At 37.4% G+C, this 72,089-nt stretch overlaps 4 protein-coding genes and 1 long non-coding RNA gene across 55 annotated transcripts; 1 reads left to right on the forward strand and 4 right to left on the reverse strand.

Moving 5' to 3' along the window:
- Nucleotides 1–5,621: 5,621 nt before the first annotated feature.
- LOC110889635 (ribosomal RNA small subunit methyltransferase G) lies at nucleotides 5,622–9,899 on the reverse strand. 50 transcript variants are annotated; one of them, XR_004872264.1, is made up of 9 exons: nucleotides 9,461–9,897; nucleotides 9,038–9,135; nucleotides 8,388–8,554; nucleotides 8,090–8,282; nucleotides 7,793–8,002; nucleotides 7,511–7,693; nucleotides 6,499–6,655; nucleotides 6,221–6,411; nucleotides 5,622–6,127 (listed from the first exon to the last, which is right to left on the reverse strand). XR_004872264.1 is itself a non-coding variant. In XM_022137196.2 (5 exons), exons 3-5 carry the CDS (start codon nucleotides 8,514–8,516, stop codon nucleotides 7,854–7,856), a joined length of 471 nt encoding a protein of 156 aa, XP_021992888.1. In that variant the 5' UTR covers nucleotides 8,517–8,554; nucleotides 9,038–9,135; nucleotides 9,461–9,893; the 3' UTR covers nucleotides 7,793–7,853. The 50 variants fall into 50 exon arrangements, 1 of the variants encoding a protein (XP_021992888.1); XR_004872272.1 differs by having other exon boundaries at nucleotides 6,499–6,558; nucleotides 7,793–7,978; nucleotides 9,461–9,896; XR_004872268.1 differs by having other exon boundaries at nucleotides 6,499–6,558; nucleotides 9,461–9,896.
- A 19,136-nt stretch (nucleotides 9,900–29,035) lies between these two features.
- Nucleotides 29,036–31,812, reverse strand: LOC110887783 (replication protein A 70 kDa DNA-binding subunit E-like). The gene is made up of 11 exons (XM_022135353.1): nucleotides 31,681–31,812; nucleotides 31,317–31,584; nucleotides 31,104–31,203; nucleotides 30,887–31,014; nucleotides 30,678–30,762; nucleotides 30,450–30,582; nucleotides 30,156–30,364; nucleotides 29,934–30,054; nucleotides 29,607–29,798; nucleotides 29,150–29,325; nucleotides 29,036–29,042 (listed from the first exon to the last, which is right to left on the reverse strand). The coding sequence occupies exons 1-11, from the start codon at nucleotides 31,810–31,812 to the stop codon at nucleotides 29,036–29,038; spliced, it is 1,551 nt and encodes a 516-aa protein (XP_021991045.1).
- Nucleotides 31,813–34,349: 2,537 nt separating this feature from the next.
- LOC110891776 lies at nucleotides 34,350–35,252 on the reverse strand. Its single transcript, XR_002565549.2, has 4 exons — nucleotides 35,084–35,252; nucleotides 34,918–34,997; nucleotides 34,707–34,823; nucleotides 34,350–34,614 (listed from the first exon to the last, which is right to left on the reverse strand). It is a non-coding gene; the product is annotated as an uncharacterized LOC110891776 (long non-coding RNA).
- Nucleotides 35,253–36,293: 1,041 nt separating this feature from the next.
- LOC110891775 (TIR domain-containing protein-like) lies at nucleotides 36,294–37,002 on the forward strand. Its single transcript, XM_022139348.2, has 2 exons — nucleotides 36,294–36,772; nucleotides 36,897–37,002. Exons 1-2 carry the CDS (start codon nucleotides 36,294–36,296, stop codon nucleotides 37,000–37,002), a joined length of 585 nt encoding a protein of 194 aa, XP_021995040.2.
- Nucleotides 37,003–37,210: 208 nt separating this feature from the next.
- Nucleotides 37,211–41,279, reverse strand: LOC110889634 (beta-glucosidase 18). 2 transcript variants are annotated; one of them, XM_022137194.2, is made up of 12 exons: nucleotides 41,009–41,279; nucleotides 40,856–40,928; nucleotides 40,712–40,770; nucleotides 40,558–40,633; nucleotides 40,414–40,488; nucleotides 40,256–40,343; nucleotides 39,925–40,177; nucleotides 38,999–39,114; nucleotides 38,511–38,763; nucleotides 37,982–38,084; nucleotides 37,787–37,895; nucleotides 37,211–37,544 (listed from the first exon to the last, which is right to left on the reverse strand). In XM_022137194.2, exons 1-12 carry the CDS (start codon nucleotides 41,180–41,182, stop codon nucleotides 37,322–37,324), a joined length of 1,602 nt encoding a protein of 533 aa, XP_021992886.1. In that variant the 5' UTR covers nucleotides 41,183–41,279; the 3' UTR covers nucleotides 37,211–37,321. The 2 variants fall into 2 exon arrangements, with proteins under 2 accessions (XP_021992886.1, XP_021992887.1); XM_022137195.2 differs by lacking the exon at nucleotides 40,414–40,488.
- Nucleotides 41,280–72,089: the final 30,810 nt, after the last annotated feature.

The following is a 72,089-nucleotide window of genomic DNA, read 5'->3' on the forward strand; positions in this document are numbered from 1 at the left end:
AAGCATCACGTCAATGGTATCTCAAGTTTGATGAAGTCATGAAGAGGCAAGGTTTTATGAAGAATCAAGTGGATCAATGCACCTACCTCAAGATGAATGGGAGTAACTTTACTATACTTGTCCTTTACGTAGATGATATTCTATTGGCAAGTAATAGTTTAGACATGTTGCATGAGTCGAAGCGGTTACTCTCGCATAACTTCGACATGAAGGATCTCGGAGATGCTTCTTACGTCATTGGCATTGAAATTCACCGAGATAGACACAAAGGGATCTTAGGATTGTCTCAAAAGACTTACATAGATCGTGTCCTTACACGTTACAACATGCAACAGTGCAAACCCTCCGTCGCTCCAGTAGTTAAGGGAGATGTTTTCGGTTCATTCCAGTGTCCGACAACAGAGGTTGAAAAGGAGCAAATGAGTCAGATACCTTACGCGTCAGTAGTCGGGAGCCTGATGTATGCTCAAGTCTGTACTCGCCCAGATATCGCTTATATTGCTGGAATGCTAGGCCGTTATCAGACTAATCCTGGCCTAGATCACTGGAAAGCAGCTAAGAAGGTCCTCAGATATCTGCAAGGGACGAAAGACTATAAACTGACTTATAGAAGAAGTGATCACTTAGAAGTGGTAGGTTATTCTGATTCTGACTTTGCCAAATGCAAAGATGACAAGAAATCCACTTCGGGCTACATCTTTATGTTAGCAGACGGACCTATCTCATGGAAGAGTCATAAACAACAGTTAACTACAACTTCCACGATGATGGCAGAATACATTGCTGTTTACAACGCAACCTGTCATGGAATGTTGCTTAGAAATCTGATCACTGGACTCAAAATCGTTAATTCCATTTCTAGACCATTGAAGCTTTACTGTGATAACTCAGCTGCCGTTAGTTTCTCGAACAGTAACAGTTCGACTGGAGCTGGTTTATATCTCGATACAAAATATTTGTTCGTACGTGAACGAGTTGAGGAAAATAATCTTTGTATTGAGTATATTAGTACTAAAGATATGCTAGCGGATCCGATGACTAAAGGTCTCCCACCTAAAGTTTTCGAAGAACATGTATCGAATATGGGACTTACTAAAGACCTTATTTAATGGCATTTTGTACTAGCTTATGTTTTAATTAATGAAATTTTCTCAGTTTGATTTTGTATGTCTCTAACATATGTTCTGCCGGTGTAATGACATATAGACAAATATAAATACAAATCAGACGCTAAAGGGCTTATACATATTTTGATCGTAACTATTAGGTTTTAAATTGAGGCTATAGTATGATTAATGGGGGTCCTGAGTCGAATAATGATTCAACGGCTGTATTTCTCTGCTATAGTTCTTGGTTTAAAGCTAAAATGAGTGTTAACTCCTGGCCAGGCTTACCTAATACTCATGATAAATGATTACTCGGCTAAGTGGGAGAATGTGAGATTAAATATATTATTAATGTAATATTTAATCTTGTAGCCTTTATAATCATTTATATTATATTATATCAAAATATATTAATAACCTATTAATAATTAGTTGGTAATTGTTGATGGACCATATTACCCTTATTAACTAATTAGGTTTCCTCTTGGGTGTATAAATAAGGGGATTATTAGAGAGTTTAAGGGTTACACACATTACACAATTACAAACCCTCATAACATCAAATTCGTCTCTCTCCCCATAACCGAAACCTCCCTAATTTCGGTTTCATCACCATCATAACTTTACACCCTAAGGAGGAACCAGATCATCCTGACAATCATGTCGAACTCGATGGCTGCATCTCTGACTGGATTCTCTGCTGGCCTGTCTGCTGTAACATGTATGTTATTCATGTTTTCCATTACATTTAAACAGAACTGATACAACATATACATGCACAAAATAGAACGTTCGAACTAAAACCAAACGAAATTAAAGTATACGAACAATAATACGTATAAGTCTAAAATGTGATACCAATTTCTCATCTTTTTCCCCTTAGCTAATGAACTTTTCAATATCACATAGTTATATGTCTAAACCAAGAGAATAAATTCGAATAAAAGTCTCATTATTTAGAACAAATTTGATGACAAAAAGAATATAAAAATAACGTCACTAGGAGAATAGTTGTGAGTTTGTGACAAGAACATGCTACAAAGAAACTTCATCGGATATGGAATCCATATTGGAAAATACAAGTCAAAAGGCGACCTATAGCTAGTGGTACGGAACTTCTCCGGGTTATATACTCAAAAAAATACGAAAATATTGATCCCTTTTACATAAATGTATATTATTTAATTATATTTATGTGAGTGGAGTTATTGTAAAAAGACCAAAAGTGTGAGAAAGGTAAGAAAGAATCTCAACCATTAGATCTAAATTAATTGAAAAGGGTATGATTATAAATGCATTAACAAATTCAAATATGGTAATCCTTGATTTAAGGATTTGGAGAGAGAAAATCCTTGATTTAAGGAATTATAACCGTCCATAACATCATTCATTTTAATTTTTTTTGCATTATTCACAGAATCAGAGCATGTTCATGACATGGTGTTTTAAAAAAATTCATAGTTCAATTCATGGTGTTTTTACGAAATAATATAACACCATTCAGTAAACAAAAATATAACACCATTCAGTATACAAAATAACACCATTCAGTACAAGATATAACACCATTCAGTAAACAAAAAATAACACCATTCAGAAATAAAATAACACCATTCAGAAACAAAAAAAACCATCCAGTAAACAAAAAATAACATCATTCAGTAAACAAAATAACACCATTCAGTAAATAATATAACACCATTCAGTATAAGAATATAACACCATTCAGTAAATAAATATAACACCATTCAGTAAATAAATATAACACCATTCAGAAAAGAAAATAACACCATTCAGAAACAAAATAACACCATTCAGAAAAGAAAAAATAACACCATTCAGAAAAGAAAAAAAAACACAATTCATAAAAGAAAAAAAAACACCATTAATGAAAGAATATAACACCTCTGTATCATCTTCTCCACTTCCGACGCCGTTCGATGTAGATAGAAAGAGATCGCAGGACCACCACCACTGCCAATTCCGGCACCACCACCGCCGCTGCCACTCGCACCAGCACCACCGCCGCTGCCACTCGCACCAGCACGACCGCCGCTGTCGCTCGCACCACCACCACCGCCGCTGCCGCTCGCACCACCACCGCCGCCGCTGCCGCTGTCGTGTTTGATCTTCCGATTGGCCGCTGTCGTGTTTCTTCTTCAGATTGATTATGAGAGAGATCTTTGATCGTAGATGGAGATCATCTGGAGAGAGAGAGATATCGTAGGGATTTTGATTTACAGTTTCCATTTTTTGAATGGATATAAAGACTTTATTACCCCTAGAATTTTCAATTCAGTCCAAAAAATAAATCAAATTTTACAATTTGGTCCCTATTAATCTCAACCATTAGATCAAAGATCTAATGGTGTAGATTCTTTCTTACCCTTCTCACACTTTTAGTCTTTTTTACAGGATCCTAACTCATATTTATGTAACTCCTAAAATTATATAAATAAGGGTATTTGTCCATGCGATGTAGTGACACGGACATTTGATGGGTATTGGTTTGGTTTGTTACAGTTCTGGTACGATAAATGTACTCGGTATAGAAAATAACACGTGTTTCACATCGACCGAAACAATAAAAACGAACGCCGATACTAGCACTTATGTTATTCGAACAGTATTGATCGGTTCAGATCGTCATTACTACTGGTATCGATATTTATTTATCGTCGCATACACAGTTGTGTAAATGAAAAATTGTCGAAATCGGAAACCATAAAAATAAATAGTGTATCCATAAATGGTGTTTTTTTTGGAATTTCAAGGTTTTTTCTATAGTTTTGTTATTATAACTAGAGTTAGTCATCAAAGCATAAACTTACAAGTCATCAAAAATGCCTTTTGGATTTTTTACAGTTTTTTCTTGCTCAATGTAAATTTTATTCAAAATAGTGTGACATGCTTCTTTTTACTTTCAACTATGCGATGATTTATATTCAAATTCAATAATCGCGATGTCCTTATAACTATCTCAATTTCCACATAAATTTTATTCAAGAGTTAAATGCCATTTTAGTTCTTGTGGTTTGGGCTATTTTGTCAGTTTAGTCCAAATGTTTTATTTTTAACCTGTGGGTCCAAAAAGGTTTCACAGTTGCCATTTTAGTCCACCGGGTTAACTTCATCTATTTTTTCTGTTAACGAGAAGGCCAATTTGGTCATTTTGTATGTAATTCTGTAAACTAAAAGGGCAATTCAGCCATATAAAATGACCGAATTGGCCTTCTCGTTAACAGAAAAAATAGATAAAGTTAACCCAGTGGACTAAAATGGCAACTGTGAAACCTTTTTGGATCCACGGGTTAAAAATGAAATCTTTGGACTAAACTGGCAAAATGGCCCAAACCACAGGGACTAAAATGGCATTTAACTCTTTTATTCAAAGTCGAGCTTATAAAGTTTTCCACCATATTAACATTCCCGCGACAAAGCATCGATTAACATCTCCTAGTTGCAATGCAATCCAATCTCAATTGGTATAAAATGAGAACCACATTGAATTATGAAAGGAGCGAGAACTATGTCTTACAAAAGTTTTTTCTTTTCAAAAAAAAAAAATCCCAAAAATTAGAAAAAAAAAAACAATTGTTAAAAGAAAACAAATGTCATCTGCGAAAATTTACACCGCCATGAAAATAAATTTCCTGGTGACGTCATCATTTTGCAAAAAAATATTACATCAGTGAAAATGGATATAACTACCGGCTTGACTTTTTTTTTTCTATAAATGTGTTTGTAGCATTTTCATCTACGTTTGTGTAAAAAAATATGGCAAATCTCGCTGGGAAGTAGGAGTTCTCACAGCTCAAAGTGGTTCTTAATTCAACCGGATCCTATATATAGGATCAAGATCAAGAGAAAACCCTATTGAGTTGTGAGTACTTAGAGAACTTCGACTTTTCGTGCGAGTTTTGCTACCATTTTTTGAGCACACATAGATTAAAATGTTACAAATACAACTGTAAAAAAAAATAAGAATTCAAAGCGGCGTTTTCAACCTTTTTACGCTGCTGTAAAAAGTTGTTGACATCAATATGAGTCAAAATTTACACCACCTGTAAGGGTTTTTTACGGTGTTGTAAATCAACAATTTTTTTTTTTTTTTTTTTTTTTTTTTTTTTGTAGAAGCTCATTTTTTAGGATTTTTGTATACAAAAATTGAAATTATAACTCATAGAAGTTTTCATTTTACTCAAATATGAATCTCATCATGATTGTGAACTAAATGAACCAATCCTAGCCCTAATTTTTTTTTAGATCGAAAGAATAAGGATGTCATTAGCAAATTAATCTTACTTGTTCTTTTATTTAGATAATTTAAATCCAAAAAATAAGTTACCACGATTATAGGGTAACTGATCTGTACAATTTTGCAATTCAAGATTTTTTTTTCCTAAACTAATTCAAACCCTTAATTATCCAAACTAGTGTTATCAATCCGGCGCGTTGCGCCTATGATTAATTAGCGAGGCTCGATTAGGTTCATTTGTGATTCGTGGCGTTATAGACACTTGTAAAATATACAAATCTATTAAATATAACTGTTACAAATACATAACTTCTATGTAGTTACAAATACAATTTCTAAATTGTTACCAACTTCTTCATGAAACACCACCTACCTTACCTATGACCAAATCATCCTTGTTATGCTTCCTTTTGCATGTTTCAGAAAAGGTGCTACCTTTTCAATAAAAGGATGGTTTAAATAATGACAATGGCAGCGTTTTGATATTCGTCATTGATATGAACGAAATATATTTCTGCTTCATACCTATAAAAACAAAAGAAAATGATGCACAACAACTTAATCAACTTGTCAACAAAATGCATATAGTCCATGCCCATAAGATCGAAGGCGATTCGACATGCTTATCCCGTCAATAGTGTGCTCAGAAGGTGTATGCCAATGGCATTAGCTGGTATGTTGAACCATTCACCTCTCTTCCTCATGCATCCCTTTGTCATTCAACCCATGCTCAATACAAATTCAACCTAAACAATAACAATATCTAAAAACAACTGTAAGATTTTTACCGAAAAAAAAAAACAACTGTAAGACGATATACATACAATTATCCGAGCTTATTAGTGAGCTTATATACCATGATAGTGTGGCCTCTATTGAAAAGTTTGCAAGGACTACTGTGTAAGACCTTTTCAAGTCACTTGGTTGATCTTTTGCTTTTTTTTAAACTCGATATTAACAGGAGACTGCGGTTCCCTATCCGAGCCAGATTTGAATTCCGCACCAAGAGATCCCCATTTCTTTGGTCCATTCGGCGACTCTTCGTACCTGAATTCATGGTGGCACGCGTGCGTCCATTGAATCCTTATAACGTAATTAAACACATATAATCTCCCGAATAAGCTGCCTAATCACCTTATCTCCAATTGCAGCAGCCTCACTTTCTTTCTCTTCTTGTGAATAAAAAGTTGAAGCCTATACATAGTCGTTAGTAGGAGAGGTTCAACCTTTAGGAGGTCCTAGGCAAGCTTAAGATTCAGTCAATGTACTTATTAAAAATAAAGGACATCATCTGCAAATTACTATATAAACTTTAGGGACGATTTATATTTATTAAAATTAAAGGAATTATCAACAAATCACTCTAAACATAAGTGGCAGACTTTGTATTTTACCCTTTACTTTTCTTTTAATAACATAAAATAAGTGACTCTTGATTACATGATTTGCCTAGTCTATCCCCTTTTGATTCTAGAGACATATCGCTTTTAAAACGCAATATGAGACTAAGAGACATAACCTTTGAGTAATATCTAATATGTATCATCTTGATAGGGTACCAACTATACATTGATGCTCAACCAAAGGTAAGCACACAAATAAATCGCCATCACATGTTTTTCATCTCCAACCTCTAGCAAATATAATCAATCCAAATTAGAGTACCAAAATATATAGGAGATCTATTTAAAGGTTTAACTGCAAACAAAAATAATCAAATTTGATCCAGTTACTAATTAAAATAGCATTTTTATCTTCAACTTTCAAAAAATTAAATTCGATTTAAGGTAATCCCTTAGAAATGACAGAGGTGGCACTTCAATTCTCGCCTTGCATAGCCTACCCCTAGCTATACGTGCTCGCTTCATCTACACTTTTGTCAGAATTGGAAGGTTCAGAAAAACACAGTAAGCCTTGTTATAAAGACAAAGAGAATGAAACTTATCACCAAATCAGTGTTACCATATCAGTTTAAATCATTAATAAATTTGTTTATTAGCACTAATTTCACATGAAAGCTTAGAAACTACCTTGATTACATCAGGAACCCATCATTTTATACAGCATTTAGCAACTATTATTCAAGGTACAAAAGATCACATAATAACAGTAAATGACAAAAAAAAACAACCAATAAGTGGAATACCTTAATAATTTTTAAAGAGGGTTTGTTGAGGCGTTTTTAGTGTGTGTGAAGTTGAATCTTTTGCTTGAAGCCGGTGCCCACCGAGGCATGTTTTATTTGAACAATTTGCAGTGATGAGAGTGTTGTCTACTACTGTTATGCTTCTTTAATCACCACTGCATCCTCATTTAATATGGCCATGTTCTGCTCTTGATGAATCAATACAAAAAAAAGATAGAATTTTGAAAGTGAAAAAGAGGGGTTTTAACCAACAGTAACTGAAAAGATATAAGAATACATAACCTGTTGTGGACGCCGGAGAGCTGCCGTAAACCCTGCCGCCATGCACGGCGGATCCCCTCTGTCATGTCGACGCCGGTGAGCCTACTCCGTTTCTGTCTCCCATCTCTTCAGTTTCTTCTCTCTTTGTCGATGGAGCAGACGGTGGGTTTTTTATGCGTGCTAAGTGGGTTGACATAAGCCATACACCTGGTTTCCAAAAACATGGCTCAACTGAATAGTGACAACACCTATGTGTCACTATTTATTTGGCTTGTTTTGTTAATAGATACAAGACTAAGGTTAAAAGATCAGCTTTACCGGGACAAGCAATGGCTAATATCAATCCAGGAAGTCCAGCACCACTTCCAACATCTACCAAATTAAGTTTTTCAACGGTAGTATCACAATTCGATACATACGAGCTTCGAATCGGAGGTATAATTGCAAGTGAGTCCTCAATGTGCCTATCCATAACATCATTTGCATCTCTAACCGCTGTGAGATTCATTTTCTACATGTCATAACCCCGAAATCAGTCAACCTTCTACAACAGTTCTACACTACACATAAATTGAGGATAAATTATACATAGATTGAGTGTAAATAATAAAATCACCTGGTTCCAATCGAGAAGAGCGTCAATGTAGAGGTGGACTTGTTGCTGTTGTAGAGGATTTAGGGTTTTGAAGTGGGAGGCATTGACGATTGAACATTTTGTGGTTGCGGATCTTCTGGTTATGACCATTGGTTTGAGATTTGTGGCCAACTGACCCAGCCCAGCACCTTGACAAAAGGTAAAACTAACTTCAACAAAAATTCATTTAAACATGTTACCCAACCCACCTACAGGTGCATAAAATAGGTTTGGTTTGCAACTGAGTTTTATTTGATTCGTTTCAAACTTGTTTCAACAGAGGAGTATACAAAACTCCGGTTCAGTTCCAACCCCAATATCATCCAAACCGATTTTAAATTCAGTTTCGCTTCGGTTCACGAATCGGTTCATATGTGCACCTCTAAACCCATCTGGTCTGACCAAATCATGTATTAAACCATTACCCAACCAAACCCATCTGACACAAATATCTGGCCTCCTCTAATTAGATGTAAGACAGGCAAACTGTTATGTAAAAGAACAACCTTCTTCCCAACTACAAGCTATCATATTTTTTTCACTGAACATTATTGTATTTCTTCTGCAAACACTTCTGTAATAAAAAATCCCAAACATAATCTAAACACAGAAACAGGAAGACAATACAATACCTCAGTTTTCTCAGCTTGTTGCCCCTTCTGGACATGAGATGTTATCTCGAATCCGACCCCTCCGACCCCACTCCTATGTACTTCCCTATAAACCCTTCCTAAACCGTTCAAACAAACCCTAATTAGCACAATCCAATTACCACAAAAACAACAAATCAAACACTTAGTTCACAATTCAAACATAAATACCATCTTCAAACAAACAAAAGCAGTTCAGTTCTTCTTCTCTCCACTTAGGGTTCGAGAACGACTAATTAGGTTTTCATTTTGTGTATTCTGTAAACTTAACTAATTTACAGCTCATAAAACTCATTTTCGACTACCAATATGCAAAAACCCAACTATGAACCCTAGAAAAGCAAAAAGCATACGGATCGTCAACAAAACTACAATCTAATCTGTCAAGGGTTGCCTGAGAGTCACCGATTAACAGAGATCTGAAACATGCAAGTCTTGATCGGTTCAACGGAGCTTCGCCAGAAACCTGGGTTTATTCGCCGGAAGTTCAAGTCGATCCAAGAACGCCTTTGCACCCGCCACCAACGGATTCCCCTCTTAAACCGTCATCGTATCACTCTCGTGACTACTGCCGTGATCGTTCACCACCAAACACTGGTCAATCGACTCCAAATGCATCCGTAGGGAGGTCACCGGTCCAACCCTTCAATCTCTCTCTCTATTGTTCATAACTCTTTAACATAACAGGTAGAGGGAATGAACACGTGGGATCAAAGATCCTAAGGCAACGACGCGTGGTTATGGATGCAGGTGTGTGGTTGCTTTCCCTGTTCATTCCCTTTACCTATTATCAACGACGCGTGGTTATGGATGCAGGTGTGTGGTTGCTTTCCCTCTTCATTCCCTTTACCTATTATCAGTTATTAATAATTATTAATAATAATAATTAATAATTAATAATTATTAATATTAATAATAATAATAATAATAATTATTAATTAATAATAATAATAATAATATTAATTAATAATTCATTCCTAATAAAAGATTCATCATTATGTCACGTTGATCTACTGAGGTTTTTTGTCGATCATAATTTTCTTCAAAATTCCAATCGACTGAACAAAAAAAATGACTTTATCAATAAAGAGTGACGAGGTATGATCCGGACCGGCCGACTCGACCCGGTCATCACCTATTATTTTATTATAAATAATCAATTATATTTACGTTTATTCTAGAATGTTCCATTCTGCATGGATAAACTAAGTAACCGAATCCCCGATATTCTGGGAAGATTATGCAAATCCCTAACTCACCGGATTATCTCCTAACATACAGGAAACCCTAATCATAAACTATAAATAGAGGTAAACGTCAAAGCTATAGACATTCTGCTCTTACGTCTTCTTTCCCACTCTATATACTTTTCTACTCCCAAATTACCGAGACTTATTCTCGGAGGGTTGTTACAGGAATAACCCCATTCCTGTAACGAGTCTTAACGGTGTTCTGTTTTGCAGCCAGCTGTTCGGATCGCTAAGAGTTGAAGTATTCGTCGGAGCCTAACAGTTTAGGTCAGTGTTTCTTCATTGGCGCCATCCGTGGGACCAACGGTAGCACTAGACAACTTGTACCCAATGGCAAGTGGTCAGAACACGGCAACAACACCACCAAATCCGGCGGTGACGACCAGTTACCCGCCATCCATTACAATCTCTGCAGCTTCTACAATTCCTGCATCACTAGCAGTAACCAGGTCTCTTGACCTAGAGTTCAAAGCAGAAGCCCCACCTGGTTTTCAGGAAATCCCGGCCATCACCTACGGGTCGGTGTTTGAACACTCTCTCTCATACACTTCATGACAACAAAGACAGGCAGCGTCAATTGCGGCGACCTCCGCCACTTCTGCCCCGTTATCATCCGCACCTGCACAGACTATACGTCACAACACCAGGCCAATGATTACGTCCGCAACCCAAGGAAACGCCACCCAACAGATGAATACGACACAGTACTATCAGCCGCCCCTCACCTACTCGATGCCGCCATTGTATTCAGCAGCACTCGCATCGGCACTATCGACACCACTCCATCAACCGGTGATCATGCCGGCAGGAGTTTTGAATGCCCCAGTCACGCCTGGGAACCAGTCTTACTTTCCAGGCTACTATTATTCACCCCCTTACGGGTATATGTAAGATTAAATATATTTTATGTTATATTTAATCTAGTAGCCATTATAACCATTTACATTATATGGATCAAAATATATAACAACCTATTAAATAATTAGTTGGTAATTGTTGATGAGCCTAATTACCCTTATTAACTAATTAGGGTTTCCTTTTGGGTGCATATATAAGGAGACTTATGTAGAGGTTCTAAGGTTAGACACATAACCTAATAATCATAACATCAATATCGACCTCCATCTCCATAGCCGAACTCCCTTATTCGGTTTTCATCATCACCATCATTAGATTGCACCCTAAGGAAGAACCAGACCAAGCTGACAATCATGTCAAACACTGTTGCTGCGTCTCCATCTGGATTCTCTGCTGGCCTGTGCTGATGCAATCAAAGGTATGTTTTCATGTTTTTCATTATGTCTAAACAGAATCGATCATCATGTGGTATCAGAGCATATGTTGATTAGTCGGTTCTGTTTTTGCATCCGTAAATCTGGAATAAAACTGGAAAACAGAATTGAAAACCATAATAAAATCCGTTTTCTGTCATCCGAAATACCATCTCGGATGCATCACGGATGAGTATTTTCAGATAATTACATCCGATATGCCATTCCGGATCATCTCGGATCCATCTCGGATCATATATTCATTCATTATAACTGTTCCGAAATCAACATGTTGACCAATATGCTTAAATGTGTAAAAATTTCCAAATTTCGGATGAATGTTTGAATGTTTATTTTTTTAGGGTTCATTACTTGTTCATCAGAAAATTCGAAAATTCCCTTAGTTTTGGAATGAATTCGGATTATAGGGTGTTTGTTTCCGTTTTGATCTATTTTATCTGCTTAAGTTTTTTCGAAATCTGTTATCATTATTAATGGATATAATTTTCGAAATAAACATATAAATATAATTAATATCTAAATAGAAACTTAATCCCATAATCCCTAAGTTTTCGGATTTAAATCTTATCAATAATTAACTACCTAAATTAAGGATTTTATAGCTTGAGGAACACATTTCGGATGATCATTACGGACCATCACGGATCATTTCGGACTAAGCGTCCATCACGGATCAATAATTGCATGATCATTTCGGACCATCACGGACCATTTCGGACTAAGCGTCCATTACGGATCAATAACTGCCTGATCATTACGGACTAAACATCACCATTTCGGATGAATCCAAGACATAATTCATCCGAAATCATTCGTCTTGGACACATCCGAAATCATCCAACTTACGCGTCTTGGATACATCCGAGATGATTCGAAATCATTCATCACGGATGAATCCAAGACATGATTCATCTGAAATCATGAGTGTTCATAAAGTGCCAAGATTTGTCCGAAATCCCATTACTTCATAAAGTTCGATCCGCGCTAACAGGTGGTTTGCTATTAAATGATTGGTTTTGTAAATACTTAGTTAAATAATCAGGATCAAATAATGCTTTACAAAACCAAAATGGCTTTACTTGAATGAGCTTCTGATGAATCGTTTCTAGCCAAAGCTGATTAGATACATCTACTTATCGTTCAAGTATTACGAAAGCTATGTTAAGTGTGCATCATAAACATGAATGTCTTAATATCTGGTCAAAGCTGATTTAATTACTTCATAGATGGCATACTTAACGAGTGCATAACTAAAGTCATTGTTTCAATTCTGGCCAAAGCTGATTTGTCACAAATACTTTGCACACATGCTTAAATGATTGCACTTCTGGCCAAAGCTGATTTGTCTTCGTTTAAGTAGAACTTTAAATAAGTCTATTATTTTGATGTTAGTAATAGACATATCACAACCTCTTCACTTAATGATCCTTATATTAATGACCCTTCTTTAATTTTATGATCATTTCGTCTGCCTTATCTTTTAGTACCCATAATTTTACTCACAATAATTTTCTTTAATAAATCTATATCTCATCCACTCTAATTCCTAAATCTAACATGTTTTGCTTTATTTAAAGTTTCTATAAGAATTAGCTCTTAAATTAAATCCTTGATTATCTCTTAAGACACGATAATCCTGTTGCTCTCTTCTGATAAAGATTACTACAGAAGAAAGGTAGAGCATGATTAATAGGACCAATCGAACACGATGTCTCTTATGATAATCAAGAACTCTCTAACATAAGTGTTGTCACTAAAAGGTTATTTCAGATTAAGTCTTTCCTAAGACTAATCTATAATTGTGGAATAATCACAAGAATTCCTAAGATGCATGCCTTCATTTAAAATTCTAAACTATAAAACTAAGTGGTATATGTGAATACATAATAATGTACAATACCATGCCCCATAAAGTTAAGGGCTTATGCATGGAAATAAGTACCTTTTTTCAGTACATTACACACTAAGATTCTCACTTGTACAATTTGATGCCTTATAAATCAACTATAACACTCAAAAGTACCAAAGTATAACGAGTGTGTTGATAAGCAACATATGTACAAAGAAATAAATGTTTGAAGCTGGAAAATAAATTGTTACTCACCTTACAACCACTTAAACTTTGAAAGAGGATTGTTCTAAGGTCCATAGTCAAAATACAAGTACTAATTCCACCTCTAAAGTTCTTCAAGGGAAAATCTCACTGCATAAATTATGCCATTAGACTAGGCATGAGCAACGAGACTATTCATTATTCAGAAGAACGGTTGGATAAGCTAATTAGGTAGTCACTTACTAATGATATTTAAGTATGATAATTCTTTAATATTCCAATTAACACATGATTAGTTGACTCTAGTTCTAAACGTTTCCTTACCAGAAATCAACAAATAACTAACATGAGAGTTAGTGACAAAATTAAATGTTAAAGCTATAAGAACCATGATAAGCAATCTTCTAACAACGTTTTTCGATACCTTATATATTTTGAAGATTAATCAGAATATAGTATCATAATTAAGCAATGTTATGAAGCTTGTGAGGTTTGCATAGTCAACATAAAGTCACACTTACCTTAAACTCTCATTTTATTTGTTCTAAATATCTGGATTGAAACATTACTAAGATGGAACTAGATGATACCTTACACTTTCACAACTTTTGTCATCATGCAAATGAGAATTTGACAAAAGGAAAACGAGACTTATAAATTTCATCCATTATAACAAAAATTCATGAGAAATCATGACATGGTTAATGAGGATGATTTTTTTTTTCATCTAATCTCATTCTAAGTGATTTTAAATCATGACGTTATAGCCCTAAATATTACTTGGCTTAAGGAATAAGTATGAGTCCATCATAAGTCATTCATTGACATTCGTGGAACTTATTCCAAATGGAATATTCAGACGTAATTCATTTATCATTTAACAGACTATCAACTTGTATCTAAATTTTGTCGCATATGGCCCACGGTCTTAGAATACATCTATTCATATATATATATATATATATATATACACTTATACTTAATAAGATTTCTATTAGATATGTCCCTAAAGTTTCTTATGATATCTGGACATTAAAGAAATCAAATAAAGTCTAACATATATGTGATAGGTTTCCACGTCACGTAGCTCATCGAAACTTCTCTTGTAGCATTTCTAGAGATATTAAAGATCAGTGGGAGCATTAAGTGTCTTTTAGTAAAAAACTTGCAGTAGTTGCAAGAGGTGGGGGAGTGAAAATTTCACATTACCTCTATTTGCACCTCTTGTACAAGACACCGCTCCATCTCAACACTGTTCTATCAAAACTTGTCTCCTTAAAATATAATGCTACACTTACAAAAGTTTCATTGTTGCTTAATTGTGGGGCACACTTAGATTTCTTACCTAAACTAACATAATCCTCAACAAGAGAAGTCACAACGACTAACGTCATTAACTTGTTTCTCTAGTAGAATTTGTTGCTCGTTAAATGTTGACCCTAAGCATGCTGAGTTCCTAAAGATTTCTAAGGTCAGTGGGAGTAGTCAAATTCCTTATCATGACTTGTAAGGAATACAAGAAGCGGGGGAAGAGTGTCATTAAATTTCACTCCGAATTTAACTCCGATTACACCTCTTGTACACCATACTGCACCAACTCTTACAGACTTAGACTCCTGAAAATGATAGCAACCTAACCAAGAGCTAATCCATAAAACTGAAACTTCTAATGAACCCAATAATCAACTCAGGAGGTCACCTATCAGTGACTTATGGATAAGCATTTTCTGTTACACCAATATGCCTTTCGGTCTACGCAATGTCGGGGCCACCTATCAGTGACTTATGGATAAGGCTTTCGAAAAGCAGATTGGCCGAAACTTGGAGGTGTATGTTGATGACTTGGTCATCAAGAGCATGGAAGAGAAACAGATGTTAGAAGACATTGAAGAAACCTTCTGAAAACTAAGAGAATACAACATAAAATTGAACCCCAAAAAATGTTCATTTGGGGTAGAAGAAGGAAAGTTCCTAGGGGTGGTAGTCACCCGGGATGGTTTCAAAGCCAACCCGGAGAATGTAACAGCAATAACACGAACGCCATCACCCAGGAACTTGAAAGAAGCACAAGAGCTCAACGGGCGATTGGTTGCTATTAACAGGTTTCTAGCGAGACACGCCGAAAGATCTTTACCTTTAATAAAGACGTTGAAAGTCTGTCTCAATAAAAACAACTTCAAATGGACCAGTGAAGCAGAAGAAGCCTTGCAAGGCATGAAGCGTTTCATTGAGAAGCTACCTACGTTAACAACACCATATCCAAAGGAACTCCTGAAAATGTACTTAGCAGCGGCTCATAACGCAGTCAGCGCAGTACTAATGGTAGAAAGAAACGGAAAGCAAACGCCCATATACTACATCGGCCGGGTACTGGCGGTTCCTGAAACACGGTACCCAACGCTAGAAAAACTCGTACTGGTGCTTGTTCACGCCACTTGGTGCCTCAGGAGGTATTTCCAAGGTCACCGGGTACAAATCCTTACAAACTATCCCCTACAGCAGATCCTTCATAAGCCAGAAATTTTGGGAAGAGCATGAATGTGAATTTTTTCCAGACGTGGCTTATACTACTTCCAAGTTGGAATTTCTATGTTTTATTTGTTTTTTTTTCTTTTTTCAGACGATCGGCAAAAAAAGAGAGGCCATATTTACGTAGAAACAAAAGTCAATTTTTCTTCTCTATATGAGTTGATTAACTTAAAAATGATTGATGTTTATTTTGTAAATCAACAGGGTTTGGGTTTGTGCTAGTGGATTCCAACGAAAACAAGAAATTTGGTCAATGGAGTTTTTGTTTTAAAGAAATAAACTTTATCCCATTTTTTATTTTTCGCTTCTGAGTAAAATTAGTAAAAACTTTTATCTTTTTAATATAGTTTTTTTAAGCTATGGTGGTTGAGTGGATGAAAATGATAGTGGTGATTACAGTCGAAGAAGATGTAGACCAATAAGAAGTTACATATATGTAATGATCCTAAGATACATATATGTAGAAGGAATCGGAGACGATGATGGTGGTGGCTATAGCTGGAGAAGATGAATTTTAAGAAAGCTATATACATGTAACAAACCTAATATACATATTATCACTTTTTTTTAATTCTTTTTGTATTTTTACTTTGTTTCATTATTAGCAAATACAAATTATCACCTTTTTTATACATCTTGTTGGTGTTCGGCGAACACTTGGTTTTTTATATAAAGGTGTATAGTTGTTGTTAAGTGATTGTTTGTTTTTATATATATGTGTATAATTGTATATACTTGTTACTGTTTGTTTTTTATACATATGTGTATAGTTGCTATTAAGTGACTGTTTGTTTTTTATACACATGTGTATAGTTGTATATACTTGTAGTTGTTGTTAAGTGAATGTTTTTTTATATACATGTGTATAATTGTGACGATGTATACACACAACAACAACCAACACACACTGTTGTTATACATATATTTTTCATACACGTGTATAATTATGAGAGTTTTGTCAAAAAGAACCCTAAAAAATCGATGGCAGAAGTGGCCGTTTGTTTTTATACACATGTGTATAAAAATACCTAAGATAATGTGATTAAAATCTAAGAGTTAATTGCCAAAACCGTCCCTAAGGTTTGGGCACGTTTGCCATTTTCGTCCAAAATAACATTTCTGTACCAAATTGCCCCCAAGGTTTGTAACTTTTTGCCATTTTCATTCAAACCACTAACTTAGTTTATTTTTCTGTTAAGTTGAGGATATTTGGATGAAACTGGCAAATATAAAACCACCGGGACGATTTTGGCAATTTACTCAAACCCTTTTTAATTTCTTTTATTTAATTATTATTGTTACATATATAATAAAAAAGAATATACATGGAATTTTTAGAAAAAAATTAATAGTTTTGTCACATAATTTTTATAAATTTTCATCCAAATCATTAACTCAGTTTATTCTTTCTGTTAAGGTGAAGGATGTTTTAAATTTTATAAATTAAGACAGAAATTAATCTACAACTTCTTTATATAAATCGGTTTTATAAAGAGAAAACGTCATTAATGTGCAACACATAATGATGTGTGCTAAACAGACTATAAAAATTAACTAAATAAGACTCTCTAAACTAGACACTAAAAAGCTTTAATTCTAGACTCGACCTAAAACCACACAATCGGCAAATGTACCGATCAATGTAGTATAACCTAGGAAGTCCGGATATCGAACCACGAGACTCTATAAATCACGCAAACTAGACTCTAATAGACACTGACAGACACGACTTAACTTGTTTATTTGTTTGGGGGGGGGGGTTACGGAAAATCTAGGAAATCTATTTAAACTAATTAATTAAACTAGAATTAAACTAATACGAACGGAGACTGAAAGGCTTTTTTTATATGGAAAACGAGACCACCTAGACAAGAATCCTGGATTACTTTTAAAGAATTACCGACTAAGTTAAATGCATGAATTATGGAACCGGGATCTTAAAGTACTAAACCTATTAAGAACCAACTAAGCCCTCGACCCTTCTCAAGGAGAAACCTGTGGAACTACCTAGGCCGTTAATCCTACCGGTTATTCGACGCCTTTCCAGTTGTTTAATTATTGTGTAAGTACCCTAATGTTGACCTACTCTTTTCCAATCATAGATCTAGGGTAGTTAGAATTAATTAACTTGACTTGATAGACTAATAAAATCGACAGGTAAACCAAGACACGACCTTTTCCAAGGACTATCTAAAGCAATTCGCCGGGTAAGACCTACCAATAGCCCCTCACTTTCCAGGTATTAGGACTAGTAGAACACTAAGACTTAGTAAATTATTATCAATTACCTCTAGGGGTTATTGCGCAATTTCATCCTAAAGAGTTAAGGTTTCCTAACGTGATATAGACACTCACCGAAATCCTATACCCTAATATGACTCTACGTTGTGATATAGACCGTCACTAAGAATCATATGAAGCAAATAATAACAATAAAGCAACTCAAAGCATGCATATACATCAAATCATTAAACCAAACTCTTTACAAATCACAATTAATCCATAAAAATCATGCAAATAACATAAACGGTAAAAACTTCATATTAATCCATTCATCAAGTCTAAGTGGTTTATAAATTTAGCCAAGCATGTTAAAACGTGATAACAAATCAAAGATGTCAAAACACGAATTCATCATAACAAGTTTCGTAAGAAAAGTCAAGAATAAAGAACTAGAAAACCCGATTAGATCTCCAAGTCTTCTTCCCCGAACTCGTACCGATGATTCCTATGCTTCAAGAACTCCAAAATTGCTCCAAGAATGCTCAATAATTCGCCCAAGATGCCTCTAGTTCGATAACTAGGGTTTTTTAAAGTTTAAGATGATTATATATGACTTTCCATGAAAAACCCTTATTAAATTCGTAATAATTGCCAGCTACAGGCTTCTGGCGGGGCGCCACCCACTGAAGGAATGGGTGGCGAGGTGCCACCTTGTTTTTTTTCTCATGTAACATCTCCAGTCTCTCGCCGGGTGCCAGAGACTTCTTACGGGGTGCCAGAGAGTGATTTTCAGCTCTTTAACTCTATTTCAACTCGTCGACCTTTCCAACATGCTCCAAGACTTGACTTTCCAATATTTTAACTCGTTTTACTCGGTTTCCAGCAAATTTAAACACCAAGACCTGCGAAACATGATTTGATCAATAGTATGCATATTCTAACGAAAAACAAAACTAAATATAACGAAAACTATACAAACTATACACGAATAAAAGATGTATTTTGCAATACATCACATAACAATCGATTACAACTTTTAGTATTTATCAGTTGTAGAGATAGAAAAAAAATTGTAAAACGTTACATATTTTTTAAATGTGTTGAACACCTAGGAAATACGTTGGTAGAAATAAAATATTTATTTAATTAAGATTACGAGGGGTAACTAACTAATATTTATTCTGAGTGGCTTGAGTAAAGTTAAGGTTTGGTAACGATACGTTGTTTGATTTGGGGGGGGGGGGGCACTGGCTTTTGTTTTTCCTTAGGAGCGAATTTAAAAGAGTAGAAGATGAATTACAAACTTGGTACATATGATAAAATTTTTTATTTGACCTTTTTCAATAAGGTCATCAACATTTTAGTTTTATAAAATTTAGAGGTTTAAGTAGATTTTATTTTTATAAAACTGATCTATATAAAAAATTAGAAATTAATTTCTGTCTTAGTTTATAAACATCATTCGCCTTAATAGAAAAATTAACTTAGTTAGTGGTTGGATGAAAATTTATAAAAATTATGTGATAAAGCTATTATTTTTCATATAAAAATTGCATGTATATTCTTTTTTATTATATATGTAACAAAATTAATTAATAAAAGAAATTTAAAAGAGTTTGAGTAAATTGCCCAAATCGTCCCAGTGGTTTTATATTTGCCAGTTTCATCCAAATATCCTCAACTTAACAGAAAAAATAAACTAAGTCAGTGGTTTGGATGAAAATGGCAAAAAGTTACAAACGTTGTGGGCGATTTGGTACAAAAGTGTCATTATGGACGAAAATGGCAAACGTGCCCAAATCTCAGGGACGATTTTGGCAATTAACTCTAAAATCTAATGTTTACATAATGAGTGGTCTAGGGGTTGAGTTATAATACAAAGGAGTTTAAAAATAAGAAGTGTAAAAAACCACTATTGAATGACAAGTGTCTAAGAAGAGATCAAGTGAGAAGGGTAATTTTGTCAAAGATAATAAAAATATTATGCACATGCAAGTCACATGCAATTTCTCCCCCCATTTTTTAAACTTCTGTAACTTTTTTATACGCCATTGTTTTTTTAAATCATACCATAAAATCGAGCGTTTTTTTATCTTTAATAAGAGTACCCTATTGTTATACTTAAAAAAATCGAAAATTCAGTTACGTATTACACTAACGGGCATAACGTAAACACAATGAGAAAAGCAATTTGGGTTGTGAAGGGGTAGGTCCCAAAAGCCTTGCTTCAGGTACTTGGGACCATACCACAACCTCGTCAAAAAGCCCTCTTTAGACCTTGTGTGGCTGCGCATTGGTCCTACAAAGAGAACTTAGAAAGAAAAACGATGTTCAACATCTGCGCGCCAAAAGGAAACTAACAAATCCTTGTGCCAGCTTCCACAGACATATAGGATCAAATCCTAGCAACACTTCCGCATAAATAATATCCAGACTTGGATAAAAGTAACATCTCTGTTACCACAAAATAAACATGAAGAAGAGCCACATAGGATTACAGATGTATCCCTCTAGAAGGCTCCATCATGCACCACCATTCGGTTATAACCGAATGGCCACGTGGCATTATCCCAGGCTCCTTCAAGGTCACGATGATGGCACGAAATTGAAGGAAGATCTACACTTGCCCACTTTCCACGTGGCAACACCCTAACCGTTAATCGAGATCACAATCCGTGTGCATATACACTCGTTAGCAATTAACGGAAGGGAAAAATAACCGCTCACGGAAAAGCACTTTCCGTCAACTTTTCATCAACAAATTTTCCCGCCCAAACTTTCGGCTATAAATAGAAGGATAATTCAGGTATAATGCTCAAGTTACATTCACTTCACTTTCACTTCTTCTTCTTCATCAAACTCTGTACTTATTCTCACGCCAGAGGGTGGTCACGGAGAGAACCTCCATTCTCCCCGTGGCGAGTCTAACGGCTGTTGTTTTGCAGTGATTACTAGAGGAAGAGGATCATTCACCCACGAATCGAACGAGAAGATTTAACCCTTTTTATGCAGATTCAAACCCCCTAGTTCAGTTGATTCTGGTCAATTAAACCAGTGTTTCTTCATTGGCGCCCACCGATTTCTCAGTTTCTATTCATACCTTCTCATTTCGATTTATTTTCTCTTCATTCTCTGTTTCATATGGCAGAGAACTCGACAATTCACCCATCAAGTCCTCGATCTGAAATAAAGGGTACTGTAACCCAAGGTATTCAGATCAACGGAATGATGGGCAATGTGGACAGCAACAGAAGTCATCCGGAGGGAAAGGGCTCCGTTGTGCAAACGGGAGTTCATAATCGCCCAGATCTACTCCCGGAGGAAACTCCAGAGTACTGGTTCACCAGGTTCCAGAACGCCATGAACCAAATTTTTGCACAAAACGTTAGATCTGAGTTATTATACAACAGATCTGATACTCAAGAAGAAAACAAGGGAAAATCCCGCACTGCAACGTTGGACCCACAGTCAGCCCGTCAGTGGGACATCCAATTCAGTAGCCAAGGAGATATGGAACAAAATTCAGAAGATACCAATCACCAGGAAGCCAAAGCAAGACAGATAAATATGATACAAGGAGGTCCCTCACGAAGACCGAACAAATGAAGCCATAATCAGCATTGGCTAGAGCAACAGGTAGTCTTCCCTGTTGTCCCCGAAGGTCCTTAAGAAGAACGTCCATTGATTATCACTGGTATCTTCGGCCATTACCGAACTGATTATATGTTCATAGATCCAGTAAGTTCAATGGATATAATCTATGAGCAATGTTTCAAGCAACTAGACCCAGAGGATAAGGCACACTTAAAACCAGTCGATTTTCCTCTCACTGGTTTCTGCAACGAAGCTGTCTTTCCGCTGGGTCAAATCATTTTTCCTGTGACCCTCTCAGATAGCGAACACTCACGCACTGTTACAGTTAATTTTATGGTTATGCCAGCGACGTTACGTCATGATGTACTACTGGGCAGATGATCTCAGAGAGAATTCAACATGATTACCTCCATACCACACGCCGCTTGTGGTTTTCCGACGGAAACCGGGGTAGCAATTTTGTATTCCAGCAAAGAAGTTATGTATGTGGACGACGAACCACCAGCAAAAGTTGCCAAATCTTCGACATCAAACGAACCAGAAAAATGGGTGCTCAACGAGGAGCACTCGGAACAAACCATCTTGTTAGGGCACGCTATCTCCCCGGCAATCCGAATAAAGTTGAAAGAACTTCTCTCTAACAACATAGACATCTTCACCTGGTCCCCGACGGACATGACTGGAGTACCACGAGACATAGCGCAGCACTGTTTAAATGTCTGACCTTCAGCAGAAACTGTCGCGCAAGGCAGGCGCAGTCTCAACGCAGAAAAAGCAGAAGCAATGAACGAACAAGTAACAGAATTACTTAACGCTGGGATCCTGTGTGAAGTACACTACCAAACCTGGGTAGCCAACCCAGTAATGGTACAAAAACACAACGGCGGGTGGCGCATGTGTGTCGGCTTCAAAGACCTCAACAAAGCCTGCCCAAAGGACTGTTACGCACTCCTAGAAATAGACAAGAAAGTCGATTCTCTAGCATCCTTCCGCTGGAAGTGTTTTCTAGATTGCTATAAAGGCTACCATCAAGCACAAATGAAAGAGGAAGACAAAGACAAAACAGCCTTCCGCACAGATAAAGGTATCTTTAGCTATACGAAAATGCCTTTTGGTCTCCGCAACGCAGGGGCTACCTACCAACGCTTGATGGATAGAGTTTTTGGAGAAGACATTGGCGTAACAGTGGAAGTTTACATGGATGACCTCGTCATCATGAGCTAAGAAAAAGAGTCCATGCTTGCAAACATTCAGCGCACCTTTGACTCCTTGCGCAGCGTTAATCTAAAACTGAATCTAACAAAGTGCTCCTTTGGAATGGAGGAAGGGAAATTCCTAGGGTTCATAGTAACCAGAGACGGCTTCAAGGTCAACCCAGAGAAAGTAGAGGCCATTCAACTAATGTCGTCACCAGCAACAGTTAAAGAAATGCAACGACTCACGGGTCGATTAGCAGCACTAAACAGATTCTTGGCAAATCACGCCGGGAAATCTTATCCGTTCATTAGCACGTTACGCAACTGCGCCAAGAAGAACCATTTTCAATGGACACCAGAAGCGGAGAAAGCCTTCAAACAAATGAAGGAGTGTCTGGTCCAGTTACCAACTTTAACAGAACCACGAAAGGAGGAACCGCTAATCCTATATCTGTCCACAGCAGATGTAGCAGTTGGCGCGGTATTAATGGTAGAAAGAGATGGCGTTTAAACTCCAATATACTAAATCAGTAAGATGCTAACTGGCCCAGAGACACACTATTCTATGATAGAAAAACTCGTCCTCGCATTGGTTCACGCGTCACGAAGACTGCGCCGGTATTTCTCTGGTGAGTCTAATGGCTGTTGTTTTGCAGTGATTACTAGAGGAAGAGGATCATTAACCCACGAATCGAACGAGAAGATTTAACCCCATTTATGCAGATTCAAACCCCCGGGTTTAGTTGATTCCGGTTAATTAAACCAGTGTTTCTTCAGGTTGTCACACCCCAACCGATGGCATGATTGTAAATCGAGGAGTGGGACTAATTATCAAGGTGTGGGTTGCACCCCTATCTTGACAACGTCGTACCCTAAGTGTGATTAGTAATTACCGAACGAGATAAGTAACAAGTTCCGACTCATTGGTAAGCGTCCACTAGATTAGGAACGGGAAGTTTCTCCATCAAGGTATGGAAATCACTCCTAATTTGATGGTGCAGTTTCGTGAAAAATTGATAACACGAATTAAGGGATTTCACCAAAAAAGGGGTTTTCACGCCTATTTTGGTGAGATCGTCTCGTTTGTGATATGAGAGTGTCTTCGTATCCTCGTATGTGTATTATGGTTAGTCTTAGGAAAGACTTGTATATTTAAGACAAAAGATAAGATAGGAGCAAAGTAGGGATAATTCAAGTAATTTAAGCATGATAACAAGAATGGTCAAGTATAGGTCCCTAAACTATAGACTAGGTCAAAAAGCATGGCAATTTTTCTTAATTCCCTATAGTTATGGCTCTGATACCAACCTGTCACACCCTAACCGATGGCGAAAACATCGGAGTGAGACTAAAACGAGATTGCAAGAGACTTCATAACGACTAATTGTGACAAGTATTTAAAATATCGATTTTTCATTTAATGCTAAAGGTAATACATCGTTTCAAAGGAAAATACAACATTTAAAACATAACAATTTAAACAACAAAACATGAATTTAAACTAAGTGCGTTTCTAGTCCATCCTACTAGATTTCTTTTCAATGCATCAATATCAAGCTCCTGCAATATATATTAAAATAACATGTCAACACAAAAGCATTGGTAAGCATACAAGTTTAGTATACTAGCATATGTATAAAAGAATTTAACGAGATCCAGATGGCAAAAACGTATACTAAGGCATAAACATAACATGAACTAGCATGTATCACATACGTGTCAACCCAAAGATTCCACTAGTGTAATCTTGTCGTCGCAAGGACAAGAGCGTTTGTATGATTGCTTAACATAGACCCAACAAGGATGGTGTGCTACTGCTATAGCGCTATATATGTTAAGGTAGGCTCGCACGAAGTTAATGACAAAGTATAGTGCAAGAATGGCTTCTAGCATGCATGTATTCCTAAAATATAAACGTATAAAGCATGTATTAACGGATTCGTTTGTATGAATAAAGTATTTGCATATGTGTGATTGTGTGAGTTTTAATACATATATATATATATATATTGCACCCAAAAGTGTAAAAACAGTAAGAGGGTCATGTATACTCACAGTTTACGAAGTAATTCCACTTAGCCTTGAGTATTTGGAACACTGAAGTTACCCTAAGAGGGAAATGTATGTGTGTGAGTTTTGGTTTTTGTTTAATGGATTGGATTCGGAAATTAAAAGTTAACGTATACGAATGTAAATTTAGGTACCATGAGAATGGTCATGCAAGGAGGTAGGATGAATTCCATCCATTTAACCTCATTATATGATTCACCAAAGCACAAAATCATCAACTTTGTTGATGATTTCGGTTGGTCATGAATTGGAAAATAATAAGACTAAAACCTACTAAATCTACAAACAACCAAGTGAGCTAGCTAGATGCGTGCATCCCAAACATGGAAAGTGTTTGGGGACGTGATGTAGGCTTGTCCCTTTGATGGAAATTGTTTGAGACTTAGTGGTATGAAGATAAAAAATATCAACAAGTGAGGTAGTGGAGCAAGATTGGAGAGCCAAAGCTTCCATGGTTCACACTTTCACCAAAACACAAGTCTCATCATATGAAGATGGTGAGCTTGGATGGTCTCATCATTTGTAGGTTGTTTAAACCTTGTCAAAACAGAAAGTTTAGAAGGTGTTTGAACCTTTAAACTTGTAGTAATCAACAATACTCAAGCTCCATAACCATAGGTTTGATTAGAAGCAAGGTTGATGAAATATTGTACAAACATGTTTATAGTTTGTAAGTAAAAGTATCATCAAAACAGAATTTTAATACCATTTTGGACCTCAATGTGGTGAGGTTCCACCTTAGTTTGCCATGTCAAACTTGTGGAAACCTTCCTAGAGGTTATCCAAGTAGTTTGGAAGAAGAAATGAGGAAGAATGTTGAATAAAAGTGAGTGAAAACTCACTTAGAACACTAAGTGTTTTCAGCCCAAAATGGAGAATTCTTGAGAGTTTTTGGATGTTTGTAGTGATTTGTAGAGTGTGTAAAGGTTTTAGGAAGGTGTGGGAGGAATGTATTTATAGTGGGGGATTAGGGTTTGGGTTTAAGAAGGTTGGAAGGTGATTGGGGAATAAAGGAGGTGGAAAAGGTTCAAATATGGTTGGTTAAAAATGTAGGCTGAAAAATGGGCATCTTCGCGCCACGCGACAATGCAACATGTTCCCGTCGCATGGCACGACGGGTCATGTTTTTCCAACTTTTTGATTTTGTCCATTTTAAGCCGTTGAACTTGGTTTTTAAGTTATTTTATGTCGTTTTCTTATATTTTAGCTTGTTTTTAGGTATTCAAATTGTAACAAAGTATTGTATGACTGTGATGTATGTACAATTGATAATTCCAAGTATTCGAGTCTCGGTTTTTTTGCGTATAAACACGTATTTGATGATTGATTTCATGTAACACAAGTATGTAACATGTATATGTATGAAAATGACTTCCATTATAATCAACGTCTCCGATTACAAGATTGGAAATGAAATAAGAATACAAGTTTCCAAAAATAGAAATACGAATACAACTTTCTAAATATGGAAAGTACAGAAATGCGAAGCGTTACATGCGTATTACACATTGGATATAACATAAAGCACAATGAGTATCAAACTAAAAACACAATGGAAAGTAGACCAACATCACAACAACAAATAAAAGATACAATGGACAACAAACTAAACACAATGGTCATAACGTAAAACATAATGAAACAACAAATTAAAACACAATGGATAGCAGAATAAACACAATGACCATAACCTATAACACAATGTATAAAAAACCCAGATATAACATCATCATTGTGTCATACATTTTGTTACAGGTTCTAATAAAAATACAGTGGATATAACCAAAATTAACATTATGTTATAAGTTTTGATAATAACACAATGTGTAAAAACCTTAGTAAAAAACGTAAGGACCGAGACCCAGTTGAAAGATACAATGACCACAAGCTCTAACACAATACAAAGAAACCCAGTAAAAGTGAATTTTTTTATATTATTTTTATATAGTAATATCATACTCATATTAAAGATAAAAAACGCTCGTTATTATGGTAATGTAAAAAAAATGACGTGTGAAAGAGTTATGAACGTTTTAAATTGATGAGTGGAATTGACATGTGTCTTGCATCTGGGGAGAGAAAGTCAATAAATGTAGAATTCCCTTTATACCCTCCCATTATTTTCTTTTTCCTAAAACTAATCTCAATCCTGCAAATCTAAATTAATGTAGTAGGATAGAGGATCCTGTACATTAATTCAGAAGTGTGAGAAGTGTATTATAACATTATATATAACACCATATAAACACCGTATAACAATATGTAACACCATATAACATCATACAACACTATGTAACACTATATAACACTATATAACAAATATAACACTATAGTTTGTCTGATAGCATGTCTATGATAGATGTATAGTGTTATATATTGTTATATAGTGTCATATAGTGTTACATAGTATTATATGGTGTTATATGGTGTTACATAGTGTTATACGGTGTTTATATAGTGTTATATATAGTGTTATAATACACTTCTCATAATTCTGGATTAATGTACAGGATCCCTACCCAATGTAGTAGAATCTTTCTTACTCTTCTTATTTATGGTGTCTCTTGTATTTGATTCTAATCCAATGGACTAGATGCATATTGGAGAAACGAGTGCTAAAATAATAAACTAACAAATTATTTAAATTAAGAGAAAAATATGAGAGATAATGTAATTACAATATAATTGGAGAAAGAAAACATTTAAACTTTGCTATTATATTATTTTTATTTGTTTTTTTATTTCTAAATACAAAAAAGAATGAATGATCCAGATTGGTTCATTTTATTAACAAAAACCATTAGCTTCACTCACAAACCCCACGCTACATTTATATTCTCCACTAGGTTTTTATCCGGGATTGCTTCCCGGGCTCGGGAAATTTATTTAGATTAATTAATTACTATTTGTTTGTAATACGACCACAATACATCAACCATCTCATTCGATTCAACATCAATGTCTTCAAATCACCGGATTAGATCATGAACTCATATTAGAGGACAAACAAAAGCACAACAGGACCATATGAATAATATCATTTCCACTTTTACATCAATGCACTTATATGATAGGGTGATTTGGAATTTTGAAAAAATCTTTGTTTATGTACCTCTTTTACAAAATAAGGTGTTGACCAAATTTGAAACAGATGTTAACCAAAAGTCAATAAGATATTGACAAATAGTTAAATAGATGTTGAGCTTAAACAGATGTTTGGTTTAAGGCCTAACATCTGTTTATGGCCAAACATCTGTTTAAGGTCAAACATCTGTTTAAGTCCAAATATCTGATATAGAAGAAGAACATCTGTTTAAGGCAAAACATTTGTTTAAGGTCAAACATGTGTTTAAAGTCAAACAACTGTTTAAGTCCAAACATCTGATATAAAAGGCCAAACATTTGTTAAATGCCAAACATCTGTTTAAGCCTTAACAGATCTTTAACTTGTTAAGATCTACTGTCTTCTAACACAGTTTTCCTCTACAAAACACTGTTGAACCTAACATGGGTTTCCATTAACTATTGACCAAAAGGCAAACAGATGTTCAAACTACTATTTGTTATTGAAGTTCTTTAAAAAATTAGATAGAATTCAAGAAAATGGAACAATGACTTAAAGGACTATAATTTAACACATAATCTAATTGGCCAAATTTAAAACATAAAATGCTAATAACAGTGTTTTATCATCTTAGCCATACATAGCAACAAATCATCAAGTTAATAATTTAAGAAAAAAAGCTACAACATCACCATCAAAAAATTCATAATTAGTATCTGATAACAGAACAGACTTAAAATGTGTTTGTTAAACTGATGTAACTTGATTTAATACTATCTTCTGTTGCGAAGACACGTATGTAAAATGCAACATATCACCAAACCTCAAGTTATTGTCAGTCATAAACTTTCGCCAACCGTCCAACGTATAACGTGGCTTCAATTCATTTAACTCCAACTTAACATCATAAACCTCAACAACTCCAACCATGTTTTGAACTTTCAAAGGATGAAGATCAAGAGAAAGACCTGCTCGTCTTGCAACTTCAGCAGGAAGACGCTACATGTATTGTGTGGAAAAAAATAATAGTCAGACAAATAAACGTAAATCATTAGTTTATTATAAAAAATGGTATACCAGCCTATAGTCTCCTTTGCGATCAAAATGAAAGAACTCAGGGTCAAGAGGACGTCCAGAATGTTTTTTTTGCACTCTTTGCAATCTTATTTCTACGGTTAAGTACATAATACACAATAACATAAAATACACACAATGGTATAAATATATTTTAAAACGATATGAATATCAAATTAAAAGAATGACATAATGAAGATTTAGACCTGGTTAAGATTGAATTTGGCGCAGAGCACAGAAAGGATCTCATCATCGTTAGTGGCCATTGAAATACCATAGTTTTCAACCTGATGCTCAATGTTATAGTCTTTAACACTTATGATGAAAGCATACCTCTTTCCAATCAATGTGTCAAAGATCTCAGGATATGGGTTCGGTATCTCTCCAGAATTAACAACCTATGATTTTATAAAAATTAATATAAATTACAATGAGCAGAATGATTCCATAATTGAGAACATACAATTTTATAAATATTAATTTTAAATTATATATAGTACATGGCTAATTAACTGAATGCATGTATTTGTTACCTGATCTTGAATTGAAACTAACTCTTTGGCAGTTTTCTGAAGAATCTTGTAAGCTTCAAAATCAAACAGTATCAAAGACACAGTACCGGAAGAATCTTGCACCCTAATAGGTATCTTGAACCTATCAAAGTTAAAAACAAATGAAAACATTAGTATTACTAATAACAAAAGTGTGGTTCATATTAGTATTTAGTATAAGGAAATAAAAGTGTAATCTCAAACCGGGGAATAGAATAGATGTCGACTCCTTCACATTTATCATTTGTACACACCAACGATTTTTCATGATAAACATCAGATAAACCATCCGGATTTTCTTTCGTTACAAATCTTTCCTCCACACCTGACTTACAGTGGTTACAACCATTGTAATACCAAAGTTTATCAGTGCATATAGCTGTGATTGTGCCAATAACCAAAACCTTCTTTGTCTATCAACATCAAACAAAAATAATTACACTTAGAAAAGACTTTTAAAAAACTCAGCATGTAGAGTACTTATAAGAAAATACACACCGTTGATATGGTTCCAAGGAAACCAATAAGCATGAAATCAGGGTTATTAAGAAACTCATCTTCAACACTTGAGATAACGATTGAACCAACATGATCATTTGATGAAGATGAAGCAGAAATTTTCTCTACATACCTAAACAGATTCATGTGATCAAATTAAAACGTAAAAAATAAATGTAAGTACAAAATAATACTGTTCAATGTTTATATGCATATTACTAACTATACCTCTTCCTAAAAGAGGATATCTCTTCAATGTCAGTGTCAATAAAAAGTCTGCTTAGCTCAAAGCCGTTTGCAACACCACGCTTGCCTGAATTTAAAAATAAAACCAAATATAGATCAATATAAATAGTGTCAAATTTAAAACATATAAGTAAATCTAAAGATAAATGTATAACAATAAAAAAATTAAACTAATTAAGTTTAAATTGTACCTTTGTAAAGGTTGACCATACCAAAATGACAAAAGATAACAACATATTTCTTTCGTTTCTTATCATTCATGTAAGCAAACATGTCAATAGCAAAACCATCCCACAAAGTAACCGGACACTTTTGGCCTCTAAAATATTAACATAAAACATAATAACATCAAGCAACCTTATAATGGTTTAAACGTTAAAATGCAACAACTTAATAAAAAGAAAGCACTCATTGCCTTCAAGTCTAAGATTAAGTCTCTTGCCCTTGCTCCCATCCTTCTTTGACGTATCCTCTAGATTGAAACATACATCCACATAACCGATCCAATCTATAAACAAAAATATATTGTGAAAAGAAAACAGCATTAAGAAGTGATAACAATAAAAGAAAAAAAACAATAAGACAAAACAATAGATATATATCATGTAGTGATTTACACACCAATAACTGTATTAACTTCAAATTTATTTTTAACAATATCCTTGAGGTTAACGAAATTAAAACGGTATTTCGGTCCAGACCAGTCAAAGCATTTCTTAACAGAAGTATAGAAATACAGTGATATTTTGTCATTTCTCTTGGTATACTTAGCAGAGGACTTATTAGTAGCAAGAGAAGGTTTGGTGATAAGAAGACATTCATCCAACTGAAGAATTTCCTTGAATTTTCCTAGCATCTTATGCAAACAGCTGGCTTGAATCATAGTTCCCTAAGAATATGAAACATCCGATTAAATAAAAAAGGTGTTATATTCATTTGCATATTCATATGTCCAAAAAAATTATAAGACAACTATATACGGTACCATCTCATCCATGAAGATCATATCAAGACGATATATTTCATTTTTATTATTATTCATCATCTTCTTCGAAATGCTAACAATCTTCACTCTAATCGAATAGTTGTTTGAGAATGTATTAAGATCGTTAAGCATGCTAACCTTTCAACCTCCATTTGAAGACTGTACATAAAAAAAAAAAGAATATGCAAAATATAAGTATTGTTAAACGTAATATGATAATACAATAAGCATGGATGTTCTTAAAAAAAATATCAAGGTTGGAATTCAAGCTTACCGATTATCCAATAAAAATTTTAACCGAATGCAGTGGCAAATGTAATTTAAAATGTAGGGAGAGTATATCTTTATATGCTGGTTTATTAAAGTAATAAAATATTAGAAATGATATGCAAAGCAGGCAAAAAAAGAGAAAGAACGTCAATTTTAAATTACTATTTTGTATATTTAGAATTTCAAAATTACTGACTTGATTTCAAAGCAATTGTTATAATTTCTTTTCTATATTTTATTTTAAATTTAATTAAGAAATAATAACCGTCAATTTGAAATTCACATTTTGCTTAACTCAAATGTCCAAAGCTCAAGAAATTAGCATTAATTACTTATTTGATTTGCAACAAATAGTCATTAACATCCAAGTGTATAGGAATTTTATTTGAAATTCACATTTTGCTTAACTAAATATAAATACTTAAACACTGTTAACATCCAAGTGTATAGGAATTTTATTTTATTAAAATAAAGATGAAACAACTGTTCAATTAATAGTACAGATGAAACCACTGAAGTGATGTGATAAAAACAACTGTTTCTAAACACTGTTACATATAAACACTGATGCCATAAAAATCGTTACATATAAAACACTTAGGTGATGACAACTAACAACCTAACAGTCTATAAAACATTCATGGGGAAAACACTGTTACATATAAACACTGTTAACATAAACAAACATAGAATAACTAAAGTTGATGCTGAACCACTGTTGTTGGACGTCATAAATTTCAGATTTAATTTCAAAGGTAAAAGTAGTGTATATTCTTACATGCTGCTTTATTAAAGTAATTAAATATTACAAATGATATGCAAAGTAGGAAAAAAAAGAGAGAACGAAAATTTGAAATTACCATTTTGAATATTTTGAATTTCAAAATTACTGATATTGTCAATAACTACTGACTTGATTTGAAAGCAAATGCCATAATGACTTTTTTAAATTTTATTTTAACTTTAATCAAGATATAATAACCGTCAATTTGAAATTCAAAATTTGCTTAATCAAATGTCCAAAGCTCAAGAAATCAGCATTAATTACTGATTTGATTTGAAACAAATAGTCATCAAGAATTTTTTTTTATTTTTTAATTTAACTTTAAATTTTATCATAAAAATAATGTTGGTGGAACTCTTATGTAATTGGAATGTAAAGATTAGGTAAAATGGTAATTTGATTGTAATTCTAGTTTTCATTTGATAATTTCAATGTATCACAAATTAACAACATCAATAATAAAAATGTGAGCACTGACTATTTTTTAGGGAAACCGCTGATGGTCAATATCAGTGAATGTCAACAATGTAAAAGTGAACAGTGGCTATTTTTTCCAATCAGTGGATACCAACCAGTTTTCGAAACCCTGATGTTCGGTCAGTCAGTGGTCAACATGGAGATTGAAGAAACAGAGGGTGTATTTCAGCAGTGGAATACTTGAACAATCAAATGTGATAAATAGTGTTACATATAAACAACAGTCCTAAACACTGTTACATATAAACACTGATGCCATAAAAATGCTTACATATAAAACACTGAGGTGATGACATCTAACAACCTAACAGTCTTTAAAACATTGATGCGGAAAACACTGTTACATATAAACACTGTTAACATAAACAAATAAACAATAGAATAACTAAAGTTGATGCCGAACCACTGTTGTAGTTTGACACTGTTATTGGACGTCATAAATTTCAGATTTAATTTTGAAAGGTAAGTATTGTATATATTTATACGCTGCTTTATTAAACTAATTAAATATTAGAAATGATATGCAAAGTAGGAAAAAAAAGAGAGAACGAAAAATTTCAATTATCAATTTGCATATTTTGAATTTCAAAATTAATGATATTATCAGTAACTACTGACTTGATTTGAAAGCAAATGTCATAACAACTTTTTAAAATTTTTTTTTAACTTTAATCAAGATATAATAACCGTCAATTTGAAATTCAAAATTTGCTTAATCAAATGTCCAAAGCTCAAGAAATCAGCATTAATTACTAATTTGATTTGAAACAAATAGTCATCAAGAATTTTTTTTTATTTTTTAATCAAACTTTAAATTTTATCATGAAAATAATGTTGGTGGAACTCTTATGTAATTGGATGTCAACAATGTAAAAGTGAGCAGTGGCTATTTTTCCGATCAGTGGATACCAACCAGTTTTGGAAACACTGATGTTTGGTCAATCAGTGGTCAACAGGGAGATTGAAGAAACAGAGGTTGTATTTCAGCAGTGGAATATTTTGAACAATCAAATGTTTGAACCAATTTCAAGAATACTATACCCAAACAATCAAGATGAGGTGCTTAATATTCATCCAAGTGTATAGGAATTTTTTTAGTATAAAAATGAAACAACTGTTCAATTAATAGTACAGATCAAAACACTGAAGTGATAGGATAAATTATGTTACATATAAACACTGTTAAAATAAACAAAGATAGAATAAACACTGTTAACATAAACAAAGATAGAACAACTAATGTTGATGGGGAACCACTATTGTTGGAGAGTGTTTCACATTTAGTTGATCGGTGCTTGTCTGGACTTTGGTCTTGATCAGTGGTTTTTCATAATTGAACAGTGGATGATGTTTATCAAACTTTATGTACAACCATCGTTATATCCAACACTTGTTAGGCAGATCTGCAAAGGATTACAAATGAATCAATGCACCAATAAACAGTAAATCAAAACGTTAGAAATACAAAAAAATAAATCACACCGATTTAAGTTACCTTGGTGATGTCCTAAACTTTTGTACTAGTATCACCTATCAACACACCTGGTATCACCTTTCACATTTCCATCTCCTCAACAACCGTCCGGCAGAGGTTGCTTCTAATCAACAAACTCTATAAACCAACAAAAAAGCTTTAAAAAGACAAAGTACAAAACATATCAAAATAAATCTACTCGTAATCATATGATACAACAAAGCAAACATACCAGAGTCACCGATTAAGAGGAGCTTATACAAAAGCGTTCATCGAGTATGATAAGAAACCCTAGGAGATCTGTTTCTTCTTCTGAGGATAGAAAAGGCTTCATCATGTTCAGTATGAGAAAATAGATAAAACGAAATAAAATTTCTGAATAAAAAAATAGATCTTACATGATTATTCTCTTCTTCAACCACTCGACGGTACATGATTTAGGGTTTCAAACGCAGATGTATCCAATAGAAGTAACCTCTGTCGTACATTGTTGAGGAGATGAATATGAGAAGAAGAAGAAGAAAGATAAACATCAGAGAGGATAAACATCTATCGGAATAGAGCAGAGCAGAGAGAGAAAGAAAGCATTAGCCCTAAATGAGTAAATGAGGGATGATATAAATAGAGGAGGGCGGTGGTACTGTTGGACGGGAAAGAGAACTGAGGATGCCCTAATTAAGTGACACATAACCCAAATAACTTTCATTTATTATATATAATAGATTATTCTTTAATTTCTTGTTTTGTTGTTGTGTTTAACTATTAGTGATCATCTTTATTTTGTATATTATATTATATTGTACCTAAAAGAACTGATTAATGATCATCTTTATTTTATATATTATATATTATATTGTACCTAAAAGATAGTAATCTAATTTTGACAAAAAGTTTTACCACCGTATATGAACACAAAGATAATTGAAGAAAAACGTATTTGAAGGGTCTTTGGAAACTCCGATGATGAATATATGTTGAAAAAAACATTCAAACCGTCGTTGTCGACTTGTCGACTTGTCTGCTGTCAATTTTCATTCCTCGAACATTGATCCATTCAAACTATTTTCTTTTTATCTTGAGAAAACAATAACTAACATAATTTAACATTAGACACATATAAGTTTTCACTCTTATATAGTTACATTGTGGTACGTAATTGTTCGAACATACATCATATTTGATACTCGTTTTTCTATACATAATATGATTATAGAATATGGTCAGCATATGCTGTAAAAACCCGATAAGTGACCCGGTAAAACGGAGTACAAGTTTTCCCTCCAACTATGTTTAATGGGTTGTGAGTGTTGCATCTTTGAAAGCTTTGAATTGGTCTGATTCTCGACATGCAATAATATAATAGTAAATTGCAACTTTTTTACTAATTTGGTCATGTTTACTTCTATTCTAATAATTCCAAAAAATACATTCTTGTTCAATACTTCCATCAACATCTATAAATACAAAATTTTCACACCCCACTTTAGAAACCAAACCAAACCAAACCAACCTAAGCTAAAACAAAAACATTTAAGGCTTTGCTTTGCTTTCACTTTCCTCAAACAAAAACATTTAAACTTTTGCTTTCACTTTCCTAAAACAGAAACCATGCAACGTGCAGCCATGCTAAACAACATTAAACGTCAAATGGCATTACAAAAGGCCCGAACCGTGGTTCAACCCGCTGTTGATGTTTTCATAAACCATCGTGGGATCGATACAAAACGATCAATCGCCTCTTTGCTCTACAACCAACTCTTGTTGTCGAGAATCCCGTCGTTTCTTGACAACAAGAACATGAAACCGGGAGATAAACTTTTTGAGCATATCGATAAGGCAATACTCGGCTGCAAGATTGGCGTAGCAGTCTTTTCACCCCGTTATTGTGAATCGTATTTTTGTCTTCATGAACTTGCTTTGATGATGGAGTCTAGAAAAAAAGTTATTCCTATTTTTTGTGATGTGAAACCCTCTCAGCTTCGCGTCACGGATCATAAACTATGTTCTCCGTCTGAGATTAAAAGATTTAATTACGCGATCGAAGAGGCTAAGAATACTGTCGGACTCGCGTTCGACACTTCCAAAGGGTAAGCATTTGTTGATTTATTAAGCTCACCCTTTTCGAAAACTTTTCTGGAAATCTCACGGTTTTTTATTTTTGTAAATCTAACGGTTTTTTTTTTTTTTTATTTTTGTAACTAAATTTTACAGGAATTGGGCGGATGTGGTAATGTATACAACCGAGTTGGTGAAAGAAACCTTGATAGAAATCGACAATGAGAAGAATGCTGCTCGCCCCGTTGAAATGGTGTACTAAAATTTTTACCATTTATCAGAACTAATATCAATCTAGTTAACGACGATTTTTTTTTTTTTCGTTTTTTTAATTAAAAATAATGGCCTTTTTAGGTTGGTAAGTGTAAATTAGTTGCACATATTGACATTTTTTCTTGTAATCTATGCCTTCATATCTTTGATTTGTTTGAATAAAAGTTCATTGTAGATTTTACATACTGTTGACAAAATTTTATATAAAAATACATCTGTGTGTATAAATAAAGACAGTAATGTGTGTATATGAATACGTTTATACGCGTAACAATTTGTAACAAAATTCAAATAATGGTATGTGCAAATCAAAGATTATAAATATCTGCTTGCTGGTGAACTGATTCTGGAAGATCAATCAGGCTGTTGTTTTTTAAAAAACCTTGATACCATCTTGCTGACAATTTGGGTATTCGGTCAAATGTTTGACGGTCAACATAGTGCAACCCGAATCTTACATTGTACCCTTGTGCCCATTCGTAGTTATCCATCAACGACCATACAAAATAGCCACGAACATCAGCTCCATTACTGTCATTTCAAAAATATATATATATATATAAAAAAAAAGAGTCAACCTTCTTTTGACTTTCAGGGTGGTCAAACTGACTACTTGTGATATTCAGATTGTCACTATAATGTTTCTATTCTTAGTCTTTTATCATGAAGTCATGTTAGTCAAAGGTTAATTTGCTCTGACTTATGAGTTAACATCAACTTTTAAGACGAGAAATAGAATGTTTGACTTCAAAGTCAAAGCATACGAAACTCACGTTATGGCTGAAGCTAAAGAAGCAAGGTACGCCTGATGGAATTCAATTCGCTTGACGTCATTTAAAATCTCTTCAACTTGTACATCCTGCACGTTTGGTGAAGAATAACCTGAAACAAAAACTCAAAAATTAGTCACGAATAGTACAAACAACACAATCAACGATAAACACGCGTTGAACACAAGAAATCTTTACCGTTTTCGGTTACAAACATGGGTGTATTATTGTACCTAGTCTTAACATAATTAACAATCTCTTCCATTCCTCTCGGAACCACAAAAAACCTCGGCATTGATGTCTGTAAGTGCAAAATAATTTTTTTTAATACCAATTAAAGTAAAAAAAAAAAGAGTAAAGTACACGGATGGTCCCTGTGGTTTACCAATTTTTTGGATTTGTCCATAGTTTTCCAAAAGTACACGGATGGTCCCTATGGTTTGCACTTTCTAACACATTTAGCCCCCAGCCAAAAAATTATAAAGGTCTTAGCATGTCCAAGTTAGGGGCTAAATGTGTTACAAAGTGCAAACCACAGGGACTATCCATGTACTTCTGGAAAAATCTGGGGACTAAATGCGTCACAAAGTTCAAACCACAGGGACCATCAGTGTACTTTTGGAAAGCTAGGGACCAAATCCAAAATTTGTAAACCACAGGGACATCCGTGTACTTCACTAAAAAAACCATAAAACATGATCTTGACACAGAAATCAGTATATCCTACCGGATCACCGATTAGCACACCGTCACGCTCTCCGGTAATTTCCACAAAACCTTTAATTACGCGATTAGCACTCTCTGAGCAGCTAGAATTAGTGCAGTCTTTGGCATATATAGCTGAATAATGGTTTATTCCAATGAAATCAATACTGTTCTTCATCATATCCTTTTCCTCTTGGGTGAATCTTGGTAATTCGTTTCCATGATATTCACGCATTTCTTGAGGGTAATCACCAAATATCGGCGGATCAAATGACCTGTTTTTAAAAAAAATGTAAGTTTTTCCTTCTTTTCGGTAACTACGCTACAGGAGTAAAGTATGAACTACCATGTAATCATTTTTATTGTTACTAGGCCATGTAACCTTAAAGCGGAATTCTTGAATGTTGGTTACGTTAAAAGATCGACTTATAAACTTTATAAGTTTCCTAAAACGGAATTTGGGCCGAAGTTGGTTACTTTTGGTATGTAAATAGTACTCTAGAATATTACCAGCCAATATTAAAGATCATGGCCCTTTCGGCAGCTTTGCGATCTAATTCACTATCGGTAATCGGTTCATACATGAAGCAGTGTGCCACAAGTCCTACTGATCCCCCTTGTTTAGGCTGCAGAAACAAAACTAAATTTAAATATGTTTTTCTTATAAAAAAATAGGGTTATTGGATTTAAATCATAGTTGTTAATGGCAAATAGCGACCAATAGCGATAAGTTACCTATATGCTACATAGCGAATAGCGAAAAATAGCAGGTGGCTATTTTATAAATAGCGATACACTAGAAAAAGAATTCTAAAATTTTTTATATGTATATTATATCAAAATACCCTGGTATATATGCTATTTTACATGGATATTTAACAAAAACCTAAAATCTAATTATTTTATAGCTATATTTTATTGCTATTTATATTAAAAAAACAAAAAAATAAACTGTCGCTATTGTCGCTATCTATCACTACAACCCTAATAGTGAGCCTAGACCTAAACGCTACGTAGCGCGCTATAGCGATCGCTACGCTCGCTATTGACAACTATGATTTAAATAACCCCAACTTTCAGTATTTAGCTGATAGCACTCCCAACTTTCAACTTATTATCCTCTGGCACTCCCGAACTAATTGAACCCTAACTCAGTTAGCTGGCATCAAATGCCACGTCACACGTCACAAAATAAGTGCCACGTCAGATGCCACGTCATTAAAAAAGGTCGCATCAGATGCCACATCACTAAACAAGTGCCACATCAGCAAAAAACTAATTGGGTTAGGGTTCGGGTAGTTTGAGATCGGCTGAGGAAAATAAGTTGAAAGTTGAGAGTGGCGTGGTACAATTTGTAACATGGTGGTACTGGGGTTATTTAAATCTAATAACCCAAAAAAAATGAATACAGTTTGAATTAAAAGTTAGCAAATTGCCTGATATTGTTCACGATAAAGCTTTGCGGCCTTGCCATGGGCCAATAACATGTTGTGCATAACAAAAAGGGGCTCGACATCAGAATTTCCAGCTAGACAGTTGCCAAACGGCTGTGAGCAACGACCAGGTGGATACACCCCTTTTTCGTAAGCAAATTCAGAAACCAAATTCGGTTCATTGATTGTAATCCAGTATTTTACACGGTCTCCGAAATTCTTGAAACAAGTTTCTGCAAAATGTACGAAATCGTCCCTGCAAGAAACTCATTATCGAGAGTACGACTAACAACAAGTTAATTGATTTAACGGGAAAATGGACGCTTAACCATACTGCATTTGTGGGTCAAGCCAAGACCCGTATTTATCTTCGAGTTCTTGAGGGAAATCTTCATGGTGAATTGTTACAAATGGCTCGATTCCTGTATAACTTTGCTTATCAATCAATGTGTTTGACTATTCACAAATAAACAACTATGCATAAAGATTCACCTTTTAGTACAAGATTATCTATGATATTGTTGTAGAACACTATCCCTAGAGGATTAACTTCACCAAATCTTCCCCCTAAACGACAAAAATCCCGATAAGCACACGAAAAAGATGATGAAAATACTCAAGGTTTAGAAAGTTTACTTGGAAGAATTCTAGCCCAAGAAATCGAAAACCGATATGCTTTTATGCCAAGAGAATGCATCAACTCAATATCTTTCTGTATAAAAACCAAATTAAATAAATAAATTTTTTTTTTATGTTATAAGTTATAACAATGGAGAATCAAGAACAATACCATGAACAGATGGTAGTGATCATCTGCAACATCTCCATTATCACCATTTTCTCCACACTCTAACAACAAAGGCAGCTACTTTAACTAACATTTAACTAACAAATCAATGAATCCAAACAACAAACAACACTAATAACTACTAACCTTCAGGTTTGGAATGACAGAAACAATCCCAATTGGTGAGAGACTTTCCATCTTCAAGATATGCACCTTCAATCTACAAAAAAGGGCATGTGTTAAAAGTCAAAATTAGGTCAAAACAATGAACAATGATTATGGAAAAGTGTTAAAGATTACTTGATAAGCAGAAGTAGCTGCTCCAAACAGAAACCCAGATGGGAAATCTGATCTAATGATTGGTTGTTGTTGTTGACTGAATCTTGGTTCATCCCCATTAATGGAAGCTTCAAGAATAGTTGAACAAGAAAAAATGACAAAAAAGAGATATATTGGTATTGAATTTACTTCCATGTTAATAGCTCCTGATTTATATTTGTAGTTTTGGTGTCTGTATTGTCACCATACCATCTTGCTAGTGGTTTGTTCTCTGTTTCATTTGATTTGAAACAATCTTGGCTTTTCAATAATAATAATAATAATAATAATAATAATAATAATAATAATAATAATAATAATAATAATAATAATAATAATAATAATAATAATAACAACGACATAAAGTGTCAAGTCTTTTTAATTTTGAGTTGATGTGATTCAGTGATTGAATACAGTTGAGGAGAAAACAACAAAAAGGGTAACTAAGATGAAAAAAATTGGTTTTGATAAAGAGAAATAAGATGGTTGGACTGTGAAGATTCAAAGGCACATATCAACTATCAAGTTCACTTTGACTCCGGGATGTGGGGCGTGGGTTGAGGCGATGAAATGCATTTAACGCTAGCTAGACCACACCCAGCTAGCGTTGACCATGTCGTTGCTCTGCTGGCGTGGGGATTGAGTCTGGCATGGGGCGGGGGGCTGGGGTGACATAACTGGCTTTGATTGGCTAGTATTTGATGACCGTTGGGCTAACCGTGAGCCAACGGCTATTTAGAAAAAATCTTTTAATTATTTTCAATATAGAGCAAACATTTCTTACTCTTTTTGTCATCCAAAAATTCAAAAACTACTATCAAACTCCAAAAAAATATATAAAATGGATTCTTCAAGTTCAAGCGATTCGTATGATAAATTTGTTTTGTCATCCTCATCCGACTCCAATGAAGATGAATATGAAGATGATTGATTTTTTTTGGGTGATGTAATGTATTTTTTATTGTAGTCGTTGAATGTAAATAAAATGTGTTTTTTAAATTATTTACTAAATTCTATGATTAATATAAAAAAAAAAAAAAAATTTAGGTGCCACATGGCACCCCAATGCCGCATAGCCACACCCCTTCCACACCCCAATTTTTTTGGGTATAGACTGGTGGAGCCCACACCTGTCACGTGTCGAGCAATGCCCCAACCTAAATCCCTCCACACCTCATAGTCTTAGGTCGTGGGGTATGGGGCGGGAGTTTGGGCGTGGGTCGGGGTAAAACGCCTAAGTCACCACCCCGGGTGGGCGGGAGTTTTGGCGTGGCCCCTTGGGGCTTGGGTTTCAAGCCGGGCGTGGGGCGGGGGAGCAAGGTGACATGGCGGTTTGTGAATGGCCCAAAGAAAAGAGCCGTTGGGCTAGCCGTTGGCCAACGGCTATAATAAAAAAAAAATCTTCCATTTTTTCACTATAAAAAACTCACATTTTACTTCCATTTTTACCACATTCAACCACATCTTCTATACATCTTCAATTCTCCTTCTACAAAACGAAAAAATATATCCTTACAACCGTCCTTTTGACCCGAGCAACCCGTATGGATTCCAAGAAAATAATCCTAGCCCACCACCCACTCGTCCAATAGCTCGTCCGTTTTTCATACACTCTCCTACGCGCGAATTAGCAAGTTATGCATCGTATATCGGGAATCGTATATATACTAACTTCCTACAAACCGAAGATTCAATACCTACCCCGTTTTCACAATCTCCCATCGACCTTTCACCAACCTCCATCGACCTTTCACTAAACGAGTCCGTTCCCGAAACTCAACCACCCAAGGAGGGTCCTTCCGCATCGAAACCCATCAAAAAAAGAAGTCATAAGAAAAAAACCGAGGAGGATAAAGTAGTTAAAACCGCCAAACGAAAACAACAAAAATGGAGCTACGCTGAAGAACTTGCATTGGCGAGGGCTTGGTGTGAACAATCTCAACATTCAACTTTAGGTATTCTTAACCTTAGTTTATATTAATGGAATGATTATTTTTTATATGAGTTTGTAATATATTAATATTTTTTTTATTAAAATAGGAAATTCGCAACATCGAACCGCCTTGTGGGAATGCGTTAGTAGGAAATTCCATGAAGAAATGGGTAGGGAGACTTATCGTGAAAACGATAGCTTATCCTCAAAGTGGACCGAAATAAGCACCCAACTTACAAAATTTAGTGGGTGTTTAAATAAAGCAAAGCAAAACCCTAAAAGTGGTGAAACCGAAGCCGACATTTTGACAAATGCACTGGTCGGATACAAATCAAATATGAAGACTGACTTCCGTTTCATGCATTGTTGGGAGATTTGTAAATTTCATCCAAAGTGGTCGACTATCCCCATTGGTAGCGAAACTAACTCGTCTTCCAAAAGGTCAAGGGCCTCATCTCAAGCCCAATCTGATGCACGAGATCAAGAGTTTGAGGACCTTTTGGATGATTCGCCAAGCTCAAACCGGCCTGAGCATAGAAGAAATGCCTCAAGAAGGTGTGCTAAAAAACAAACGGCGTCGCCTTCAGCTGGGAGTTCTAGCTCGCGTAGGGGAATATACAGCGACCAGTTGGATGACATTTCATGCAAGTTTGATACATTCAACGTATTCCAACAACAAAGGGCCGAAATACGAAGGAGCAAAGAAGCTAGAGATGTCGCTAGAGATGCCCTAAAACAAAGACAGGATGATTTGAAAATTCTATCTCAGCCGATTGATCACCTACAGGGTGACGAGTTAGAAATAGTTTTGGCGTTGAGAGAAGAGATAAAAAACAAATATAAAAGTTAGGAATTTTTTTTTTTAATCTTCTTTTTTTGTAATTTTCTTTATTTAAAATTATTAAAATTATTAAAAAAAATTAACTTTGTGTTATTGGGTCAGCCCAGCGGGTCAGCCCACAAGCCCACCAAACCCACGCCCACCAAACCCCCGCCCACCAAACCCCCGCCCACCATACCGTGTGTTCTTGTGGGTTTCCCATGTCTGCCACCCCGTTCCACATGTCAACCAATGCCCAACCCAAGCCCCAAGCCCCAAGCTCCACCCCACTATACCCCATGGTCTTATATTGTTTGAAAGTTAATAACTTTTTCTATATGTAATTGTTTTAAAGGAAAAATAATAATCAAAGTATGATTTTTCGTTTTAGTTTGAATGTTATACTAACTAGATGATTCAATCCTTACGTTGCCGCGAGAAGGTAAGGGGAATTCGATTGGTATCAATTCAGTACAACACATGAAAATGAAAACCCAATAAATAAAGTCGTAACATAACAAAAACCACATGTACATGCGTATATTGTTTAAGTTGTTAAAAAACCTATCACAATACCAACTTCTTGAACAAAGTATCAAACTGCATGTTGCAAGTCATAATCTTATTTGTTATTGAATCTAGTTATCTAGATGCGTACATATTAAACATTTCACATGTATATATAATGTTCCCATCATTTTTGAAGCGAATTAGTTCATATGTATAGGACCTGAATTAACTAATATAACGTTATCATCATTTTTGAAGCGAATTAAGTCTTAACTTGTTTTTAAGCAGTAAATATTATAATGCCTCTACTCTTATTCTTAAATTACACCAATAAATCTCATTTTACCCTATAACAGGAATTACCCATACACATATCTATTAATGAAGTGATTAGAGTGACTTTCTTGATATGTTTAATTGTATTTATGACGAGCCAAATGAGAAAAAGCCAAAGCACCACAACTTTTGCGGTGGCTATCCAAAGAAATAGAAAGATATTTTGATATATTTAATTATATTTACGAAGAGCCCACCACAACTTTTGGAGCCGGTATCCAAAGAAATAAAAAATAAAAAATCTTATCTGTAGTTGTTTATGGAAAAAGAAAACCGCAACCAGCTAATCAGAATAAGGGGCACACATTAGCATCTCACACTATTCACTTCAACTTGTTATTGCATATACGTGTTCGTATTTCGCAGCGAGCTTTTGACCAGTATTAATTTGGTTTGCTAAAGTACTCATATAAATCAGACACTCATTATAGCAACCAAAAGAGATAAAAACAAATATCGGTACGAATACAACTCTGTTTTCAACGAAATTTATACCAGAACATCGAGACAACCATAGAAACGAATACTAGTACCAATGTTGTTTAGACGTTTGGTTCGTCACGACAAAAAATGTTATATTTGACACGTTAATTTTTGAACAAAACTCTTACCGACATGTACATAAAAGTAAGCACGTCATAACGGTTTTTACGTCATAACACATTAGAATGACAAAAAATATAATTGACACACACACACACACACACACATATATATATATATAGGGTGGGAGTTGGCTACAAAGTCTATTTTTCCTACAAAGTATAAAAAGTAATAAAACATCATAATATCAACAATAAAACACATTCAAAACCCACAAATAACAAAGTGAAGATTACTCGTCATATTTGTGGGTTTTGTGTTGTGTTTTGGATGATAAGGCTTTGATTATCGAATGACTAACGTTAGTGTGTTTTATGTTGATTATTATGTTGTGTTTTATATTCATAGTTCTACGATGATGTGTTTGAAGTTTTTATGGACTGATAGGGTTTGGATATTGTGTTTTAGTGATCTTCACTCTGTTATTTGTGGGTTTTGAATGTGTTTAATGGCTGAAATTGTGGTGTTTTATGACTTTATACACTTTGTAGGAAAACTGGATTTTGTAGCCGAACCCAACCATATATATATATATATATATATATATATATATATATATATATATATAAACAAAACAATGAGGTAGCTTGGATGACATGTACGTTTGTGCTTTGATTATATATATATATATATTACTATTAACAACTCGCTTTTCAGTAAAACTTATACCAAGACGTAGATTAAAAGGTATGCACGAAAATTTATAAAGTATCGTTGACGTGAGTGAGTGTGAGTGTGTATGTGTGTATATATATTTGCCGGTTTTTACATTGGTTCAAGTTTTAAATTGATAAAACACGATAACACTCTATAATTCACGTTGAGACAAGTGCACCCATCGTAGGCGTAATATAGTTGATCGTAGTTTCGCGCTCCGGTCAAAGATAACATTTATAGTCCCAAATTACCCTTAACAATGCGCTAGTGGTAGTAAGGGGTCAAACCACGAAGAGTTTGTGTACCGATGTGATCGATTGAAAAAGGGTGTCACTTTTATAAACCTTGCTATGTTTTAATTTAAATGTTCATTTGGTTGAAAAGGATGTCGGATTACACCGAAGAATTTGTTTTTAATGACTTAACTATGAAAACTTGACTAACTGTACGAAAACTAGATTGACGGATTAAAACAATAATGAGAAAATAAGGTTCACACCCGGTTCAACAATTGTAGGTGTGACAACTCACTCAAAACCAGGTATCCGTACGACCTAATTAACTATTAATTATTGCTTAATTACTGTGCTTTACTGAGTTTGCTGATAAACTGCTACTTGACTTCTGATAACTGTACATGTCTGCATCATACTTTGATTTCCGTCACTACATTACTTAATTACCGAACTTTAGTGACAAACATGATGCACAAAAGCACAGTAGCATTTGAACGGATAACCTATTGAACATGCTGATATAGCCAGCATCAGGCAAACACTGCCTCTAAAGGCCTGTATGAGCCAGAATTATTTTACTACACCCATAGTGTGTGTAGGTATACAAGGTTTGTATGATTACGTCTCTAGGGATAAGATATAGAGATTTGGATGTGCCTAAAACATACTTTAAGCACGAAACATAGCACTTTTATCAACATACTAGCTTCTAGCTAATTAATAAAGTGCCAAAACATGAGAAATTATTCCTGACACTTTGCAGAATAAATTGTGTCGCTAAAAATATTATTTACGACGCTTAAAGGATATCTTAAGCACTTTAACGGATTCCTATCCAACCGAACAACCGGACTATACCCGGAACATAAAAATATTGCCAGAATTATTATTGGTATTTTTCTGAGCCAGTTAGGGTCCCTGAATACCCTAACACCCGCATTATAACGCATTAAACAACTAACGGGGTTAGACCTTAAAGTTAACCCACTTAACTAAACTAAACTGTAACTGTACGATCAAGATCCAACCAGGCGACCCCACACCCCTTTAGGCCGGTTCCATTCCAATGGAACTAAGGGTACACACTTTTGAATATTATAATAGATTACGTGGATATCTAGAGAACATGGAGATCTGTTGGACGATAAACCTAGCTTTGTCTATAAAATCACCACTAAGCACACAAGATTACACTCCACAACTCACCAACTCTCTCCTCTCTCTCCCTCACCAAAAGCCACGGCCGAACACCCCCTTGGAGCACCCATCCATTTTCGGTTTTGCTTCATCCATTCAAAGTCCATACAAGTCTTAAGGGTCACCTACAACGGAGCTTGGAGCAAACGGGAGTTGAAGGACCTCGCTCACTTGCTTTTATCCACGCCATTTTCGACTAGATTCTTCCCTAGCCCCGAGCTAGAGGTATATTGTTTAAAACTCACTCTTGAACGTATCTAAAGTGGTTAAAAGGATTTTTAATGGTTGAAAGACGGTAACCCATCATTCGAATCTAAAAAGTCTACTAAAACATGAAAATCGTTGGATAAAAGGTCATGTCGCGTGTAAATGTCGTAGTATTTGAATATGTTGATTGTTAAGGCCCGATCTATGATGTGGTGGCTCTTATCATCGCTTAACCCGACTTTGTTAGGATCATGTATCTTAACATAAGCTTGTTTCTAGCAGTACGAGGGTTAAGAGGTGAAACTCCACCACCCGGGAAACATGAACTTGTGTAAAAGTGTTTTGACATACAAAATAGTATTTAAAACAAGCCGATCTACGTATGTACGAGTGGTATATTCGTAGGACCGGGTGTCGAGAAAATCATGTTTTATAAAAGTTGGATAACATGTTAACAAATATGGTTTTTATAGACTACAAGTGTATAAACACTTGTGAAACGAAAGATCCGACAAAATAACCATTTTTACAAAAGTTGTCGGGAAGTTGTAAAAGAAGATTTGTTATAAAAACTGGGTTTTTACAAGACTAAATCATATTATACATAGATCCACTAAAAATAAGGTGATCTACATTATGACTTTCGGAAAAATTACAAGTTCATGTAATAATGCGATTTTACATACTAGTCTACAAGTTTGAAGTGTCGAAACTTGCTTATTGTGTTGGAAATTGATTTGGTTGATTTGAAGAAATTGTTGAAATGATTTTGTAAAAGAAAATGATACGCTTGAAAGCGTGGCCACCTCCAGTTACAGGGGAAACTCTGGCGAAATTTTTCTAAAATCTAACACTTAGAATTATTCACAAGTGTTAGAGCTATTTTTGGAAATATTTACAAAACTTAATTCGCCATGACTTTATTTATTAAATAATCGGAGGTGGGATTTTCACAAAACTAAACGTGATAAATATATATTCGGTAAATATATTTTGTCACCACACTGTTTATGATTATTTTGTGAGAATGTATAAATATTATTTTTAGAGTAAAAATAATATTTACAAACTTTGTCGAACCCAAAATGATACAAACGCTTATACGACAAACATATAAGTTACAACGGTAATTACTATTACCACTTAATCGTTAACACGTAACTTACGCATTACGCGCAAATATTTGTAAACGCGTATGTCGACAATGTATTATTTTGGAAAGTATTATGTAAAAAGAAAATATATTATTTTTGAGAAAAATAATTATATTTTGGAATGAGAAATAAAAATATATTAAGTGGGACTTAATGAGATATTGTAAATACACATGTATTTAAATCCCCCATCCTTGGGAAGGAAAGAAAATTATCAAGTATATACACGGAGCGGTTGTCTAACCGTTTCCCAAAAATATAAACTATGAAGCTAAAGCACGACCATCCGTCTAATAGAATTAGCACATGTAGGTCGTTGCGCAGCACTTGGATATTTGGATTACTTGATATTGTGACGCATTCACTGTGAGTTCATGTCCCCCTTTTCTCTTAACTGTTTTCAGTTTTCTAAACTGCGGGGGTGAAATACATGTTACTATGATTACAAGTACTTTTACATGGTATGGATAGCGTAAGGAGGGTTATTACCTAGATCATGTGAATGGGTAGGCTATTATCGTAAGACCATTAATCCTTGTATAAGGACCGAGAGGCATGAGTGATAGATCTATCGGGTGTTGCGAGCCCCACGCATGAGCCAGCGTGTGGCTGCATGTGGTGACTATGTCGTTCCGCCGGAAGGACCGGTATGAAATACGCGTTACAGGTTTGAGTGCTTCCTAGGCCATTTCACTTATTAATATATTAGCTACACATTAATTGATCTCTTTTTCCTTATGGCTACATACCAGGAATTTTCATACTTACAGACATATTACAAAGGTTTTACTTACTCACTACACATGAACTCGCTCAACATTATTGTTGATTTTTCAACTTACATGTTTTTCAGGGAATTAAAAGGTCTGGCACGGTATGGCACGTTTTCCCGCTGCACTAGTTTCCAAGATCATCCGGGGTTTAGGGGATGTGACTCTTTCCTGGACAAGTCACAGTCCTTAAACTGTGATCATGTTATGTTTAGGTTTGTAATGTTTGTTGAATAAGGATATGGTTGTTAGGGCGTGTTTCCCGTTAAAACAATGGCACTGTATTTGGTTTTTTTTAAAACTTAATGGATGATTCTTGCATGATTTTAATTCATATAGCTTTGTTATGATTAAGCTATGGTATTAAGAAGTCACACCAAATTAACCACGCTTCCGCAAAGCCAGGGTGTGACAGTAGGACCTAGGGTTACTACACGTTTTAACTTGGTTTCGATGAATTAGTTCATTAACGGTTTAGAATCACGAGGCTTAGGTGCCGATTGCTACCAACGTACAAGACGGACCGCATTGCACTTCGTTACCTCGGACAAGTAAATCCTATCAAAAGACAAGGCATAATTACGCATATTCATTTCACGAAGTCAAATTTCATAACTCACTCGACAATTCGTAAATTCAATACAAACGTAAGACAATTATCTAATGATTCAAATGCAATTCAAACTATCACAAACCAAATATTAAACATGTAGCAAACCCTAAAAATCCTTACAAAAGTCTACATCGGGGTGAAACCCGCGAGAATTAGCCGCTCATGACGAACGGAACACGATCACCGGATGATTTGAGCTTGATCACGAACATCTTGAAGCCTTAAGGTTGAGTATGATGAAGGTTAGGGTTGTGGTGGATGATTGTGGAAAATGAATTGGTGGAATGATGGAAGGTGTTAGTGCAGTAATGTCTATCGCCTCCGTCAATCGAGTTCGTAGCAAGTTTTAGTAGAAAACATGATTATATTGTAATATTAGATAGAAAAGGGCAAGGTGGCATTTTGGTAATTAATGAGAACTCTCATTAATTCCATGGCCTATAAATAGGAGCCTTATCCCTTTGTTTAGAACTTTTGCACATTTGGAGACTTGAGAGCTTTGGAGCTAGAGAGAGAAAGTAGAGAGAGAAAGTGCAAAAGGTGATTCGTGGTGCTTTGTACGATTTCATACATTATCTATAGAATCACAGACTGAGTACGGTCTTGTGTGTTCGGTCACGTTTGTGTACGGATTCCGCACGTTACACGAGTCAGTTCGCAATCGTTTTGGAGTCGAAATCCGATCCTACAGAAGGGATGATGATTAGGGTTAGAGGATTGAGAATGTATGATCAATTCCAATGATTGTTGATGATTTGGATCAATGGAATTGAGGTTGGTGAAGTTCTTGGCTCCAAGAATGGTTTCAAAACTCAAAATATTCGTAACTCCTTTTAAAGACCCCCAAAGGTGCATTATAACTCGTCAAAAGTTGCAAAAACCAAAAATTTCCATCGGGCACCAGGATCAGACGTCGCCGACGCCTTCTGGAAGTTACATTTTGTTGCTGACGCTTTAATTCGCTGCCTACGCCATTTCCGATGACGCGAGTGCGTCGCCGACGGCTATGGGGCGTCGCCGACGCCCCCTGTAGGGTGCCTTTTCCTGTTTTTGTATATCTCGCGTCTACGGTTGATCCGGTTCATTCCCGATGCTCCGTATAGCTTCCAAATAGCTCCTTAAACTCTGTTAGACCTGCAAAACACAATTCCAATCAAAAGTAGGCTATTCAAAACTAAAAGCTATGTAAAAACATAAACTTAAACATATTAAAAACACCGGTATTCGACCATGCATCAATAGTGATGGTAAGATACCGAGGTCGTCCAAAGATACAAGAGTTTTTAGTACTGAATGTTATCGCATCTGTCAAGGCAAAAAAAAATAGGGGCTGTTTTTCGTAGTTCATATAAAAAACATAAAAATAAATAAAAGATAGTTTTGAAGTCAGTTTTAAGAGAAAGGGTGCGCGAGTTTTTGTTACCTTTTGATACTTCGTTAACATGGATCACAAGAGCTCACTTTAAGCGACCACCATACGTCTTTGGAGGGTTATTCCGAGTACTCTGCGAGACAACCCACCAAAGCCGTTCTTTTTAAGGCCTAGCAAGTAGTTGTGTTTTGTTAATGCATAAAGTCGTGAAGTCCATGGTTAGTGGCCCTCTCACATCTTAACCATATTTGATGGAATCGACACGGAAACCCTCCGCAAGGTCGGAATCAAACCACAATGTTTCAATAGAATCAACAGGGAAACCATACACCATTGTAGTTTAGTGTTAAGTAAAAATTTAGTGATAAGGGGTTTATACGACCCATCACTATGGACCTCTTGGTTTGATCCTATCTCTCTAAGAGTAGTCACGATAATATATGTTAGGCCTCTTAAGGTTTATGGATAAGGTGATTAGTGGATTAGTTGGTATGATGGGTTAATTAGGGTTTTGGGCCTAGTAGTGTAGTCATGGGCCTAGGGTTTAGGGAGCACACTCCCTAATCTCTTTCTATAAATAGTAAATGATGTAATAGGTGCATGGTTGGTGATTTTGGGTAATCTTGTATTAGACAAACCTTTGTATGCAAGATTTGTGAATCATTTGAATATCAATCATCCTTCTTCTTCTTCATCTTTCTTTGTTTTACAACTTGTTTGTGTGATTCTGCCACCTTACGAGTTGTGCGATATCATTGTGATCTCGGTTTCGGGACTTACAATTGGTATCAAAGCTTGTTGAACCTGATTTCCAGGCTCGGATCTGATATCGCGTCGGTTTTTTCTTCGCTGTTACTGTTACGGTTTGGATACTGTTCCGTTTTCTGGATTTCTACTACATTTCGGAGTGTTTCTGCTGATTCCGGACTATATTCAAGGGATTTCGGACCATTTCGAACTGTTGATTATCATCACGATTTGAAGTTTGCTTGATTTCGAATCGTCATCATCAGATTTCGAATTGTTTCATCAGATTTCGGACTACAATCATCAGATTTCGGGTAATCATCAGCTGATTTTGGATAAGTTTATCAGATTACGGATAATCATCATCAGATTTCGGATTAGGATTATCAGATTCCGGATTAAGTTCATCAGATTTCATCAGATTTCGAATTAAAGTTTGTCATTTCGGATTCGAAGTCATTTCGGACCTCTATGCCTTTCAGACTTGACTCATTTCGGACCAATTTAGACTTCGGACCAGTTTTCATTTCGGACAAGTGTGATTTCGGACCTCAGATTATATTTCGGATCCTTGATTTCAGACCCTATTTCGAACTTCATCTCAATCATGTTGAACCAATCCAGTGTCATGAACGGTGTTGTTACTGCTGCCGATGTCACACCCCCAAAATCCACCTGCGGAGTATCACCGCTTGGGAGCGTGACATGACCAGGATCAAGCCACCAATCATATTGAACATATAAATAAATGGTAAATGTTATCCATCAATACGAAAGGTGTTTATCAAAACCAATGTAAGTAAGTGTAGCGGAAGCATTAATGTAAAACCCAACATAAGTATTAATGTTTGAAACGTCATAAGTGTTTAATAAGTAATCATGATCCATTTGCCCACAACGACCTGCTCCTCCTTGTGCAAGCTCCAAAAGTACCTAAGGTCCTGCAAGGCATGCAGCAGAGAGTCAACAACTAGTTGAGCGAGTTCACAGTAAGAATATGCATAACAGTAAGTCCGTAAGTAACATGTGGCTCTAATGGGCCGATATTGGTCTCTATTGGTGGGGGCTTCCCATGTTATTAATCCACTAGACTATGCGTAACCATAAGTGTTCTTCACAACCGAGAACAGTAGCGCGTATGGGGTTTACGTAGGTTTTACGTAAGTATCCTTCACAACCGAGGATAGGAGTACGCGGGGGTTTACGTAGGTTTTACGTAAGTGCCTGACACAACCGAGGCAGTAGTGAGTATAATAAGTTCACGTAGGTTTTACGTGAGTGTCCTTCGCAACCTGAGGACAGTGAGTAACTTAAGTATACGTAGGTTTTACGTATGTATCCTGCACAACCGAGGACGATGGTATGGTAGTCTAGTAATGGTATCCGTATGAATCTATTCAACCTTATCCTTTCAATCCCATTCCCAACACCCCGGGAATCCCATGCCTTGGTAAGAGTGTGAACTCACCTTGGGTTGCTCGGCAGATACACACAAAAGGGTTTCTTGAACTAAAGGTGGTCAACCGCGTCCGATTAATAGTAGTAGGAGGGTGACCCGAACAAGAGAATGATGCACGGTTGCCTTGTGCCGTCGAGTTCTAGAGAGAAGGAAGAGAACCTAGGGTTTTGTGTGTATAGAGTGTTTTGTAAAAGTGTGAAAGGGTTATCACACTCCAATGTGTTAAGCGTGTACGGTGGGTGGGCCGAACCCTCACTTGGGCCGCCCTAGAGTCCGATTACAAGTGATACGGCCCAAAGGGCTTGTGCGATCGAGTATGAAGTGTTGTGCGTTCACATAATCCATAACATAATAAATACACTCACATAACATATAACACATAACATTAAATCAAATAATGTAGCACACATAAGCATGTAACGTTACAAAGTATGTTCGAATTACGAGTTGTCACATTATCCCCAACTAAAAAGAAATTTCGTCCCGAAATTTGGTATGCACTCACTGAGGAAGCTAGGTAAGTTATACTGTTCACTGGTTTTCCTGGGGTGTCACATCCTCCCCCCGTTGATCTGGAATTTCGTCCCGAAATTCCGCAGTAGTAGCTTCAGCCTCAGTAGTGGTTGCATTGGTTCCGAATAACTGGGGGTACTTTTCTGTCATCTGGTCTTCGCGTTCCCAGGTGTACTCTGGGCCATGTCTGGAGTTCCAACGAACTCGGACAAGAGGGATTCTCTTGTTTTTTGAGGACCTTCACATCCCGGTCCGTGATTTCAACTGGTTCCTCGACGAACTGCAACCGCTCGTCGATAGTGAGTTCCTTAAAAGGAATTATGAGGGTCTCATCTGACAGGCACTTCTTCAGATTCGACACGTGAAATACATTGTGAACTGCGCCGAGTTCAGCTGGTAAGTTTAGCTTGTAGGCCACCTTGCCTATTTTCTCAATGATCTCGAACGGTCCGACATACCGCGGATTTAGTTTGCCCCGTTTGCCAAAACGGACCACACCCTTCCAGGGTGAGACTTTAAGTAAACCCCGGTCCCCGACCTGAAATTCTAATGGCTTTCTACGCTTATCCGCGTAGGCTTTCTGACGGTCGCGTGCTGCCGCCATGCGTTGTCGTATCTGTGCGATCTTTTCTGTGGCGTCCACTACGATCTCTGGACCCGTAATCTGACTATCCCCCACCTCTGCCCAACAGAGAGGTGACCGGCATTTACGTCCGTACAATGCCTCGAATGGAGCGGCTTGTATGCTGGTGTGATAACTGTTATTGTATGAGAACTCCACCAAAGGGAGGTGCTTTTCCCAGCCGTTGCCGAAATCGATAACACATGCCCGAAGCATGTCTTCAAGAGTTTGGATCGTTCGCTCAGACTGCCCATCCGTCTGAGGGTGATACGCTGTGCTCATGTCTAACCGTGAGCCGAAAGATTTGTGCATCGCTTGCCATAGCTCTGACGTGAATCGTGCATCCCGATCCGAAATGATGGAGGTGGGCACCCCGTGCCTCGAAACAACTTCCTTAAGATAGACGTCTGCGAGAGTGGAGAACTTATCCGTTTCCTTTATAGCCAGGAAGTGTGCAGACTTGGTGAGTCGATCCACGACCACCCATATAGTATCATTCCCCCGTTGGGATCTAGGTAGGCCTGTAACAAAATCCATGGAAATTTCTTCCCATTTCCACTGCGGTATCTTGGGTTGCTGAAGTAGGCCCGCTGGTTTCTGATATTCCACCTTAACCCTTGCACATGTCAAACACTTGCCGACGTAAGTCGCTATGTGGGCCTTCATACTAGGCCACCAGTATGTAGTTCTGATGTCGTGGTACATTTTATCCGAACCTGGATGTACCGAGTAGCGTGACTTGTGAGCTTCATCCATTACCAGCTCGCGTAAACCGCCAAAAAGTGGGACCCAAATACGCCCCGTTACATAGTAGGCGCCGTCTTCCTTTTGTTCCATTCGTTGCCTTGAGCCGCGTAAGGCTTCAGCCTTGACGTTTTCGGGTTTTAAAGCTTCTATCTGAGCAGTTCGTATCTGTGCAAGAAGACTGGACTGAATAGTGAGCTGCAAAGCTCGTACGCGCCTAGGTAAAGTGTCTTTCCGACTGAGAGCGTCAGCCACAACATTGGCTTTGCCTGGATGATACTTGATGGCGCATTCGTAATCGTTCAGTAGTTCGACCCATCGTCGTTGACGCATGTTCACATCCTTTTGCTTAAGGATATGCTCGAGACTCCTGTGATCGGTGTAAATCGTGCACCTGGTACCGTACAGGTAGTGTCGCCATATCTTAAGCGCGAAAACAACAGCTCCCAGCTCTAAATCGTGCGTCGTGTAGTTTCGTTCGTGAACCTTGAGTTGACGAGAAGCGTAAGCAATAAACTACAAAATCTTCCGTGCCCTCTGGCAATGAGAGGATAGGTGCACTGCAAAGTCTATCCTTTAGGTGCTGAAAAGCAGTTTCCTACGTGTTGCCCCAACGGTAGGTGACACCCTTCTGTGTCAGTAGTGTAAGCGGCTGGGCAATCTTTGAAAAGTCTTTAATAAACCGTCTGTAGTACCCCGCCAAACCCAAAAATTGGCGTATCTCCGTTGGCGTACGTGGTGCAGGCCATTTTCTGATCGAGTCTACCTTGGATGGATCGACATGGATCCCATCCTTGTTCACTACGTGGCCTAAGAAGTGGACTTCACGAAGCCAGAAGTCGCATTTCGAAAACTTAGCGTACAGCTGTTCCTTCCGTAGGAGTTCCAGAATAAGGCGTAGATGCTGCTCGTGTTCCTCCTGACTCTTGGAGTAGATCAGGATGTCGTCGATGAAAACAATGACGAACTTGTCAAGATAGGGTTTGCACACCCTGTTCATAAGGTCCATAAATACGGCAGGCGCGTTCGTTAACCCGAACGGCATGACAAGGAACTCGTAGTGGCCGTAGCGAGTTCTGAATGCAGTTTTGGAGACGTCCCCATCCTGGACTCTCAGCTGATGATAACCAGACCTCAAGTCTATCTTGGAGTAATAACACGACCCTTGCAACTGGTCGAATAAGTCGTCTATGCGTGGAAGAGGATAACGGTTCTTCACCGTTACCTTGTTCAGTTCCCGGTAGTCTATGCACATCCTGAAGGTACCGTCCTTCTTTCTCACGAATAATACTGGAGCTCCCCAAGGCGAAGAGCTTGAACGAATGAAGCCCTTTTCCAAGAGCTCTTGTAGCTGCTTTGACAGTTCCTCCAATTCTGATGGAGCTAGACGATATGGTGCGCGAGCTATGGGTGCTGCTCCTGGAGCGAGCTCGATTTGAAATTCGACCTGACGATGAGGCGGTAATCCAGGTAAATCTTCAGGAAACACCTGAGGGTAGTCGCGTACAACTGGAATATCCTCCAGTTTCTTTTCCTTCACTGATGCATCTGAAACGAGTGCCAAGATTGCGGTGTGACCCTTCCGCAGACATTTCTGAGCCTTCAAGAAAGAGATGATGCCAACCACAGCACCACTCTTGTCGCCTTGAACTTCGAGAGGTTCTTGACCAGAACGGAGAATACGAACAATCTTTTTCTTGCATAGGATTTCTGCTTGCTGTTGCTGCTGGAGATTCTGATTTGCAGGCCGTGGGCTCCTGAATCCTTAGCTTCATGGCCCATCTTGAGACACCTCTGGCAACGTCCCTCGTTGCACTAACCACCGTGGTGTCTGTTGCATTGGTTACACATTGGGTGAATTCCCCGATATCCACCCTGCCCCAAATCACCAGAAGTTGGCTGACTCGGCTCTGGTGATTACTATTCTTGCGCTGCTGCTGTGCTTGAGACTGAACGGTAGCGGAACCCCTGCTGGAATACCTATCCCATTTCCGCTTGTTGTCACTAGTAGTAGCGGGAGTAGCAGAAGTGATAGCGGTAGTAATAGCGCTGATACAACTAGGCAGCCTGTTCTGTTCCACTGCTTGATCCGTGAGGTGATGAGCAAGACGCTGAATGTCTTGGTTATTGTCAAGGTTAGCTGATGCAGCGTGGCTCTGAACCTCTGTGGCTAGACCCTTGAGGTACAATTCGATACGCTTGCTTGGAGGGTCCACCATGGTTGGACACAGGATGGCCAGTTCGTTCGACCGTTTCGTATGAGCTTCAATTTCTGACCCCGTCATTTTCAAATGGTAAAGCTCCACTTCCAACTTGTGGATGTCATCACGTGTGTAGTATTCCCTTTTAATGCGTTCTTTGAATCCGTTCCAGGTGTAACACCTCGAAATTTTGTGTCCAATGATGTGTTAACACGTGGCATTTGATTACACGTGGCATCTATAATAAATAAAGGACTAATTTTGACAAACCTTGAAAGTATATAAATTCGAGGGTTATAAATGTCAAAAAGGGTAATATACTGTATAGTAACCCTAAATAAATGCTTGTACCTTCAAACGAATAAATCATAAATCGTACGGAAGCGAAACGTGGAAGAAAGTGAGAGATTACGAACTACAGGGGTTAACTGTGTCAACATGTTTAATATTACCTCTGAGTGACCCTTTAACGTTCCCAAGGCTTCGTAACAGTATTATACGCTCACTAGAATATACCGTATAAATTCCGCGAAGTTCCGTCTTAAAACAAAAGAGTTATACTCAAATTCGTATGAGAAGGGTTAAAAGCGTCAACAGTGAAAGTTAAGGCCTTCCAATATAATTAATAAATAAACCGGGGACTTTATAATGCGGGTGAATAACACGAGGCCCCTATCGGTAAATAACCGAGGGCCAAACCGCAAAGTTACCCCTTCAAACCCGAAAGGTCAGGTAAATCATTTCGAAAGATTTCGTTATTAATTACCAGATTCTGTAATCATGACAAAAGATTTAAAATTTCTGAAATCTTAACCCCACGCGGCCCGCATTGCATATTGGGTTAAGTTGAGGCGGGCCGCGAGCCTCCTCAATTACGCGTCTGGTATTTAGATCCCAGGCGGCCCGCATTATAAACGCATGGAACTTCCATGCGGGCCGCATTAGACGCCCAGATGCAGAAATATTGTAACTACTTGACCTTTGGACCATTTGAACGACCAAACACCAATCAATGAGGCATGGGTGCCCCCTACTCGACCCATAACCCTCTAATACACCTGCCATTCATCCAAGGGCACTTGTAGAGTTGTGTGTAATGATCTTGAGCCATGACATTTGCTATAAATAGCACTAGTAAGTTCATAACATTCATCACACTCAAAGACACATTCTCTGGTCATCTCAAGAGCTAATAAGCATCCTTCTCTGCTCCATATTCAAGTTCTAACTTCTGTAAGTTACCTTGATCATCCGTAGTTCAGTTTATGCTTAGTATTTAGCTAAAAACCAAACCGTCGTAAAAACGGTTTGACTTTAAATTATGTCCATGATGGTTCTGTCTTATGACGAATCAAAGGTGGTTATAAGTTGGTATCAATGGAGGTAATAAACCCCTAAAAGGGTTCCCTCTGATCACCACTCTAACCATGTCAAATATCGAGTCAAACGTGCGGTTAAAAGTCAACAGAAAGCTATTTTAGCAATTTATGCATAATCTGTAATGTATATGTTATGGAACCTGTTTTGATAATCATAAAACATGATAATAGGTATATAAACTTGTTTGCGCTCGTTTGAATCGATCATTTACTATATTGAACCGGTTCGGAGCCGAAAGTCGCAAAAGTTTGACTTTTGCTTTGACTTCAGTTCTGACCCGTTTTAGTGAGGTATAAATATACCTTAGGACTCTCTTAGGACCAGGTCCCATGTTGGTATAAACCTCTGTGGTCGGTTCATGAGTTATCCGAGTCTTTTGCGCAATTCCGTCATTCGCCTAAAAGTTGACCGTAACGGCCTTTTAAAATTTAAACGAGTATTTCGGACACGTGAACGGACCAAAACCTTGCTTATTAAATTATAAGCATGTCCTTAAAGTTTCACGTCAATCCGAGGTCTAGAATGAGAGTTATGCTAATTAGCGCAATTTAAATAAACTTTTGTAATAAACGGCGCAATTAGCATAACACCTATCTAAACCAAGATTTCGTCACCAAAACTTTTACCCACTGTATTAAAATAATATTTTGGGAATTTTAAAGATTTTTAATAAATTTTACCTCGCTCATAACCTGCGGTTATGGCTACGGTTCGGTAAATACCAAATATGCCCTTTTCGGCCAAAACATGAGTTCTACAAGGTCTTTTGACCCGATTCCAATTGCTACTGGTTTAAATAATAAATAAAGTATTTTAAGCTTTATAAGCTGTTCGGGAAACTCAGATTTCCTGTAGAACTCGAAAAGCCCTTTTAAAGTCTTTAAAATAACCGAAAAGCCCTACGGGGCATAATATTAACTTAAACTCGTTACGGGCGTCACGGAAGGTATCCTACTGATACCACAACCTATTTAAGGCATATTGACTTAGGAAATAAGCGTACGACTCTCATGGTTAACCGTTTCGCCTAATGCGCGCACGGTTCGGCTTATGAAACTAGTTTTCATAATTTAGCCGATACGGGTCAAATTATATTATTTGAACCCCAAAATCCAGAATGTGAACCATTAACCCATATAAAACAAGTCTCTGAACTTGTTGGGTCAGAATCACACTCCATTCTCGGTTTTCGCCTTTTCGCGCGATTAAACCATATCTATATATATCGGAACCAACCGGTCTAGGCTACGGCCATTATAACGACCCGTTAGGATTCTAAGAGGTTAATTAAAACCTTCGTTCCAGATTAGGAGCCCCAGTAAAAGCTATCGGTGATTTAATCCAATTAAGGAAATATACTTGCAAAGGTAAATACTTTAACTTATTTCCCCTATATGGGCTTGGGTTACGGTATACTAATACCGCTTGATTGAGCATTATATAATTCCATCGCTTAGGTGGTTAATTGATTAAATATGATCGGCTCATTTAAACAGTTTTGTTGCTTATAAGCCTTTGGGGGGTTTAATGACCGTTGTCCCGGATATCCTTGGCATCATTTTACGAAATGGCCACGACCATCGACATCCCGGTGTAGGCGTACACCCGGTATAAAGTGTCGACATTAAAATTAAAAGACGTAGCCGTTGGTTTTCATACTACGGTTTTACGCAAACGTGGTGTGTCTATAAATCTTTAACCCGGCACGACCCGGGCTACTGAACGCATAAAAGAACATGTAAAACGTTCACAAGATTTTATTATAATTTTCCCAAGTTATAAAAGAGTTTGTGCCTTGTGCATTCAAATCAATTTTAATAAACATTTTTAAATGTGTCAGTTGAATGTATTTACCAGTGTAAACTGACGTATTTTCCCCAAAAAGATTAAGTGCAGGTACCTAAACGTAAATTGGCTGGTATTAGCTCCCTAGCGTCGTGATAAGTCTCGCAAGCTTGATTGCAGTATCTGATGGAACACTACTTATGTTTATTTACGATCCACTGTGGATACGTTCGACTTCTGTAATACATTTGATATTACAATCAGAGGTTGAAATATATATTTATTTATCTTTAAGCTTCCGCTGTGCATTATATAATTGTGTGGTTTGACTATATTGTTGCCAACATCGTCACGGTAATTCCCCACCGGGCCCACCGGTGAGACACGTGGAAATCGGGGTGTGACAGGTTGGTATCAGAGCCAACATTGAGTGAATTAAACACTATCCTAAAGTGTTTAATCTCAATGACACAATTGCACATACTTGAGTCTAGACAAGAACTTAGGACAAATTCGGATTATTACTCCTTTTTGTCTTTATTTTCGATTCGATTTTAATAAGTTTTAAGCAGGAAAATGCCACCTGTTATATTCCGAGGAAGAGGAAGGGGAAGACGAGGCCGAGGAGAAATCGTGACACATCACGATAACGAGGCTGGACCATCTGGTACAAGACATCCTTCGATGACACGGAGCGAAGAGCCACAACGACGAAGAGATCTTTACGAACCCGCGAGGCATTCCACTTCGCACAGCTCGACGCCATCCTACCGGCACTCCTTTGGCCCAAATTCAGAAAATGATCCCAACAACCCACAACCTTCCTTCATACCTCTACAACGTTCGGTATCGCACCGGAATTATGACGACCCTACTCCATACTACATAGGTCAGTTTAATCCAGCTGACTACATACAGGAACCTTCAGGATTTGTCCCACTTGGTCCACAAGACCACTTTTCCGAAGATCCCATGGAGGAAGATGAGGATCCTACTGAACCAGCTCGTGGTACGCCCACGCATCCGATAGAAGTTTCTGATGGGTCATCCTTCCATGGAACGCCCTATCAAGGACCAGACAGTTTCCAAGCGATGTTTGACCGACATGAGTGGTACTACACACCACCTCAACAGACATCTCAACAACCAAGACATCCACAGGATCTCTCTGAGGATTCACGCTTTGAGGCAGTTACGCCACCACCTCCGCCACCGGCACAACCAGTAATACCTGATCCGCCGAGGCGTAGGAGGACAAATGCTCGTATGTCTACACGAGGAGGAGGGGGTATCCACTTCAGCACTCCTCGACATTCTAGTAGTAGCCACTATCCGCCGCTACAAGAAGAAGGACCTTCAAGTCCTATACAGGAGGCGAACTCCGCACCAGCTGCACGAAATTCGCCACCATTTGGGTATGACCAACCCATACCTGCTTATACGGGTCCGACGGCTTACAACCCGTTCGAACCGTCACAAGCACAATACAACTACGGCTATGAGCGCGACCCATATGTGGTGTCGGCTAGATATAATGCGCGCTACCCTGACGGAGCACATGGAAACATGGGACCACCGGATTACTCAGCTCATGGGTATCCAATACCTCCCAGACCTCCAGTTCCACATCAAGCGCCACAGCCACGTTTCTCTCCTCCTGAACAGGAAGAAATACTCCATCGACTAGATCGTGTGGAGAGAGAGTTCGAGGAAGAGAAGAAAAGCCACCGAGGATTTCTCAAAGGCTTGGCGAACCTACTAAAGGGCAAAAAGAAGAAACGTGACCATTAGCCCTTAATAGTTGTACTAATGTAATTTCTATTTTTGAAATAATTCCCTGCGTGGACACTTATCATATCTCAGTCCCTACGTGGACTTATCATTTAGTCCTTGCATGGACACCTATCCTGTATTAGTCCCTGCGTGGACTTGTCACTTATTTTTAAAACCTCTGTGAATGTATGTACTATTTGAAAGACCCGTTTAGGGCAATATGTAATCGTATTTGAAATTTTTGGAATGTATGTTATGAGTTTTGTTTTAATATGTATAAAATAAATCAAAACCATTCCTTTTATATTGATCTGCCTAAATAAAGAATCTTAAAAGGTAAAACCTAGCTTGGTGTCTTTTAAGATCCAGTCAAGATGGTACGACCTAATTGAAAAGATTCTGATTCCCTGTTAACCTCTGTACGCATGTTAACAATCATGGCAGATGTGATTCGTTAAAATCACGCACGTCATTCTTATACAATAACCCTTTAAGGATTTCAAAACCCAACTAAATGATTTATAAATCATGGGTTAAATCATCAATAAAGATGATTATTTAAAAACATCCATTAGTGATGTAGTGCCTACGGGCCAGTATTATTAAAACATCCATTAGTGGTGTAGTGCCTACGGGCCAGTATTATTAAAACATCCATTAGTGATGTAGTGCCTACGGGCCAGTATTATTAAAACATCCATTAGTGATGTAGTGCCTACGGGCCAGTATTATAAAAACATCCATTAGTGATGTAGTGCCTACGGGCCAATATTATTAAAACATCCATTAGAGATGTAGTGCCTACGGGCCAACCATATCAAAACATCCATTAGAGATGTAGTGCCTACGGGCCAACTATATTTAAACATCCATTAGAAGTGTAGTGCCTATGGGCCATAATAATTGTCTTATAACGACAAAAGACAGTGGTGGTCTATGACTCCCTGTCAGAAAGAGATAAAAGAACTACGGTTCAATTCTCTATGCCTTTGATTCTACGAAATCTTGGCTAATATTATAAAACATCCTCGTGATTAGGCTTTATGCCGCCAATACTATTTATATAGCTGAAATAGGATATATTCAAATCCTAATATGTAATGAAATAATAAGTTAACCAAATATGGTCTCTGTACCATGGTTGACAGATTGTCATAACAGACAATTATATAATAATCTCCTGAATAAAATTTTGTTATCTTCTGTAACAGATTCAAGTTACAATGGCGGATCCCAATGGAGAGAATAGCCACACGAATGAAGATGACTACGACAATGCGTCAGTACATCTGACAGGCGCACAGCTAAAGGCTCTGATTGACAATGCTGTTCAGGCAGCTATTGATCGTCAACATACTGAGTCCCAAGGCAGAACCGTGTCAAAGCCACCCTCTAAACCAAAGACACACTCCAAACCACCCTCTGAACCCAAGAAAGATGACGACAAACACTCGTCCACTGAGCACAGCGTTCATCGCGATAGAGAATATACTGATGCGTCGAGTGCTAAGGGTTGCACCTACAAATACTTTGTATCATGTAAGCCCCGGGAATTTACAGGGGAGAAAGGTGCTGTTGACTGTATCACCTGGCTAGACGAGATGGACACGATTGTGGACATCAGCGGGTGCGCTGAGAGGGACGTGGTTAAGTTTGTGTCCCAGTCATTCAAGGGCGAGGCCCTGGCGTGGTGGAGAGCTCTGGTGCAGGCTTCAGGTAAGTCTGCCTTATACAAAATGTCATGGGGGGAGTTTATTGCCCTCATAAAAGAAAACTACTGCCCTCAGCACGAGGTTGAGAAGATTGAGGCGGATTTTGTCTCACTAGTGATGACAAACCTGGATTGTCAAGCATATCTGACAAGCTTTAACACCATGTCACGCCTGGTGCCATATCTTGTGACACCAGAAACTAGAAGGATTGCCCGTTTCATTGGGGGCTTAGAGCCGGCGATCAAGGCCAGTGTGAAGGCCTCTAGGCCGACGACCTTCAGGTCAGTTACTGACCTCTCCTTGTCTCTTACACTTGATGCTGTCCGTCTGAGGGCACAAAGGAGCAAGGAGGCTGAAAAGCGAAAACGTGAGGATGATACCTCACGAAAGTCTGGGAAAAAGCACCGTGGAAACGGTGAGGGCAAGAGAGGGTCGGAGGCAAAGAAGGAGGGGCAAGCTGATGGAAGACCTCACTGCAAGGTCTGCAAGAAACCCCACTCCGGGAAGTGTAGGTTTGCGTCTGGTTCACAGTCGCAACAAAAGACTCCATCCTGTGGGCTATGCAAGTCCAAGGATCACAAGACCGTGGAGTGCAAAAAGATAAAGGATGCAACCTGCTATGGTTGTAACGAAAAGGGGCACATAAAGAGTAATTGCCCAAAGTATGCCAAGAAGGCGGAAGAGACTAAGAAGTCAAATGCGAGAGTTTTTCGCATGGATGCAAAGGAAGCGGTTAAGGACGACAATGTGCTTACAGGTACTTTTCTCGTAAATAATATATTTGCAAGAGTACTATTCGATTCTGGCGCTGATAAGTCCTTTGTAGACCAGAAATTTTGCCAACTACTAAATATGCCTATCAAAACCCTTGACGTGAAATACGAAGTAGAGTTAGCAGACGGCACGATAGAAACCGTCTCTACTATACTAGAAGGATGTGAAATGACCATTAGGAACCATTCTTTTACTTTATCTCTACTTCCTTTCAAATTAGCGGGTTTTGACATTGTGCTAGGCATGGACTGGTTATCCCGTAATCAGGCCCAAATCATTTGCGGCAAAAGGCAGATAGTCTTAAAGACTCCGAGTGGTGAATCTCTTACCATTCGAGGGGATACGCATTACGGATTGCCCGAAGACGTATCTATGCTGAAAGCTTCAAGGTGTTTGAACAGAGGCTGTGTAATTTACATGGCTCAAGTGATAATAGAAGAACCAAAGCCGAAGATCGAAGATCTTCCCGTCATTTATGAATACCCCGAGGTTTTTCCTGAAGAACTACCTGGTTTGCCACCAGATAGACAAGTGGAGTTCAGAATTGACATCATTCCTGGAGCAGCTCCGATAGCAAGAGCACCTTACAGATTAGCTCCGACGGAAATGAAAGAACTGAGGACCCAGTTGGATGAACTGCTGGCGAAAGGTTTTATCAGACCTAGTTCATCTCCCTGGGGAGCTCCTGTCCTATTTGTAAAGAAGAAGGACGGATCGATGCGGTTGTGCATCGACTATAGAGAACTGAATAAAGTTACCATAAAGAATAGATATCCTTTACCAAGGATCGATGATCTATTCGATCAGCTGCAAGGAGCAAGCTACTTCTCGAAGGTCGACTTAAGGTCGGGTTATCATCAACTAAGGGTCAGAGATGAAGATGTACACAAGACTGCATTTAGGACTCGCTATGGTCATTACGAGTTCCTAGTGATGCCTTTTGGACTCACAAATGCACCGGCTGCGTTCATGGATCTCATGAACCGTGTTTGCAAGCCGTACTTAGGACAAATTCGTCATAGTCTTCATCGACGATATCCTTATCTATTCCAAGAATCAAGCTGACCACGAGAAGCACCTCCGTTGCATTCTCGAATTACTACAGCGTGAGAAACTCTACGCCAAATTCTCGAAATGTGAATTCTGGCTACGAGAAGTTCAATTCTTAGGGCACGTTGTGAGTGAGCGTGGTATCTAAGTGGATCCCGCTAAGGTAGAGGCAGTCATGAACTGGCAAGAGCCAAAGACGCCTACCGAAATCCGTAGTTTCCTGGGGTTAGCAGGATACTACCGGAGGTTTATTGAAAATTTTTCAAGGATTGCTGCGCCCTTGACTTCCTTGACCAGAAGAAAGAAAAGTACATTTGGGGCCCAAAGCAGCAAGAGTCCTTCGAAACACTGAAGCAAAAGCTAAGCAACGTACCTGTGCTGACATTACCGGAAGGTACAGATGAATTCGTAGTTTACTGCGATGCATCACACACGGGCATGGGGTGTGTGCTTATGCAGAAGGGCAAGGTGATTGCCTATGCTTCAAGGCAATTAAAGGTGCATGAAAAGAATTACACCACCCATGATTTGGAGTTGGGTGCCGTTGTATTTGCACTTAAGTTGTGGAGGCACTACCTTTATGGCATTAAATTTGTGATTTATTCTGATCACAAAAGCCTCCAGCACTTGTTCAACCAGAAAGAGTTGAACATGAGGCAACGCCGTTGGATGGAGACCCTGAATGACTATGATTGCGAGATCAGGTACCATCCCGGCAAGGCGAATGTGGTCGCCGATGCCTTAAGCAGGAAGGAAAGGGTAAAACCCATTCGAATCAATGCCAAGAGCATTGAGGTCAAGAAAATTTGATTGAAAGATATTAGCTGCACAGCGAGAGGCTGTGTTGGACGCAACTATCCAAATGAAAAGCTGGGAGTAACTGAGGAGCAGTTGACTCTTAGCAAGGATGGAATCTTAATGAAACGATATGGCGTATAATGTTACTGGAGGACCAACGACGGGATGGTTGTCACGATATGCGTAAAGGGCCGATCACTACTCACAATGATCACGAGGCCGGACCTTCGAACATGCGAGCTCCTTCGACTACAAGGAGTGAAGAACCTCAGAGACGTAGAAGAACCTCTTTGAACCTGCAAGACATTCTACCTCGCACAGTTCAACACCTTCATACCGTCACTCTTTTGGACCAAACTCAGAAAATGAACCCAATAACCCTCAACCTTCGTTTATACCTCTCCAGCGATCTCTTCCGCACCATTCTTATGGCGATCCTTCTCCTTTCTTCGAGGACAGTTTAACCCGGCGGATTATGACCAAGGAACCAACAGGTTATAACCCTTTAGGACCAGAGGATCACTTCTCTGAAGACAACGCGGTAGATATGGATGAAGATACGGATCCCATAGAACCTGCAAGGGTACTCCTAATCATCCAATCGAGATCTCTGATGGGTCATCATTTTCATGGAACACCCTATCAAGGTCCTGTCAGTTATCAGGCGAGGTTTGACCAATGTGATTGGTACTTCACACCTTCTCATCATTTCTCGCCTCATGACCAACAGCAGCAACAGGATCCTTCTGAGGATTCGCGGTTCATGGCAGTTACGCCACCGCCTCCACGCCACCAGTTCAACAAGCACCTCCTGATCCGCCAAGGCGTAGGAGATCAGGCGCGCGGATGTCCACCCGAGGAGGGGAATTCCATTTCAGCACCCCTCGCTACTCGAGTGTGAGTCACTTTCCGTCAGTGCCTGAAGAACCACAATTAGGTGAACCTTCGGGTCACCCTGCAGAGGTGAATTCTGCACCAGTTGCACCACCTCGCCACCTTCGACTATGACAATCTGATACCAGCGTACGCCGGTTCCACCGCGTACAATCCGTTTGAGCAGCCGACTCACACGCACTACAACTATAACTATGATGCCGATCCATACGTGGTAGCGGCTAATTACAATGCCCTCCATGGAACCTCTTGAACCAGATTACTCAGCTCATGGGTATCCAGCACCTCCTAGACCTCCGGTACAGCAACCGTCGCAACAGCCACGTTTTTCTCCACCGGAGCAAGAAGAAATCCTCCACCGTCTAAACCGAGTGGAACGAGACTTCGAACAAGAACGTAAGAGTAATCGTGGATTCCTCAAAGGCCTAGCAAACCTACTAAAAGGGAGGAAGAAACGAGATCATTAGTCTCCCTTATGTATTGTTGTATTTACTATTACAATTTAGTCCTTCGTGGACATTTATCGTGTTTAGTCCCTGCGTGGACAATTGCATTTCAGTCCCTGCGTGGACTTATCTTCTAGTCCCTACGCGGACATCTATCTTTGTATTTGGTCCCTGCGTGGACTTGTTTTCTATAAACCTCTGCGTAGGTATTTATTTATTTAAAAAAAAGTCCCGTTTAAGGCAGCGTGTAATCATTATTATAATTAATGGAATGTTATGTTATGAATTTCATTTTTGTTATTATATATGAAATAATCAAAAAATCATTCCTTTTTAAATTAGTCTGCCTAAATAAAGGATCTTAATGGTGAAACCTAGCCAGGTGTCATTACAAGACCCGACCAAGATGGTAAGACCTGATTTAAAGATTCAGATTCCCTGTTAACCTCTGTAAACATGTTAACGTTCTTGGCAGATGTGATTCGTTAAAATCGCACGCGTCATTCTTATATGAGAATCCTTCTAAGGATCCCAAAGCCCAAATTTATGATTTATAAATCATGGGTTAACTCGTCAATAAAGATGATCATTATTAAACATCCATTAGCGATGTAGTGCCTACGGGCCAAACTTATTAAACATCCATTAATGATGTAGTGCCTACGGGCCATACTTATTGTCATATAAGACAAAAGGCAGTTGTAGTCTATGACTCCCTGTCCAAAAGGTAAAAGGACTACGGTTCAAACCTTTCATGCCTTGATTCTCTGTAATCCCGGCTTATATTATAAAAAACGTCCTCGTGACTAGGCTTTTGTGCCACTAACATATTGTTTGTAATTAGGTAAACTTAAAAAATAGAAAAACTTTGTGGTCCAGATGAATGTGTTAAACACGTCGATTCATGGGATGATCGTAAGTCCATGTTGGCACTCATGAATGAAGTACCCCTATTATTTATAATCCGACGACATAAAGTGTAACACCTCGAATTTTTGTGTCCAATGATGTGTTAACACGTGTCATTTGTTTACACGTGGCATCTATAATAAATAAAGGACTAATTTTGACAAACCTTGAAAGTATATAAATTCGAGGGTTATAAATGTCAACAAGGGTAAATATACTGTATAGTAACCCTAAATAAATGCTTGTACCTTCAAACGAATAAATCATAAATCGTACGGAAGCGAAACGCGGAAGAAAGTGAGAGATTACGAACTACAGGGGTTAACTGTGTCAACATGTTTAATATTACCTCTGAGTGACCCTTTAACGTTCCCAAGGCTTCGTAACAGTATTATACGCTCACTAGAATATACTGTATAAATTCCGCGAAGTTCCGTCTTAAAACGAAAGAGTTATACTCAAATTCGTATGAGAAGGGTTAAAAGCGTCAACAGTGAAAGTTAAGGCTTTCCAAATAATTAATAAATAAACCGGGGACTTATAATGCGGGTAAATAACACGAGGCCCCTATCGGTAAATAACCGAGGGCCAAACCGCAAAGTTACCCCTTCAAACCCGAAAGGTCAGGTAAATCATTACGAAAGATTTCGTTATTAATTACCAGATTCTGTAATCATGACAAAAGATTTAAAATTTCTGAAATCTTAACCCCACGCGGCCCGCATTGCATATTGGGTTAAGTTGAGGCGGGCCGCGAGCCTCCTCAATTACGCGTCTGGTATTTAGATCCCAGGCGGCCCGCATTATAAACGCATGGAACTTCCATGCGGGCCGCATTAGACGCCCAGATGCAGAAATATTGTAACTACTTGACCTTTGGACCATTTGAACGACCAAACACCAATCAATGAGGCATGGGTGCCCCCTACTCGACCCATAACCCTCTAATACACCTGCCATTCATCCAAGGGCACTTGTAGAGTTGTGTGTAATGATCTTGAGCCATGACATTTGCTATAAATAGCACTAGTAAGTTCATAACATTCATCACACTCAAAAACACATTCTCTGGTCATCTCAAGAGCTAATAAGCATCCTTCTCTGCTCCATATTCAAGTTCTAACTTCTGTAAGTTACCTTGATCATCCGTAGTTCAGTTTATGCTTAGTATTTAGCTAAAAACCAAACCGTCGTAAAAACGGTTTGACTTTAAATTATGTCCATGATGGTTCTGTCTTATGACGAATCAAAGGTGGTTATAAGTTGGTATCAATGGAGGTAATAAACCCCTAAAAGGGTTCCCTCTGATCACCACTCTAACTATGTCAAATATCGAGTCAAACGTGCGGTTAAAAGTCAACAGAAAGCTATTTTAGCGATTTATGCATAATCTGTAATGTATATGTTATGGAACCTGTTTTGATAATCATAAAACATGATAATAAGTATATAAACTTGTTTGCGCTCGTTTGAATCGATCATTTGCTATATTGAACCGGTTCGGAGCCGAATGTCGCAAAAGTTTGACTTTTGCTTTGACTTCAGTTCTGACCCGTTTTAGTGAGGTATAAATATACCTTAGGACTCTCTTAGGACCAGGTCACATGTTGGTATAAACCTCTGTGGTCGGTTCATGAGTTATCCGAGTCTTTTGCGCATTTCCGTCATTCGCCTAAAAGTTGACCGTAACGGCCTTTTAAAATTAAAACGAGTATTTCGGACACGTGAACGGACCAAAACCTTGCTTATTAAATTATAAGCATGTCCTTAAAGTTTCACGTCAATCCGAGGTCTAGAATGAGAGTTATGCTAATTAGCGCAATTTAAATAAACTTTTGTAATAAACGGCGCAATTAGCATAACACCTATCTAAACCAAGATTTCGTCACCAAAACTTTTACCCACTGTATTAAAATAATATTTTGGGAATTTTAAAGATTTTTAATAATTTTTACCTCGCTCATAACCTGCGGTTATGGCTACGGTTCGGTAAATACCGAATATGCCCTTTTCGGCCAAAACATGAGTTCTACAAGGTCTTTTGACCCGATTCCAGTTGCTACTGGTTTTAAATAATAAATAAAGTATTTTAAGCTTTATAAGCTGTTCGGGAAACTCAGATTTCCTGTAGAACTCGAAAAGCCCTTTTAAAGTCTTTAAAATGACCGAAAAGCCCCTACGGGGCATAATATTAACTTAAACTCGTTACGGGCGTCACGGAAGGTATCCTACTGATACCACAACCCATTTAAGGCATATTGACTTAGGAAATAAGCGTACGACTCTCATGGTTAACCGTTTCGCCTATTGCGCGCACGGTTCGGCTTATGAAACTAGTTTTCATAATTTAGCCGATACGGGTCAAATATATTATTTGAACCCCAAAATCCAGAGTGTGAACCATTAACCCATATAAAACAAGTCTCTGAACTTGTTGGGTCAGAATCACACTCCATTCTCGGTTTTCGCCTTTTCGCGCGATTAAACCATATCTATATATATCGGAACCAACCGGTCTAGGCTACGGCCATTATAACGACCCGTTAGGATTCTAAGAGGTTAATTAAAACCTTCGTTCCAGATTAGGAGCCCCAGTAAAAGCTATCGGTGATTTAATCCAATTAAGGAAATATACTTGCAAAGGTAAATACTTTAACTTATTTCCCCTATATGGGCTTGGGTTACGGTATATTAATACCGCTTGATTGAGCATTATATAATTCCATCGCTTAGGTGGTTAATTGATTAAATATGATCGGCTCATTTAAACAGTTTTGTTGCTTATAAGCCTTTGGGGGGTTTAATGACCGTTGTCCCGGATATCCTTGGCATCATTTTACGAAATGGC

Source organism: Helianthus annuus, chromosome 11, assembly GCF_002127325.2.
Source record: "Helianthus annuus cultivar XRQ/B chromosome 11, HanXRQr2.0-SUNRISE, whole genome shotgun sequence".
Lineage (NCBI taxonomy): Eukaryota > Viridiplantae > Streptophyta > Magnoliopsida > Asterales > Asteraceae > Helianthus > Helianthus annuus.

Bases quoted from the DNA above. Each gene is read 5' to 3' on its own strand.
- LOC110889635 (XM_022137196.2), bottom strand. From the start codon at position 8,516: ATGGTCATAACCAGAAGATCCGCAACCACAAAATGTTCAATCGTCAAT. The intron at 8,283-8,387 runs GTGATTTTATTA...TATGACATGTAG, and splicing joins CTCTTCTCGATTGGAACCAG to AAAATGAATCTCACAGCGGT. The intron at 8,003-8,089 runs GTAAAGCTGATC...GTCACTATTCAG, and splicing joins ATTAGCCATTGCTTGTCCCG to TTGAGCCATGTTTTTGGAAA.
- LOC110887783 (XM_022135353.1), bottom strand. From the start codon at position 31,812: ATGCTTAACGATCTTAATACATTCTCAAACAACTATTCGATTAGAGTG. The intron at 31,204-31,316 runs GTGTGTAAATCA...TTTTGTTTATAG, and splicing joins TGAAGTTAATACAGTTATTG to ATTGGATCGGTTATGTGGAT. The intron at 29,799-29,933 runs GTAACAAATACA...ATAAAATCATAG, and splicing joins TAGTTTCAATTCAAGATCAG to GTTGTTAATTCTGGAGAGAT.
- LOC110891775 (XM_022139348.2), top strand. From the start codon at position 36,294: ATGCAACGTGCAGCCATGCTAAACAACATTAAACGTCAAATGGCATTA. The intron at 36,773-36,896 runs GTAAGCATTTGT...TAAATTTTACAG, and splicing joins GCGTTCGACACTTCCAAAGG to GAATTGGGCGGATGTGGTAA.
- LOC110889634 (XM_022137194.2), bottom strand. From the start codon at position 41,182: ATGGAAGTAAATTCAATACCAATATATCTCTTTTTTGTCATTTTTTCT. The intron at 40,344-40,413 runs GTGAATCTTTAT...AAAGTTATACAG, and splicing joins AGATAATCTTGTACTAAAAG to GAATCGAGCCATTTGTAACA. The intron at 38,764-38,998 runs GTAATATTCTAG...TTTTAAAAACAG, and splicing joins ATGATCTTTAATATTGGCTG to GTCATTTGATCCGCCGATAT.